The sequence below is a fragment of the Centroberyx affinis genome, unplaced genomic scaffold, assembly GCF_046629955.1.
Source record: "Centroberyx affinis isolate AG114_WGS23_722 - 3 ecotype Tasmania unplaced genomic scaffold, CSIRO-AGI_Caff_v1 ptg002485l_1, whole genome shotgun sequence".
Classification (NCBI taxonomy): domain Eukaryota; kingdom Metazoa; phylum Chordata; class Actinopteri; order Beryciformes; family Berycidae; genus Centroberyx; species Centroberyx affinis.
The window spans coordinates 29639-101727 of record NW_027280714.1 but is presented as its reverse complement, the minus strand read 5'-3'; the positions used below and the strand labels follow the sequence as shown (position 1 = coordinate 101727).

The 72089-nt window shown below is 41.6% G+C and overlaps 1 protein-coding gene across 1 annotated transcript; it reads left to right on the top strand.

The window, feature by feature from the left end:
- Positions 1-41169: 41169 nt before the first annotated feature.
- Positions 41170-63525, top strand: ajap1 (adherens junctions associated protein 1). Its single transcript, XM_071534110.1, has 5 exons — positions 41170-41201; positions 42654-43420; positions 60487-60574; positions 60723-60965; positions 63453-63525. The coding sequence occupies exons 1-5, from the start codon at positions 41170-41172 to the stop codon at positions 63523-63525; spliced, it is 1203 nt and encodes a 400-aa protein (XP_071390211.1).
- Positions 63526-72089: the final 8564 nt, after the last annotated feature.

The following is a 72089-nucleotide window of genomic DNA, read 5'->3' as shown; positions in this document are numbered from 1 at the left end:
TGTGTGTGGGCCTGTGTGTATGAGAGGAGAGAATAAGTGCATGCAGTGGATGTCCAGCTTGACGCCAGAGCCTCAGTGGGGAGTGTCTAGTATCACAGACTAGGATGGCAGGAGATCAATGGAGGGGGTTCATCCACACACACTAATAGCTTCCCAGCTTACACTCTTATACTATACTTCCATCCCCGCCTTTCCCACACCTACACACACACACACACATGCGCATATATGTGAATGAATACATGCACACACACACACATGCATGCATGGAAAGACATAAACATGTATGAGCGCATGCAAATGCAAGAGAAGCAAATCTATCAACCAAGTCTGACACCATCCTGGAGGTCCAGTGGAGAATTGGCTGTGTGCAAATAATGACTAACGATATAACAACCAGACTAGAAAAAGAGAGAGATATCTGAGAAAAAAAAAATGTTGTGATGTCGGTGTAGATCTGTTCATTAGCATTATAAGTAAAAGTGAATAGTCTGATAAGCTAGATTTCTTTGTAGGTTACTGTGACACAGTAAACTGTCTTGTCTTTAGCCCTAGTCTCTACTCCAAAACACTCTGAACTGTAGCTTGAGAAGAGTCAGCTCAGTTAACCTGAAAAAATAAAAACACTGGCTTTGTTACCCAGGTGTCTAGCCAGCAGGTCAATTTAGCAAACCAACTGATATTAATGTTAACATGCAACTACTTGCCACTACGCTAGTTTCTGTTATACATTAGATTGTGTGCAAATCAGATGTGTTTACAACAGGACAGGTTAACTAGATACTAGATGGTTATTTAGCTAACAAGCTGATATTCCCTTGCAAAATGTCACATGTGAAAACCCACATGTGACTTCAAAGCACATGTACTTTTTGGGTTTTCACATGTAAAATTGTCTCTTTGCATGTGAAATTAAGTCTTCACATGTGAAGCAAATATTGATATATCTAATGGCAGGTGAAAATGTGAAGAAAAAAAAATTCATGTGGCAAACACCACCAGTGAAAACTGCCACATGATGTCAGAATACATGAGAAAAACTGTTCACATGTGAAAACCAACATGTATTGAATTGTACTGAATTCACATGTGGGTTTTCACTTATGACTTTTTTGTGAGTGTCTAAACACAAAATCAGTCACATGTATCAGTGGCTAAATGATCAGTTCCCAGTCAAAAACAGCACAGAAATTAACCGTCTGTTCAATTCTGTTGAGACGGTAAGTTTAGAATCACAATCAGTTGTTCACAGCCGCTGTTGTCCAACAGCTGTGGCACACGACTCCCAAATTTTTGACTCTGATTCATCTCCAATCGGGGTTATGCGGTGAGGGTAGCTGTCTACTAGCTAGCCGGCTAGCTATCTAGCTAGTTTACTACCTAACACTGTTGTTAAGAGAGTCTCACCCAGCAAGTTTGTGATAAATTATTGCTATATATGCCTACAAACAGAGACAGCCTGACTGGCGAAATCGGTATCGGGGCAGCAGCCTGTCACAGGTCTATGAGGAAAAATTAGAAGCCACACAGCTTGAGAGTAGGGATTGCTAGTCTGTTCACATTCAATTTCAGTTCCAATTCCAGTTCAGTGATCTGATATTAACCAGAGAAATATAATAGGATATTTATCAAGCCTCTCAGAATTCAGGGATCATGACCAGGTTCCCCTGTGACAGGCTGCTGGAGGTCTTTTTAGACCCCATGAAACGGCATCTTTACATCCTTGATTTGATGTATTTCCTGTTGAAACAGGATGTTGGGGCGGGACATAACAAAGTGAGGGAAACCAATGAAATATCAGTCTGCGAGAGAAAGGCAATTTTATTTGATGGGAGAGAGACAGACCAGTGAGGGAGACTACACACACAATGCTCACTCTCTTTTGAAGTAAAGTCCCAGCTTCATGTTAAAGTAGCTGAATGATTGGTCAAGTGCCACGCCTCTTGACCAAGTAGCTGTTTTATGTACGCAGACAAAGAAATCATTGTTTGAAAAAGCAGACTCGGCAGATACCAAGATAAAACCTATTTTCTCCAACAATGAAGTTACACAATATCCCAAATTACAGTCTTTATATAATGAAACTGGTTAGAAACCTGGTGTCTCATTCGTCATGCTACATAACCTGTTATTATACATGAATGATTGATAATACTGATTCCACCGTTTTCTATGTTGCTCAGAAAGGTTCTTCCATTTCCATAAGTAGGTGGATCCTCATGTATCATAACAGGCTAAGCCTGCAGCCCTGCCTGTCCTCCCCCTTAAATATTGAAGGTGTGGAATTCAACACAAATCAATAAGCGGCCATTATTCAGGTGGCATCTTGTATAAAACAATATACTGAATCAAACTGAATGGAAACCTAGAAAGGTCATCTGTTCCACTTGTACCGACACGTTTTTTTCCTGTTGTATTTATTTTCATCAGCACTGCTTTGGAGAAACACAGTGGTAAGCACAAAATGCAAAGGAATTATACAAGACTGGAAGCATAATAGTACATAATAGATTATATTCGCACAACAAACTTTTCAACTCACCAGTTTCTACAAGTAAATTTTACTGAAAATTCACACTAGTACAGAATTCACAAATCATTCCTCACTGCACACGGCTATAGCCTACTGTCTACTGATCTATACAGTATTTTCCCCAAGACTCAACTCATATTGAGTGATGCTCGCTCGCCCAGTACTAGATATAGCTTTACAACTGCGGTGGCTGACAAAAAAAAAATCTTTTTGCCGGCGAATATTTTAGTTACTAGATTGAGCTAGCAAGCTGTGTTTTTTGTATGACCCAAGTAAGCCTAGAATGATTAATTATTGATGAAAGGTGGGATCGTTTGAGAATTGGGGAAGGGTGGATATATGTTCCTAACTACATCTGACTGGGAGTTGGGCTGGTGATTAAGAGGACCATTATGCTATGTATGTATGTAGATAGTTGGATATGTATGAATGGTGATGTATTTTTTGCATTGCCATGCAATATGTACGTATATGTGCATAAACGTAGATATATATGTATACGTATATGGGATTATGTCAAAGATCATGTCAAAATGATCAAGTCAAAATGTACCCCATCTCAAAATGTGTAAAAAGAATTGCTGTAAAATCAAACATAATGTAAAAACAAAGTGCTATATGTCCTCCAAAGTAGGGGGGTGGTGGAGGGGTTAAATAAATAAATAAAAAATAAAAAAAAGCGGTGTTTTTGCGTAACCGTAACTTAACATTTATTAAGTTTACCCAGTGCTACCAAAACAGTGCTCTCTCACTTCGTATTGAGTGATGCTCGCTCGTCCAGTGTTCATATCACAATATGTTTTATGCAAATATTTTTATTACAATTGAGCTAGCAAAGCAGTTTTGCCCAACAGATGTGGAATTTAAGTTTAAGCTATGCTAACAAAACATTTTGGCCTGCTTGTCTAATTGTTTCTGCATGAACAAGCAGAGCAATTCAAAGTGATTCCTCTTTCTGTTTTGGTTGAGTCTATCTATCTATCTATCTATCTATCTATCTATCTATCTATCTTTGTGCCGTAACTCAATCCTGCACATTTCACTGGGAATCATACCCAGGGACATGTAGAATAAACACATAGAGAGCAACATAGACTTAACCGATGGCCTCATTTTTCTGCAGCCATTATACTATGCTATCATAATTCATTTGACAATGGTAAATATTCTACATGTAAGGGCTTTAAGTAGAATTTCAGCAAAGTAAGAGCAATTCTATTTGAGTAGGATATTTTGCTTCTCTTTTCCACCCCTGCCCTTACATTACATTTTGTGATTTGAAATAGCCATACAGTGGTAGCTTGTGCAAATACAGTGGCTCCCATGGGACTTCCCACTGATAACCTTTCTTCTCATATTATTTCTATGTATTTCTGGGCTTGAGGGAGACACGACTGCCAGCCGATTCTAATTCGCACTACACTCACTGGTAGCATGTATTATGAAGAGAGAGGGAATTTAACAAAGGGTCATATTGCATCATTTACGATATGGATATTTTAACTTTTAATATAAGCCTGCAAGTGCATTGTACAGTATAAGAGGGTCATCAATTCTAACTAAAGTACATTTCTCTGTAATAAAATGGGTGTGCTTGCATATACAGTGTTGTTGGACCGTTTGTAGTAGTTTATATATAGTGCAGTCAAGCACATTCAGCATGAATTGAGGAAATTAAGTGAAAACAAAACTAAAAAGATACCATTGCACTGGATTAAGTGCTGTGCAAACCAGTGTATAAGTGGGCCAGTGTATAAAATAAAAGTAAAACAATGAAAATTGAACGGAAGTTTAAAATAATATAAACAGCATCCAACCAATACACAAAACAACTAATTGAGTCAGAAATACAACACAGGTCTTTGACGTGTCCTTTAGATGTGGTCCAATTTTAGTCATATTGATGTAGTTTAGTTCAGTTCAGAGCTGTGACCAAGACAACTTTGCTCGAGTCCCAAGTGAGTCTCAAGTCAGGGCCCAAGTCTAAATGTAGATTAGTCCAGTCCAAGTCAAGTCCATGTCATTAATGTCAAGTCTCAAGTCTAAATGTAGAACAGCAAGTCAAGTCAGAACAAATCAAGAGTCCAGTATCAATTTAATATCTTAAAGAAAACTAAATATCTAGGACTTTTCAATGCAATATGCCTTTAATAGGATAAAAACTTAGTAAGAGCATCATGAGTTTGATTTCTATAATCAGTTTCAACTTCAATAAATTCAATCATTCCATACAAAACAGAATTTAAATTCAGTCGTCTGCTGGAACAAATCTCATCACTTTCAATCTAAGTCATTTACACAAACACAAGATCTCAAGTCAAGACTTTAGAAACCTTTTCAAGTCATCAAAGTACAAGTCAGAGTCAAGTCCCAAGTCACCAGAACCCAAGTCAAGTCAAGTCTCAAGTCTTCTCTTCTTGCATCAAGTCTCAAGCAATTCAAATTGTGACTCGACTCCCACCTCTGAGTCAGTTACTCACTGATTAAATGGTATAGGATTTCAGTCAATAAAAATAACATTATGGGGATAGTAATACTGCAGCAGCTCTCTAAGTGTAGATTAGAAAAATGGGCAACACTGCATGATTGTAGATTACATTTGCAACATTTAGACATCTTCATCTTCATTTATCTGTTGGAGCTGTTGCATATCTTTAGGAATGTTTTCTAGATGCTCTGTGCTGTATGTTAATGCATGTCTATGGATAATAATAAACAATGTTACGCATTCATTTTGTTTCATGTCTGTGATTGAACCGAGTTTTCTTTTAACGAGACAGCAGCTGTCAAGAATCATTATAATTGTTCCCTGCAGTGTTTTTTTTAACGTTGTCATGTTTTGGCAATAATTGAATGAAATAAAATGATATCTCATATCACCATGGTAGAGAATTTCTGCTTGTTATTTCTACTTGTTGACTAAATTTAGTTTGTCAGCAAGTATACTTGTCATCATTTCATAACACTGATTGTGCTAAATCATCAGCCCCTCCAGTGTAGCTCAACTGAACATTTTGCCATTCATGTGTATTTGGAAATAATTAGCAATAAAAGTAAAATATCTTCAAAAGATCTAGGGCAGTGAGTCTCAACCTTTTTCATATCATAGACCCCTAATTTAGTCCACATTAGTGCCACGGACCCCCATTTGATGACATTTTTTCTCTTGGACCCAAATCTGAGAATAATTTTATTGTTAGATATGATTTTGTCCAGAATTCCATGAGTATTTATATTGTAGGTAGAGAGATAACAGTGAAACTATGATCAAAATAGTTATTCTTCTACGTTCTCTAATTGTGTTAACTTCTTAAAAATGAAATAATGGTGAAGTTTAACAATTCATCAATTTGCTGGGGACCCCCTGGAACCCCCGCAAGGACCCCTGGTGGTCCCCGGACCCCACGTTGAGAAACAGGGTACTGAAAAGTCATATCACACACGTCCCAATCAATCTGTTCAGTTTAAAGTTGGAATGGAGTTTATAGCTTAAAATATGAAGCACTTTGATATTTCTTTTAACAAAACAGCAACTTTCTTTTCAAGGATTGTTAAGCTAATTGTCTCTGCAGCAGTGAAATCAATTGCTAATATAGAACTAATACAGAATCTCTATTCATCTTCTTCCACTCGAGAGTTTCTGTGGAAAGAGAACACAGTAAGTAGCAGAAATATGAGGCAGGACAAAAATGTGTTGTTTTCCAAGCACAGTAACAATAAGGGGCAGTGGTGGTCAAGGTCTCATCCCTGTAACTGCCAGTCTGTCCATCCTGTCAGAGTGCTGCTGAGCAGAGTACCAGCTGCACTCTGCTGACATGTCAATAAACACATTACACTATGTGGAATATAACTGAACTAACTCTGCTATTCCTAAAAAATAATGCCTATATATACAGTATATACTGTACGCTATATGTACTGTATATATGCGTATATGCCTATATTAAAAAAGGGATATGTGAACAAACATAATACATAATGTGGAATATAACTGAACTAACTCTGCTATTCCTAAAAAATAATGCCTATATATACAGTATATACTGTACTGTACTCTATATGTACTGTATATATACGTATATGCCTATATTAAAAAAGGGATATGTGAACAAACAGAATACATAATGTGGAATATAACTGAAGTGCATTAATATTCCTAAAAATAATTCCAGGAAGTAAAATAAAATAAAATAGAATAAAATGTATATGTGAACAAACAGAATACATAATGTGGAATATGGTAACTAAAGTGTGTTAATATTCCTAAAACTAATTCATGGACATAACATAACATAACATAACATAACATAACATAACATAACATAAACTAAAATAAAGTAAAATGAAAAAGTATATGTGAACAAACAGAGTACATAAAGTTTAATATGGTAACTGAAGTGCATTAATATTCCTAAAACTAATTCATGGAAATAACATAACATAACATAACATAACATAACATAAAATAACATAAAATAACGTAAAATAAAGTAAAATAAAATGAATAAGTATATGTGAACAAACAGAATACATAATGTGGAATATGGTAACTAAAGTGTGGTAACTAAAGTGTGTTAATATTCCTAAAACTAATTCATGGACATAACGTAACGTAACGTAACGTAACGTAACGTAACATAAAGTAAAATAAGATGAAAAAGTATGTGAACAAACAGAATACATAATGTTGAATAGGGTAACTGACGTGTGTTAACATTCCTAAAACTAATTCATCTAAAATAAAATAAAATGAAAATGTATATGTGAACAAACAGAATACATAATGTGGAATATGGTAACTGAAGGGTGTTAATATTCCTAAAACTAATTAATGGAAAATAAAATAAAATAAAACTACATTAAATTCAACAAAGTAAAATAAAAATGAAAAAGTATATGTGAACAAACAGAATACATCATGTGGAATATGGTAACTGAAGTGCATCATAAAAATAATTCCAGGAAATAAAATAAAATAAAATAGTAATAATAAAAACTTTTTTATTACACAGTGTGGAATATGATAACTTCAGTGCTCTAAAACTCCTATATTATTGTTATGATTATGATGATGACAGTTACTACTATTATTATTCTAATTTACTTAACCCCAATAACAATACAGCACCTGACCCTCTCTTCAACACCAAAGCCGGGTTTCTATGCAAGTGCTCCCTCTAAATAACAGCAGGAGGGCTAGTTGCGTGACAGCCTGTGCACTAGAAATAGTAGCTGTGCAGCCTCTGCCCGATGATTAACATGTGAACTCACTCTGCTCTCTCTCTCTGACAGGACTAAAACCCCGGCAAGACTGTGGCATCCAGCTCGACCCTAGCCGCACACTTCAACTGTACCCACAACCGCCGCTCCGAGGGACTCAATCCAGCTTAGCAGATACACAGCGAACGCTCAAAAAAATCCCTCGTCCTTCTTAATTCGAAGCTCTCGTGTGCGGCGGGAGGGGGGGGGGGGGGGGGGGTGTTAATGGCTTACACAACAGATGTTTGCTATGCTGCGTTTACGTCCACGTGAACTCAAACCACCCGCAGTCCCCAGACACTGCGTGACAACCTGTGACTCTGCCTCCAAGGCAAAATGGCTGGATGGCCTCTTCCTCTTCCTCTCGGCGCTCGCCTCGCACGGAACGCGAAACAGCGATGTGCGTTCTGCGCTTAGGTTTCCTTGGGTTTCATACAACACAGGAAGGAAAACATGCAGAGAGGATGAGTGCGTGGGAGAGAGTGAGAGAGAGAGAGAGAGAGAGAGGGAGAGAGAGAGAGAGACATGACAGCCTCCATCTGCTGGGGAGCTACCGATAGCTTCCTCAAACAGAGGTATCCACTTGGATCAGTGCGTCTGTACCCACTAATGCAGTAATGAGGGTACTGGACAGAGTGTGCTTTATGGAAACAATTAGTGGGCGAGGCAAGTTGCCTCATCGTGTATACTGTAGTCAACTTTCTAAGCAGCTGCAATTCATCTGATTGGGGAGAAGAGGGAGTGTGTTCATTACCGAATGCTGATCGAGGCAATCCTTAAGAGAGCGGGCAGGAATCCTCTGAACAAAGCCCGACAGAGCCACGGAAGCGCATTCGAGCTAATTTTTTGTCGGCTCAAAATATGAATCTTTCGGAAGATTTACACACAAGCGAGTCCAAAACACCGCGAGCGTAAACAAATCAGCCCTGTGCCATTTTCCCGGGCGAGTGCGAGAGAGAGAGAGAGAGCAGTCGCAAAAGGCTAAAACAGGTGTGATTTCCACAAGTGTGTTCATCGCTTTGACACGCTGACCCCGAGGTGTAAGAGAAAGGCCGCCGCGTTCCGCCTCATTCTCACGCAAGAGTTGATCTTGTCATAGGTAATATTTTCACCTATCTCGCCGCGCGGACACATCGCCGCCGCAGAATCTAATGTGATGGGATTTCGCCTGCCTCTGACACCTCGCGAGCGCTGGTGTGCAAAAAAAGCCGCCAGGATTGACAGTTTAATGCTGCGTTCATGTCGTACGGGAAGGAAGGTAGATATGCGCTTTCAGACGGTAAATACTACTAGAAAATACTGTTCACTTCAGCTTTCAGATGGGAAATGCTACTAGAAAATACTGTTCACTTCAGCTTTCAGATGGGAAATGCTACTAGAAAATACTGTTCACTTCAGCTTTCAGATGGGAAATGCTACTAGAAAATACTGTTCACCTTAGCTTTAGATGGTAAATACTAGTAGAAAATACTGTTCACCTTAGCTTTAGATGGTAACTACTACTAGAAAATACTGTTCACCTTAGCTTTAGATGGTAAATACTACTAGCAAATACTGTTCACTCTACTAGAAAATACTGTTCACTCAGCTTTCAGATGGTAAATACTACTAGAAAATACTGTTCACTCAGCTTTAGATGGTAAATACTACTAGAAAATACTGTTCACTCTACTAGAAAATACTGTTCACTCAGCCTTAGATGGTAAATACTACTAGAAAAATACTGTTCACTCAGCTTTCAGATGTAAATACTACTAGAAAATACTGTTCACTCAGCTTTAGATGGTAAATACTACTAGAAAATACCGTTCACTCAGCTTTAGATGGTAAATACTACTAGAAAATACTATTCACTCAGCTTTAGATGGTAAATACTACTAGAAAATTCTGTTCACTCAGCTTTCAGATGTAAATACTACTAGAAAATACTGTTCACTCAGCTTTCAGATGTAAATACTACTAGAAAATACTGTTCACTTCAGCTTTCAGATGGTAAATACTACTAGAAAATACTGTTCACTCAGCTTTCAGATGTAAATACTACTAGAAAATACCGTTCACTCAGCTTTCAGATGGTAAATACTACTAGAAAATACTGTTCACCTCAGCTTTAGATGGTAAATACTACTAGAAAATACTGTTCAATCAGCTTTCAGATGTAAATACTACTAGAAAATACTGTTCACTCAGCTTTCAGATGTAAATACTACTAGAAAATACCGTTCACTCAGCTTTAGATGGGAAATACTACTAGAAAATACTGTTCACTCAGCTTTCAGATGTAAATACTACTAGAAAATACCGTTCACTCAGCTTTCAGATGGTAAATACTACTAGAAAATACCGTTCACTCAGCTTTAGATGGTAAATACTACTAGAAAATACCGTTCACTTCAGCTTTTGATGGTAAATACTACTAGAAAATACTGTTCACTCAGCTTTCAGATGTAAATACTACTAGAAAATACCGTTCACTTCAGCTTTTGATGGTAAATACTACTAGAAAATACTGTTCACTCAGCTTTCAGATGGTAAATACTACTAGAAAATACTGTTCACTCAGCCTTCAGATGGTAAATACTACTAGAAAATACTGTTCACTCAGCTTTAGATGGTAAATACTACTAGAAAATACCGTTCACTTCAGCTTTTGATGGTAAATACTACTAGAAAATACCGTTCACTCAGCTTTCAGATGGTAAATACTACTAGAAAATACTGTTCACCCAGCTTTCAGATGGTAAATACTACTAGAAAATACCGTTCACTTCAGCTTTCAGATGTAAATACTACTAGAAAATACCGTTCACTTCAGCTTTCAGATGGTAAATACTACTAGAAAATACTGTTCACTCAGCTTTCAGATGTAAATACTACTAGAAAATACTGTTCACTTAGCTTTAGATGGTAAATACTACTAGAAAATACTGTTCACTCAGCTTTAGATGGTAAATACTACTAGAAAATACTGTTCACTCAGCTTTAGATGGTAAATACTACTAGAAAATACTGTTCACTCTACTAGAAAATACTGTTCACTCAGCTTTAGATGGTAAATACTACTAGAAAATACTGTTCACTCAGCTTTCAGATGGTAAATACTACTAGAAAATACTGTTCACTCAGCTTTCAGATGGTAAATACTACTAGAAAATACTGTTCACTCAGCTTTAGATGGTAAATACTACTAGAAAATACCGTTCACTTCAGCTTTTGATGGTAAATACTACTAGAAAATACTGTTCACTCAGCTTTCAGATGGTAAATACTACTAGAAAATACTGTTCACTCAGCTTTAGATGGTAAATACTACTAGAAAATACCGTTCACTTCAGCTTTTGATGGTAAATACTACTAGAAAATACTGTTCACTCAGCTTTCAGATGGTAAATACTACTAGAAAATACTGTTCACCCAGCTTTCAGATGGTAAATACTACTAGAAAATACCGTTCACTTCAGCTTTCAGATGTAAATACTACTAGAAAATACCGTTCACTTCAGCTTTCAGATGGTAAATACTACTAGAAAATACTGTTCACTCAGCTTTCAGATGTAAATACTACTAGAAAATACTGTTCACTTAGCTTTAGATGGTAAATACTACTAGAAAATACTGTTCACTCAGCTTTAGATGGTAAATACTACTAGAAAATACTGTTCACTCAGCTTTAGATGGTAAATACTACTAGAAAATACTGTTCACTCTACTAGAAAATACTGTTCACTCAGCTTTAGATGGTAAATACTACTAGAAAATACTGTTCACTCAGCTTTAGATGGTAAATACTACTAGAAAATACTGTTCACTCTACTAGAAAATACTGTTCACTCAGCTTTAGATGGTAAATACTACTAGAAAATACTGTTCACTCAGCTTTCAGATGGTAAATACTACTAGAAAATACTGTTCACTCAGCTTTCAGATGGTAAATACTACTAGAAAATACTGTTCACTCAGCTTTAGATGGTAAATACTACTAGAAAATACTGTTCACTTCAGCTTTAGATGGGAAATACTACTAGAAAATACTGTTCACTCAGCTTTCAGATGGTAAATACTACTAGAAAATACTGTTCAATCAGCTTTCAGATGTAAATACTACTAGAAAATACTGTTCAATCAGCTTTCAGATGTAAATACTACTAGAAAATACTGTTCACTCAGCTTTCAGATGTAAATACTACAAAATACTGTTCATTCAGCTTCAGATGGTAAATACTACTAGACAAACTGTTCACTCAGCTTTAGATGGTAAATACTACTAGAAAATACTGTTCACCTCAGCTTTCAGATGTAAATACTACTAGAAAATACTGTTCACTCAGCTTTCAGTTAGTAAATACTACTAGAAAATACTGTTCACTCAGCTTTCAGATGTAAATACTACTAGAAAATACTGTTCACTCAGCTTTAGATGGTAAATACTACTAGAAAATACTGTTCACTCAGCTTTAGATGGTAAATACTACTAGAAAATATTGTTCACTCAGCTTTAGATGGTAAATCTACTAGAAAATACTGTTCACTCAGCTTTAGATGGTAAATACTACTAGAAAATATTGTTCACTCAGCTTTAGATGGTAAATCTACTAGAAAATACTGTTCACTTCAGCTTTCAGATGGTAAATGCATGGTTTGGTAATAGACCCAGATTTCTCTGACTTCCTGAATTCCGAAAGTCACCAATAAGTTGGTAAAGTTTAAGGAATGATATTTATTTATATTTTATTTCAAATAAAATGAACAAAATGAATGGTCTTCATCACATAGGAAATTTTGTGATCAAAGCTCTCCGTAAAACATGAACTTATGTATTATCTCTAAAGTTCATGTGCTCAGTGTGAACCAAAGGAGCACCCAAAGTCTATAGAAAACTTCAATTAAGGCGTCATGACGGCTTCAAAGGAATGTGTGAACATTGTCAAGTCGTTAAGTCATAGCTTTGCAGCCTACTGTCAAGTCATTTACTTTATTAATATGTTTCTTATATCAAAAGATGACTGGTTTATTTGAAGTAGTCCGAGTTATGAAGGAAAATGTAAAAAATGTTACAATTGCCCCCGGTCTCCCCTACTGTCAAGTCGTTTAGATGACGGCACGGCTGGAAATATCTTAACAAGTCATTTCATCTAGTTCTGAGTCTTAATATCTAAGTGTCTGATCTGCCAATAGGGTGTGATAATTCAATTTAATTCCAATGCAAATCATCTTGTTCCAAGAAATGTCTTGATGGAGCGATCTGCTGTATTTCAAGACACTGTCACTTGTTTTGAGAAAATTCTGCCGATGCTGCATTGGAAACAAGAGCAATTATCTCACTCCATTGGCAGATTGTGTCACTTACTCTAAGGAAAACAGCATTTTAAGACTCAATACTCGACTAAATGACGTTAAGATGGAGATTTTTTTGCAGTGTGCCATATGATTGTACAGTTTTGCGTTGTAGCTAACATTGACATCAATTGGGTATGGTGTAAGTGTGACACTCCATACTTCTAAGTGAGTCCAAATTTGATCTTGTAGGTTTTAACATTACAATGGAGAGCAAAGATCAAGCAAAAATTGGCAGGAAGCCATATCTAAAAAATTACATCAGGGAGCATCAGGACCAGTGTTCCCTCTCAACTGATAATACATAAATAATAACTTATCACACTGACCAAGTAGTCATTGCTCCACTTTGTCCCCAGAAATTTAGACAATTAAAGTCAATAATTTGCTAAATGAAGTCAGAATTTTGGTGACAAATTATGTTCGATGCAGGGACTTTGCCATAGATTTAGTGAATTCCAAATCTATGACAAAATTTCTTAAGACAAAGTGGACTAATGACTGACTATTAATTGGTCAATGTGATAAATTATTAGACAAATTATTATTAGGTCACCAAACTATCAGCATATAGAGAACACTAGTCCTGAATACTTTATTTTAGATACAGTTTCCATATACATTTTCTGGCAAATTTCTCCTTGATCTTTAACAAAAGCTACGAGATCTTAATGTGGACCGACTTAACTGTAGAGGCTGATGGCATGGAGAGCGCGCGCGCCGTATGACGCGAGCGACACCCGCCGCGTGACATATTTGACTTTAAAATGACGTCACGGCAGCGCGCGCGGAGCTCAGCAGTCAGTCAGGTCGCTCGTCTCGTCAGTCTGCGAGAAGAGGAGCAGCGCGAGGAGACGGACAGAGAGCCTCTCCTCTCCTCTCTGATGACACGCACGCGCCCGTTCTCCCGCTCTCCCAACTCCAGCTGAAAACAACTCTCCACCTTCAGGCTTCTCCTTCTTCGCTTCGACCCCCCCTCCCTTCCTTTTTTTTCAGTTCAACCTCAATATTTTAATTTTTTTTTTTACTTTGTGTATCGCTCCCCCCCACCTCCCCCTCCAACACACACTCACATACGCTCACGCGCGCACCCAACACCTCCAGAGATGTGAGTAGATAATGAGGACTCTTGGCTAGCAGCGGTGACTTGTCTCCTTTCCCGTGCTTCAGAGAACCGAACATCCTCATCTCCACCGCCGTCGCCGCCCCCCCTCCTCCTCCCCTGTCCTTTTTTTTTTTTTTTTTTTTTTTTTTTTTGGACGTTCACTCTTCCTTTCAACAATGTAGGAGAAAGTGCGCTGTCATTTCAGCACCGAGGATGCCAACGACATACCTTGCCTTCTTGTTTTTCTCTCCCCCCCACCAACCCCCAGCAGCTTTTTTCTTCTTTGACTTTTCCAGCGGAGGGAAAATAAATGATTTGCGTAAAGGCAAAGTTTGAGGACAGCTTCGTGTTTTTTCGGGGGGGTTCCCGCTCACCTGTCCGCCTGCACGCGCCCGTACCTCTCTCCTTTTAACTGACGACTGGAAGATTATCGCCAATTAAGTAGCCTGCTGCCGTTGACGAGCAACTTCAAGAGAAACCTGACAGATTTTCCGGGTTTTTCTTTCTTTTTTTGTGTGTGTTATAGTGGGATGTGACGGCGTTATTGAAGGAATTTCGTGTGCGCAACGGTGAAGGATATGGCTTAAATAATGTTTGCGCTACTGACAGTTGGAGTAAGGTCCGTCACTTGAGTGTTTATATCAGCCGTTATCGACTTTTGTGGAAACCCATCTAAATGGGAGGATACCTGGAGGACTGACTCGGATTCGGCAGTCGAGAAAAATGTGGATAAATCGGTGTGTCGCGCGCAGGTAAGAGTCATTTGAGCTATTCCATTTCATGTACTAGTAAACTGTAATTAGTTTGAGGGTAATTAGACAATGTCCTGTTCATATTGCTTTGTATTGTTTCACATTTGACGCCCCTATTGGAAAACATGCTGTCTCTGGTTTTTAATCTACGCCACCGCAAGTTATCAGTGTGTCTGCTGGAATTGATGAGTGCATTGCCTCTATCAGTGGGTCTGTATAGCCTACAGGAAAAAAAACAGAACACATGCAAATGTAGGCTAGATATGCATTGTACTAAGGCAACTGTTCTTCAAATGTGCGCCGACTGTTTTGCATGGCGGCGTTAATGTTGAAGCATCTTAAGGCGGAGGCTGTATAGGGGATTCGTTTTCATGCTTTATGGAGAAAATGATCAAAAAGTTTCACGTCCCGTACGCTGGGGGTCGCCATATGTACGGCGCAAGCCACACACACACACACACACACACACACACACACACACACTCGCACACACACTCGCACGCGCGCACACACACAACCCCCAGGGCTAGGTCTGTCAGCTCCTCCCCACTTGTGAGCACGCACGCGCGTACACGCACGCGCGCACCCTCTCTCATAGACGATTAATTAGGTAGGCTAATTAGTCGGTGCAGGCTTCCAAGTTCATATAGGTATAAAAAAAATCCAATAAAAGGTGGTGTTTTCATTGCATTTTGATTAGGTTCTGCTGTATGAATGCATGTCTGTATGTGTTCCTATAGCTGAACTGAGCTCCCAGAGTTGAGATTCAAGCACACTCACTCAAAAATATGGAAGTGGTTGCCATTTGCTCAGGCGGTGCTTATCAAGACAGAGGAGAGGAAGCCATGTAAACTGTTGTGGGTGGAGGGACAGCCCCGTCTCATTCATCAGAGCAACTTATGGTCCACTTTCCCCCCCCCCCCTCATCTCCTCCTACTCTAAGATGCCCTGATCGGCATTACAATGGAGAAAAGGAAAAACAATAAATGGATATCTGCTGTGTTGGCATGCAAAGTGAAATGATCCAACAATAGGAAGATCAGCCTACTGACTTGGACAGAGTTAGGAAGCCTGCAAACAGAAGCCAAAGATGATTTATTTTGAGGAAAGTATGATTTGAAATAAAACCCTGCCAGTTTTCGAGGTTTGTCTTGCCACCTGCTGGATCTCATTCTGACCGGTGGCTCTAATTCCTGGCCATTTGCAGCCGTGCATTTATTATGCATGACACACACTGTACGTCTTAAGGCTGACCTCGGGGGGGGTAATGGTAATGTGTGTGGACAGAGCAGTTGTGCAGACGATGAAATGAAATGCATTTAGATCCCATATCTCCCGACGGATCGGTCAGGGAACACAGAGAGAAGCAATTTCCAATGTTCGGGAATTTCTCTGACATGATGTGGAATGTCGTCGGCCTGAACGGCGTCGGCTGTCACGGATTGGATGCTGTCCTTATTTATAGCTTGACTTGAAGCTTGCATTGTGATTCATTGCCATGACACTGATGGCAAAGATTGTTAAAGTAATAATCCGTGACAATTTCATAAAAATAAATGTCCTTTTTGCTATTCTCAAGAACACAACAGTGATTCAACCTATATCCAATTCATGAAATCTTTTACATTTGCTGTTTTAAACACCTGGTGTGGTGGTGGTGATTGTCTTTCCCGGGAAAAAAATCCTCTGCTGCACAGGAAGTGATGCGTTTTACCTTTTCCGGTTTGTTTGGAATAAATAGAAGAGCTGGGTAGTTAGCATGAGCAGTGATAGCCACCGTGGCTGAACAGACAGAGAAAGGAGAAACTCAAATTTCATCAACAGAAAATCCAAGCTCCGCCCACACTGTTTGAGTGACAGGTGATCTCTGGGATGAGCAGTGCAGAAACATCACAGCAATGAGTGCTTAGCAACAAAGATGGAGACTAAATTAAGAAAAAAATAAAACCAAAACAAGGACTTTGAGGATTTTACCACTAATTACCCTTCATGACTTTGCCCATATTTGGGCATGAAGTCATTTAAGACACTGTGTAGAGGTAGCACATTAGCCTCTGCTGCAATGACAGTCTGGAAAGTACAGTATGATAAACCTACAGTAGTCATTGCAACCGTAGAACAGTTGCTTGCTGAAGCCTACTGGAGAATTTTGGACCAAAAAAAGCTGGTGGGAATAGTGTTGCTGTGGAATCGCTAGCAAGCCTGGAAAGGGCATTCAACACCCAAGCAGTGAAACTCTGCTAATGGCGTGAGACTTGCTCATTGGCTTGAAAAGCGTCTGGTCTTAATTGCTCTATATAGCACTGACTACCCAAGCACAAAAGCATTGCTCGTTATGCAAATAGGGGAAAAAAAAAAAAATGTGTGCCTATAGGGAGATACAGCAACATGCTCTGCTGGCTCAGTAGCGAGGACAGAACGGGACGTGCCACGTTGCCGCTTCAGTGTGACATGTCACCGCCAAAGCAAGTGAGCAATAACGCTTGAAACTGTGTGGGTTTTTGTCAAGTTTCAGACGAGGTACGCGTCTCGTTTTTTTGTTCCCAGACCGCTCTTTGAGGCGTTAACGGACAGATTGTGTGCGCGAGCGTTCCGGGGTATCAACATCTCCCGACGTGCGCTCGCTCTGTTTCGCCGCGGCCCTCGTTCTACGTCTGTTAACGGTATAGAATAACAACGAGGCGAGAAGCGAGAGGGTGGCTCGCTCGAGTGTTAACCGGCAGGGGATTCGTCTCTCCCGGGCTCGCCGTCTCCGGGCTTAATCTTTCATGGATGTCACACAGTTTTCGGTTTTCCCCCCTACGGCGAGCTCTCATGCCACTGAGGTACTGGAGATGCTATCGGGTCTCGGCCGAGACTGCGGCAGCAAATATATATCTATATATATATATATATCGGCAGAGACACCAGTTGCCTTTGAGATGGACTTCAGGTGTCTGCTCCCCACTCTCGTTAGGTTTCAGGCAGTTATTCATACATGCGTCTAGCTTTTTCATGCCCAGGTGTAAACGAGCAGGGCTGCCATCCACCGAGCGATTGCAGTGTTGATTTTAATGAACATGCTGATTATACAGTAAGAAAGGTGGCTTAGGTGGATCTTGAGCTATAAGAGCTCGGCAATTATCTCCTCATATATAGACATGGCTGGTGGTCATTCGTTTAGTATTCTGTGTGTTCTCCCTGAATTTGAATAATGTTCTAATTCTGATTAATATCGCAGGCTTAATGAACCAGGGCTCCTGATGTATTATACACAGAGGTGTTTTCTTCAGGGGGAATCAAATGCTCTTGCGGAACATCATAAGTCTATGGCTAGTCGTCGTCCCCTCAACTAGCTTTACCACCGACTCCAGTGCTAAACGAGGCATTACTGTGTTAGGGGCCATCAGATATTCAGATATTCCTGTGATTTAGGTGCCATCTTAATAGCCTCTACGAGGGTTATTAACTGGGCCTCTCTGGAGCGTGATTAACCTAATTTGCAGCGAAATAGGCTGTGGTTGCTTCTCTGAGATCCCATCCTCTGGAGATGTGTGAGTGAGTGTGACTGTGTGTGTGTGTGCGTGTGCGTGCGTGTGTGTGTGTGTATGTGTAAGCGTGCTGTAAACACCCTGCACTCAGAAGCCTGCTAAATCCAGGAGGAAAGCGGGGCAGGTTGTCCCCGTGAAACAGCGCAACAGACGACACAGACACGGACGCTGCCTCATCTGACCGTTCTATTAGCACCACCGAGGAAGAAATCTCATCAGGATGACTTGTACAGCCTGATCCCACAGGCTGATCGCAGCATAACTTGTCACTTGCCAGTGTAGCAGTTGGTACAGGACAGACTTAGACATACTCATTCATTCATATGAATTTACTGGATACTGAATGTTTGAAATGAGAGGATTAGGGTTCAATCGATTTGGGTTTTGGATTGAAGTTACTGATTTGATCTTTAAATTTGACCATTTTCATGCCAAAAAAATCCAAACTATGACAAGTATTCAGTGTTTCCCCAAGAATTGTATTCTTGTCAGGGTGGAAAAGCATCTGAAACGGCATTTAGACCATCAAGGGACACTACAACTCTCCATTGAAAACCAGACTAATGACATTAGGTGGGTTAGCAGCTCCTTAAGGCAGGGTGAGGCAGGTTTCACTGCAGGTTTTACAGACTGACACCTGATTGGTGAGATTGATGTCTGATATTTAATAAAAGGCCAATATTGGCAAACTGACCCTAGTGAAGATAGTTTGAGAATAGAGACCATGGCAAAGACAACAAGATGAATAGTTAGCTGATTTACCGACTGAATGGGACATGTCATTGCGTCATTCTCCTAGTTCATAGCTTACACAGTTCATCATAGCCTCTGTTTAAAAGCAAGATGAATCAGATGCAAATGCAAGGATGCATTGAATTGATTGATTGAATTGATTTCATACTTTAAAAAAAGCTAGTAGCAAGCCTGCAGCATTGTAAACTGTTTTGCATCCAGGTGGCAAAAGATGCTTACTGATGCTCGACAGCAAATATTACAGCAGCATACACAGATGTGAAACAAAATGCATTATCCGCCATAATATAGGGTGAAAAAAACACTTGTTCGACTACCACAATGTTCCCTGCTGCATTTTGCACGGTGTCTTTTCTCTTCGAAACTTCAAATCCCTCCATCGCGGTGTAATGAAACTCCTCGTACCCTCAGCCCCTCGGCCTGATTGGGTTTGATGACCAGCTCGTCCAGGACGGGCTCACACGAGAGAGAGAGAGAGTGTGCGCTCCTATTCCACCGTATAGGCATCCCACGGAGCGAAGGCAACCGGCAGCACCGAGCTCATACTTGATTCATGTAGTGAGCTTTGGCTGGATCAATACTGCCTCTACAAAGGATCAGATTTATCCGTCACGGCCCTTCCCACTAACTGGCCTGCTCCAGGCGCGGAGGGCGCCTCTCAGCGGGCCACTTTTCACCAAAATACTTCATAAATGAACAACAGGATTTTCTTGGAATTGCCACCCCCCCAAACCCCCCACCCTCCTCACCTCCTCCCCAGCCCCCGCCACCTCCTCTCTCCCACGTTTGTTTTTTTGTTCCCAGACGCTCAGTGGTAATCGAGGTGGATCGCGGCATAGGCCTCAATCAAAACTTTGACAGTGAGGGCCGACCTGATTGGAGCGTCGTCCTGTTGGTCCGATCCAGAGGCTTCCCTTGTTTTGTTTTTTTGTTTTTTTTCTCCATGCTCCTTAGAGCCCCGCTTATCTCTCCGAGCATGTGGGTCATGTACACTGTAGTGGAGGACATTGTGCAGTGGGAGTAATTAATAGGATGATGCAACACCCTTGGCTGTTGCAGTAACCCCCCCCCCCCCCCCCTTACACACACACACACACACACACCACCCTCCCCACCCCTTTTTCCCTTTTTTTGTTTTTCTATGAAATATCTTCCTACAGCAGCGATGCAACCCTGCTGCTTACAGTACAGCAGTAGTAGCAGCAGCTGCTGCCACTTGGCCTTGCAGGCATGGATGGAGTGTTTGTGTGTGTGTGTGTGTGTGTGTGTGTGTGTGTGCGCGCGCGTCACACGCTACCAAAACACTTGGAAGATTTCATAGAATATTTACCTCCCAGAGGCCTGCTGCGCTGAGGCAATCCATAAATCTCTGGAACCCTTAGGAGAGCCAACAGTGGTATTTATCTCCCTAATACTGGATATCTACTGAGGAGAGCGTAACTCCTACACCTCAGAGTCTGTTTATTTTTTATTTTTTTCAAAGGCACGCAACCACATGTAGCTGATATTAAGAAAAAAAAACCCACAACATCAGCTTAGAGATAATTCCAAATAGTGCATTTTGATTTATGAAGAAATGATGTGGAGATACAATTTATCGTGGAAATCCAGTAGGTGCTTCACGACGCGCTGGTGTTTCTCCTCCAAAAAGGAAAAGGTCAAAACAGAAGATACCGTATCTAAAAAGATGATGGGGATCCTCAGCATCCTGTCTCCACTGGTTCTGACCTCTGGAAAAGTCACTATGAGTTTGTTTACACGCTCCAAGTTCTTCTGGACAACAGCTCATATCCCGGTTAAGGTCATATACATGCTAGGATATGCTTGTAAAGATGTAGCTTCACATCCTCATCACTCATATCCCTGTATGCATGGAGAAACAGGATTTTTAGTGTGTTGCCATGGAAACTGAGCTTAAAAGTACAACAACAAAAAAAAAACAGGTGCCTTAGCATCCTGGGTGATACGAGCAAATCCTTAATATTTCATTTTTTTCTTTCTCATAATCGGAATGGGAGCTTATCTGTGGCTATTATAAATGGGATATTATGAGCCAAGTCAGAAACAGAACACCTGAGCGTTATGGCGTTTTATGTGCGTTTTGAGTGTGCTGTGCTGGTCAGTGGGAAAGAGAGACGTCTGGACAGATCGGTCTTCATCATGAGCATGTGTATCCGGGATTTGTCAACACCTGCCCCGGTCTCAACGCTCATCATGATCAGCCGAAATTAGCGGCGTGTTGCTTAGCTGGCGCAGGCTCCGGGCAGGATTTAGCCACCGTAACCAACAAATTAGAAACACGACATAGCGGGAATATGCGATTTGGTTCCTGTGTATCTTGGCAATCGCGCCGAGCAATTTGTGTGTGTGTGTGTGTGTGTGTGTGCGCGTCCATGCTGGGTTATATTTGCCCTATCGCTTAGTCTAAGAGCTTGAGCACACAGCCCTCTTCAGTTCCAACAAAGGCCTGATTGCATATTCAACAGGCTGCAAATGGAGACTCGGAGGTTGCACAGCCCTTCCTCCTGCTGGCCGTGGGATAAAGTGTCTGATACCCCATGAAAAGCAAATACCTCCACCACTCACATTTCCTACAGAAAACATAACCGACACCTATAGGAGCAGATTCCCATTCACCTGAGCACCTGTTGCATGCACTTCACCGGCTATGGGGAGAAAAGTATGCAGCACTTTGCGATTATTGAACACTATGCGGTCGCCATAAGCCATCATCAAGCACGTAATAATGACATCATAATCATATCATAGGTTGTTTAGTCATATATTTACTCCTGAAGCCCCTGTTTTTATGTGTCACGCCACATCAAATGTGTTATGAAGAAATGCTTCTAAGTAATTCAAGAGCTCGATTATTTATTCAAGTCATAACAACCTCATAACTGTCATGCCAGATGCGTAATGTATTATGATGTATTATGGCATTTGCTGATGTGATTATGATTTAATTATTATGGCTGTGATTGCGATTATGATTATGATGGCTTATACCTCTTGACCAAAATAAATACATATCCCCATGATGCATATATATATATAACAGCCATTATAGCTGTGCCATACTATAATCATAATGCATTGTTTTATTCATTGTTTTATTTTATTCATATTTTCTGATGTGATCATGAAGTGATTATAAACTGAGGCACCTTTGTGTAAGATACACAATGGCAATATATGGCCGGTCTGTTTTTCTCTAATTCTTAGGTAAAGGAAAAGCAAATTATTGGTTGAACAGTTCAAAGTTTATGATTTTCTAATGAAAGGAAAAATAGACACATAAGATCTGTATCTCTTGCCAGCCATAGAATGTTAACCCACACAATCTCCCATCGCCCTGATATTCCGTCAGAAATAAAGGAAGGCTTGGAGCTTTAGTCCATTAAAATTGCTGTGCACAATGGGAGATAATGGAGTGAAAAAAGTGCGAAGACAAGAAAAAAAATGAGCACAACTGGATTAAAATAACAATAGAGCCTTTTGCTAATGGCCCATTTTGACTCGCTGCCACAATATGATACTCTGTAGGAATTATGGGAGATAAGAAAGGCGCCAAGTCCTAATGTTTTGCATGAGGCAGGACGTGTTAATGGTAGTATTTGATAGCTTCTTATAATGGAGCGAGGCTGTCTATATCTTGTCTCTCCTCATGTCAGTCTGTCTCCCGCGGCTACAGCGAACACATTAACTCATTGTCTATGCGGACAATTGTGATGAATAAAGCATTCCTCGCCTTTTGCAAAGAACCGACTTTAAGGAGTTTGAGAGAATGTCGAAAAAACTATTTCAACGCCGCGTTAAAATGTGCTTCCAATGTCATAACAGATTTTATTGTTACCAAACTGTCCGGGACCGTGGGCCAGGTGCCAGATAAAATGAGTTTTAAATGGAATAATGGAAGGAGCCATGTACCCTCATAATTCATAAATATCCATTGCAGCAGCATTCATCAGGCTTGCACAGAATTCCTCTGCGTTTTTTTGTATACCTTGTGACATTTTCAATTTGCTTTATCATTAACAGTTTATTGAGTTTATTGGACTGGAAAGGCGGCGCTGCCATATTTTTCATATGAATAACACGTTTCTCTGAGAAGTTCACCCTTTGTAAATGGCTGTATATTTCCCCCCCCCCGGTAAATGACAGTTGGGTGTTTCTTTCAAACGGCATGCATGATTAGCTCCCTTGTATGGATTTCATTTCCTTGTGAAAGTGGAGATGATTCCAGTCAATTTAGGTATTATATCTCGAGAGACACTCGGATTACACTCGACCGTGGCTCGCATCACACTGTCAGCTTTCAGTGATCAATCCATTAGTTTAGGGAAGGGTGACGGGGTGAGAATCAGCGTGACATCCCATGATAGATAGCATCAATAACTATTCTTGACCGCTGTGAAGAATAACAGTTATTTGTGGAAATGTACCATGGATCTTTGTGGAAGTGCTAGCGACCCTGGTCCTCGCACCTTCTCCAGTGTGAAGCAGTCACCCCCCCCCCCGCCCATAATTATTCCACAGATTGGAGTTTTAGTTCTACAAACATTTCTCTGAGGCAGAGCTGCTCAGAAATAATCTGATTGGCAAGGTTATTATTGTTAACGAAAACTAACGAAATAACGAAAACTAGGTGTGAAAAAACATTTTCGTTAACTGAAATAAAAATAAAAATGAGGCTTTACAAAAAAACGATAACTAACTGAAACTGTATTGTGTGTTTACAAAACTAACTAAAATAAACTAAAATTATAGAGAAAATGTCTTTAGTTTTCGTCTTTGTCAATTTATTTCATACATAAGCCTAGTATTTTGAATTTTTGAATCTCGCTCCTGACAAATACCCCATATTACAAAAAAATACTAAAACTAACACTAAAACTAATAAAAACTAAACTAAAACTAAGCATTTTCAAAAAATAAAAACTAAACTAAACTAGCAAACCCGCTTTAAAAACTAAAAGTAAACTGAAATTGAAAACAAAAAGTCAAAACGAAATAAAAATAAAAACTAATGAAAAATGCAAAACTCTAATAACCTTGCTGATTGGTTGAGTTAAATCTCAGTGGGTGGAGCCAAAGAACAGCTTAGGAAGCAGAAACGTGCTGTTTTACTTGCTAAGCTTTAATAAAATAAAGAAAGATTAGTCTACAGTAGCGTGCGATAAAACTATTTACATATGGACACTTCTCATTCCTGCAATCACCAGGCGCCTTATTTATAAGTGTTGCACACATGCAAAAAGAACGCGCAAATATTGGGATTTTCTAAAAACCAAACTTGACGTAAGAAGTATACCTGTATAGTGTATCTCTACAGAAACTTTGCGTACGCACATTCTGCACACAGTGAGAAATGGCGATACCAATGGCAAAGTAGTGGAATAAAAAAAAAAGTTCTAATGACACTTTCAATCAATTCTTTATGCTGCTTATTAAAGTACACAGACTTCTAATAGGCTTAAATCCCAGAGGAACAACCAAGCCTTAATCATCTATTTGTTGCTTTAGTCTAAAAGCTAAAGTTGTGTGTTGTTAAAAATGTTTTTTGACATTAACTAGGTTAGGTTGACATTTGACTTAAATTCGAATACTGAAATTTATTCCGACAGCCTTACCATAGACTGTATTTTCCGCAGAACTCGAACAGATAGGACGGCCTTTCCACTGTTTGTCATGGTCATTTGGCTAGTACAGCATAAAATGCCGGTTATGTAACTTTAAGTCTTAGTTATATGGTGACAACTTAAGTCTGGACATTAAGGCTGTAAAGTCTGTCCCACTGTGAGAACTGAGCAGATGAGTCTGTTAGCAAACTGTCAAAACTCAATTGAAAGCTAACGTTAGCGACGGGGCTAACGTAGCTTTATCAAAGAGTGTACTTCTCTCTCTAGCTCTTCTAGTCAACATGAGCATGTTAGCAAACCATGGCAGCAAGGAGACAGAGAAGCTGCTTTGGTTCTTGCTGTAAAACCTCTCAGCTCAGTGACTTGCTGCAAGTCAATATGGCCGCCGCTCCGACTGTCCTATGAAACCTTTTAAGGTTAAACACGGCAATGCTAAGTATTGAAAAGTGTTGAAAATGAAAACCCTTCCCTACACTAGAGATGGGTCCACTGAGCAAGAATTCAAAGGAATGACTTGGACCTAGTTTTGTCCTGAGTCTTCAGAGACTAACAGGTCGCCCGGGTGTTTCTGAAGGCGTGGTGTATTTTGCTCGCTCACGGCGTCCTATTATGTGATGCTCCATGGAGGGAGTGAGGGTCAGCTGTTCCCTGACATTTGGGATTTCAAATCATCCAGTGAGCGGCAAATCTATAAGCTTTCATATTACTGCAGTAGACCGATCCATAGGATGACCCCGCACCTTAACCTTTAATCTCACCCTAATCTTAACTCACACCTTCACCTCCAAGATGAAACTGACCTTTACCATTACCGGTATTTGATCAAGAATTCACTAGGGAAGGGTTGAGGGGAGAGAAATCTGTAGTGCACAGAGCAACTTGTTCACTTCACTGTATAATAGGGATCAATGGGTTTTTGAAGGCTGATACTGAAATTACTGAAATTTGACCTTATTCATGCCGCAAAATTACAAGTGGTCAGTGTTTCCCCTCGAATTTTACTCTCACCAGGGTGGAAAAAGCCTCTGAAACGGCATTGAGTGTTTTTGAAGGTGTGCGGTAAATTTCCTCGTCGTATGTTATTAAAGAGAGCAGTAGTTAAGTTCAGTTGTTTGCCGCTCGACTACTTGAGGCTAGCTCGGGCTTTACAGCACATCTCCGCTGCTGACCTCCTCTTGAAAACAGTGATTATTCTGGGTCAGGCTCTCTTAAAGCCACACGCGCGTATTAATGGAGCTGGGAAGGGCAGAGAAGGACTGTTACCGTGCCCTCGTTTTCTCAATACCCCCTCAGTCACGGCGAGGCATTCACCGGATGTGTTCCCCCCCCCCCCCCCCCCCCCTCACTTATCTCATCAGAGTCAAAGTCGTTTCCATCAGATGTAAGCAAGGCGGAGTGCAATTATCAATACGCTAAAAGCATTTGCCAGGGAATGATGGCGACGCACTTATTGTGTCTATCTTCGGCTAATTAACGCCTCATTGATGCGGCGCTTGTGTGTATTTTTAGAGGTCAGTTTGGTCTTTGGGGGGGGGGGGATCAGTGGTATTTTCATCTCCCTAGGGCAGCGTACACTTATGAACTTGCCGTGACGCTAATATGGCACGAACCATCCCCTATTACGGACAGCCCACTGTTGGAGAACGCTCGGCTCTGTTATCTATTATCACGGCATGACGGTGTGTGATGTCATCTGTGTACTGTACGCTCATCAGTGTCAGTTGACCAAGCAGTGATCTCCGGAGCAGAAGGATTGATGGTTTTTTTTTTTTTTTTTTTTCTCCCTCGGACAGTTCTCCTGGACAGAGCCCGCACTTACACATGTAAGTGCAGGTGTGTGTGTGTGTTTTTTTTTTTCCCGGGCTCAGCAATAACATCATGTCAGGTTGTAATACCTCATTGAGCCCTCGCTGCAGCAAAACAATAGCAGAAGCCTGCACGGAGCTATGAATAGACTAGTTCTCTCTCTCTCTCTCTCTCTCTCTGTCTCTCTCTCTCTCTCTTTCGGTTTCTTCTTAACTACACTCGTGGGGCCATTGTTGTAATTTGATGAAGCAGTCAAATGTAGCCGGCGTTGCCAGTGGGTCCAATCTGCACTCCTGTCTTGCGCTGCCCCCGCGGTGAGTCATCTGAAAGGGGGGAAGTGTCCTTGTTCTATGGCCTGGATGTTATCACAGAGTTTTTACCCCCCCCCCTCCCTCCCCCAGAGGGGTAAGACTGCCACGCGTCCGCTTCCCCTCCTCTCTTTCTCCATCTCTGTCGCGCTCTTAAGGTAATGCAAATGCGTCGTCCCTACCAACCCTCGTCTATTTTAAGTATCTTCTCCCCAGTGTGAGCGGGCTGTGCTCGGGGCTGGCAGATTCAGGGAAGGAGAGGAGAGGAGAGGAGAGGAGGAATGAATGGAGACACATTGTGCGAGCTCTCACCAGCATACCCCCCTCTTCAGTGTATTCTCAAATCCATAATCTTTTAGTGGCAGCGATGGAGCTAGCTTCTTAATAGCGTGCCTATATGCCTGTATGGTTTTAAAGTAAGAAGTAGTCAAGCCATACTTCCCCCGGAGGCTTTTGGGGAAAAGGCATGACAATGCTGTGTCTTTGTAGGGGAAATAAGGAGAAAGCTTTCAGACAACTTGCCTATAAATAACAGACTTATGCCATAATCCATGCGAGCACAGGATGACAGAGGTCAGAGTCTACCCAGCCCTCCCTAGCCGACTGGAAACACATCTGATTGCACAAAGATGATCAAAAAAAGATGAACATCATTTTCTCACAGAAGAACATCTCCCATAGCATATTTATCCTGCAGTCAGTGAAAAGCTGCTTATAAAATATGAACTACTGACTCATTTAGCTCATCATCATCATTAGACAAGATGTACTGCTTGACAGTAGATTAGACAACACACTACAATTATACTTTCAAAGTCAGTGTGGCAGCATTGGTATATTCGGAGATGTGCAAATTACAACTAGGTTGATGGATTCTGCTATCAGCGGCAAGAGATATTCATTCTTTACCCGTACTCCAGTAACCTGGTTTTGGCTGAACGCATGTAAGCGTCATAACTGGGTTACAATAACCTGGTTCAGCTCAGACTCTCATTATGAGAAACCTGGTTCAGATGCCTGGCTTACTCCCATATTAAACAGGTTACTGTGGCATGGAAACATCTGACTGCTTTCACTTTGGGTTTTCACCGTCTGCACAAACTCAGACTCGTACAGCATTATGGGAACATTTTGAAGTCAATAAAAAGCATGTTGCCGAGCGGTACTCAGCCTCTTCAACCCTGCCGGTCCCACCAGTGGGACCAGCATTACAAATGCATGTTGCGCAGCCAAGCTTTGTTCAAACCCACAGAACTTTATTTAAAATTCTAGTGAAGATCCCAGGATTTCCAAAGATACGAAACATGTCATGCCGAATTAACATGGAAATGTCTATAAAATGATGCAAAGACATATAGATTTTTCCATTGCAGTAAAAATGACATCTTGGGTTTGAATATTTCTCTCAATGTAAGTGTGATGCAGCTTCAATGAAGCGTTGGAACAAGTAGATACAGAATATGTATGTGGCATTGTCAGTACAGTATGTAAAAAATGTTTTGGTTTTTTTCTAACTTTGAAGCTACTTAAGGGGGAATTTAAGGGGAAAATCAGAGTTCCAGGGGTTAATAGTGGGATCATCATATGTTTTCCCTGTATAAGCAGTAACTATCGCTCAGTCAACGATGGACTGAGAATATTCTATTAATTGCTATTTATGGTAGCAGGGAGACTCCATCACAGGGTATCAAAGGCTCATGTACATAGATTAACCTGAATAAGACCTGAACCAGAGTATGGATAACAGCTTTGTTACTTCTTCTGCTTCACTTACTGAGTATGATGCATGGGTTCAACACAAGAGCATGAACCACAGGTGGAGAAATCCATATCCAGTTTGTCCTAGTTGCGGTTGTCTTGAAAAGTCAGTCATGACATCATCACCCCCCCCCCCCTCCCCCTCCGCCTCCTTCACAGACCGTGTTCAACATGACCGACGCCAAACTTCCAGACGTGTGCAAATTGAATACCATGTTTCTTTGTATTCGACAATGCATATCCAGATCCACAGCTGCTACCAAAGTACTTCTACTGCAGCACAAACGGAATACCGAATGCTTTGTTTTGCCAAATCATATCTGCATCCACAGCTGTACAGATGTCAATGTAATTTGCTGCGGCGGACGATGCTGATCTTGGATTTTCACTGAATCAACTTTCTCCATCAGGTTGCCCCAGAAAGCATCTTGATATGTTATTTATATGTTAACCTATTAATATGTTAATGATGTGGCTCAATCTCAACCTGCAACATGGACAAATAGATAGTGTTACTAACAGCTGTGATAACAGACTTTTCGGACGGATTTGGCAAGTCTTACTGCCTTGTTGAGCTGGTTCTTTGCTGTTGTGTATTCATTTCCATTAGCTTTTATTTAGTTTTTATTGTGAGAAATTTCTCAACTTGGATGATAAGCGGTGTGGCTGGATTTGAAACAAACTAACAACTCTGAAATACAGTCTAAAGCAGTGATTCTCAGCCTTTCTCATATTAAGGACCGCTAATTTAGTCCACCTTAGGGCCACGGACCCCCATTTGATGAGATTTTGTCTCTCAGACCCAAATCTAAGATCATTTTATTGTCAGATATGACTTTGTCTAGAATCCCATGACTATCTGTATTGCAGGTAGAGAGATAACAGTGAAACTATGATCAAAACAGTCATTCTTCTACATTCTCTAATTGTGTTAACTTCTTGTAAATGAAGTAATGTGAAGTTTAACAATTCCTCAATTTGCTGGGGACCCCCTGGAACCTCCTCAAGGACCCCTGGTGGTCCCCGGACCCCACGTTGAGAACCACTGGTCTAAAGAGTTAAGAGTTTTAGAGGTTAGGCAGTGAAATTTTCAATTTTCCAATATTGCTTGTTTACTCTTTATTAAAAGGATCCCCATTAGCTGATGCCACTGCAATCAGCTAGTCTTCCTGCGGTCCAAATATAACATCACATTACATAAATGAAAGAAATCTAATATTAAAGTTAAGCTGAAAAAGAAAAACAACACATGATTTGGTGTTTCCTTGTGTTCTGCTCGTGACCTGCTGTTGTAGAAGTTGGTGAAATGAAGTTTGTGGTTGAGAAACAAAGTGTAAAGAAATAGACTCCTCCCATACACGCACAAAAAGTCTCAATTTAACCTCTTGCTGTGTCTGTTTAGGCCCACCAGAGAAAACCACCCACTGCAGAAGGCAAGATCAGGATCTGTAGCAGGCGAACCTTTTCCCCAGTGGATTTTTTGTTTCTTTCCAAGGTGCCATTTTTAGAACTGTGTGGGAGAGACACGGATACCACGGATCAGTCTGTAAACGCTCTTGTCAATTGCTAGTGCTACCCCGAATATAACAAAAAAAAAAAAAAACACCGGTTATTCTTCATACTCTGAAATTGTTAACATAAGCCCGAACAGCGGCGCCTTTCCCGGGGCAGGAAAAACCCCCACCGAGAGAAAAAAATGAGAAACACCGATCCGGTCTAAATCCTGCCTGGCAGATAGCGGAGTCACCTTCAACCGGGCGCCTTGCGATGGCTGTGTCGGGAAGAAAATGATGTGTACTCAGTGGCGGGGGCTGTTGAGGCCACGCTGATAAAATTTCTATTGATGGCAGCCCGGGGCCGCAGGGCCGGGGGTGAACTAGATTGAATAAGGCTTGCCTTTTTCACCTCCCTCAGGTGGAGAAAGCCCATCTGCCGAGGCGCTCCTCGCTCCTGCAAAAAAAAAAAAAAACTCCCAGGAAGTTCTAATTAAGACCTAGTTTGCACAAGTGATCACAGTGTGACGACACAGTGGCCGGGCCGGAGATGCGGGAGACAATAATTAGGCGGGATATCTGATTAGCAGATAATGGTTTTGTTTTACTGGGTCTAATGTGGCGCAAAGGCTGAGTTCAAAGAGTCAGATAATCCTTCATTAGTCCCTTGTAATCTCAAGACAATAATTTACATAATATACGGAAGGAAGGAACTTTATTCGAAGTTTAGATTTCTTTAATAGTCCCGACATGTAGCGCCGCTTTCATGTATTCTTAACTGTTTTGCCACTTTTTGTTAAGCTCGACTTCTTCTGATTACTAAAACATCTAGCCTTTATACTTGGCCTCATTCACTGAGACTATATCCTGCCCTTTGTTTCTTTTGCTATCTCTGCCCCACTGGTACTGGGGTTTGTAGAATCGCTGCACATAATAGCCGGCGCAGCACTCGACCGCTTTGATCTTTCCGGCGGGGAAGAGCGGCGTCAGCAGGCGTTTGGTGTTGCTCGCCCGTTTCAAGATGTTTCCTCTAAACCTCTGGGTGCTTGGCATGCCGCATGTCTTAAGTATGTGTTCCTGTTCTTCAGGATAAAATGGCGACTCTTAATTAGCCGAAAGAATATCATCAAATATGGCAGGAAAAGTGGGGTTGTTCTGTATTTATTGCTATTGGTACTCCAATCTCTCGGTTGACCTGAGAGCGACAAGAAAAGTGAAACCAGAAAGCAGCAGAAAATTATACTCAACTCTCGCGATTTTTTTTTTTTAACTAAATGAGTTGAAGGCATACTGAGCAGGATTTGAAAAAGCATAAACACATCCAAAAATGATCCTACTCAATCATTACTTATGGTCCATTGGTAGTGTGTGACATTGGATTTTCTTATTTCTGAATGTTCGGGACATTTCTGGGCATCGACCTTTTGACAGCAGGTGTGTCCAACTGCAACCAAAACCACTGCTGAACCCTTTTATATCTAAAAGCCTCCCTTGCTGTGGTAGCGGTCCTGAACTCTAATACAGAGTAGCTGGAGTTCAGAGCCAGTGTGTGTCGTGACAGCCAGGGGAGCCAAGTCAAGTCAAGTCAATTTTATTGTCCCAGATGGGCGATTTGTGCTGCTGCAAGTATAACACACATATCACAACATAAAACATATAGTATCACATAGAAACATTAAGATAGAGTGACAAAGGTGACTCACACCACTGCACCAAAGTTCATTCCGAATCCAGGAGAATTGGCACAAGTGTCCGTTCATGCCCATACGGTGTACAATAAAATCATATACATCAACAACAAGTATGGTATAACAAAGTATGGTTATCGGTGCATTATCATCATCAACTTCACCACCAGAGCAATGTCATCCTAACCAAGCAACGTCGCTACTAGCAAAATGAAACATCACATTTCAAGTTGCTAGCAATATTGAATTGCAACAGTGGACTTTGTAATTTAATATACATTATTAAACTGCACTAGATTACAAAATTGTTGTGTGTATTTTCCATCTTTAATGCAAAATAAACTATCCGATGTTGCACTGCAGGGCGCTAGAACATTAACGTTATCTCACTAAGGAGGAGCCTTGTATTAAATATTTTTATGTAAATACAATGCTAATGCATGAGAGTTTCAGGTAAATACACACAGACACACACACACGCATAGGAACGCACACGTTTCAATTCAATACATTCACAGTCAAAAACATTCAGACTGACAACAGTATTGTCCCAGACATATTGACAATACCTCTCATGTGCTCAGATATGACCCGGATTCTTCCTAGAATTAAAAAAAAAAAGTACCCATCAGTCATATTTCTGGATTCTTGGGATTTTCACCCAGTGATTTTATGCAATTTAAGTGGAGCTGTCAGCTCAGAAATGAAGAGGCAATAAAAAGCACAGGGGAGTTTCAGCTACAGACTCAGTAGACCAGGTTTAATCAGTCAACAAAGTCGCGGGTACAGGCAATGCACAAATCTGAGCTCTAGATTGGACAGTTTAAATATTATCCAGTAATAACATCCAAGTATGATCCATCAAGTAAATGGAGGGTAAAGTGCGTACAGAAGAAAGGAGATCATTTAAACTGAGGTGAGACTAATGTATTGGGTCGATATTGGGGTTCTATTAAAAATCAGATATCTGGTCCAGTCAGTATTGTCCACCTCTGATATGATGGATATGATGCAGTTTGATATTGATATTTATTGTAGAATTGATCAATACTACACTGGCTGTCTATGGGAAGACCTTAGCTCAGGGGTACTCAAATACAAATCTTAAAGGTCCACAAAGAAAATTTTCAATTAGACAAAGGTCCGTTTATTAAGGTCAGTCAAGCTTTTAACGAATTATAATTAAATTATTAAATTCATAATATAAAATTAAATATAAAATATATATAATATAAAATTAAATTATATAAAATATATAAAATTAAATTAAATAAAACATAAAATTACATGTAAAATTAAATTAAATTAAAGCTACAAATCACCATTTCCCCATTATCCCCATCCCCCAAACCCGGTTCACACACCCAGCCACCAAAGGTGAATCAAACCATCCTAAGAATCAAAGTCCAAATAAGTCCAGAACTATTGTACATTGTGTCAAACACTGTTGCTTAATGAGAGAAGTGGCAACTTTGGTCTGCTACCAAGACTTTGAACTTTGGCACAAAAGGTGTGATGACCAGGCAGAGACACCGATGCAAGTGTTCATGGGTGAGTCGGCTGCGGTACTCGTTCTTCACCATGTTCATTGTTGAGAATGCAGACTCACTGCTGTAGGCTGGCCACCTTTGAACACGCCATTTTAGATTGATTCACGTTCCAAATCTAGGCTAGTAGCTAACAGCTGACGAAACGAGCTGCGCTGTCAACTTGATTACACCGGTCTTTGTTCTCTTCTCTTGTAAAAATAAAGTTTGAAAAAAAAAGTGCGGCTCTACAGTATGACGTCGCGTCCGCGACTCACCGCTGTCATGGAGATGACGGGACGCTGAATGTGATTGGACCAAACCAAAGCAGAGTAGACGTCCTCACACAGACAGTGGAGCAGTCGGGCATTCAGAGCGCTGCTTGCAGTGGAGAAAGCGGAGAATTTTGACTCGTTGCGTTGCGGCGAAGTCTCGCAGATAATACAAATAATACATATGAAAAGTATAATTTGCTCAGAGTCCGGAGACAGTTGTGGTTCGGTCCGGATCCGGACCGGAGTCCGGACTTTGAGGATGACTGCCTTAGCTTGAATCGATTCTAATGAGACATTTTTAACCAGATTCCACCCACGAATACATTTTTATATATAGTTTTCATGTCCTATGGTCTAAATGCTATTGCAGTGGCTTTTCCACCCAAATTCTAAGGGAAGGAAACACTGAATGGATTTTTTTTACCAGGAAAATCAGGTATAAATATATTGAATATCGGCACAAAATATCAGCTATTGGCAGCTTCAGTGCAAAAATATCACCCATACGTCTAACCCTGGTTTAAACACTGGACATGGTGTGTGTGTGTGTTTTCAACTGTCCTAGTGTGTGGATGTACAATGCCTAGTGAATGTTGCTACCTATACATATGTGACTATGCTTAAGTTAGGATTTGCATATGTAAAAGGTTATAAGGAAAACAGCCATCAGGACTTACTGCTGCTGTGACATGATACATACACACGCTATGAGTCATACATACAGTGGAGCTGATAGTGGGGTGATGAGTAATTAGTCCAAAGTGATATATGGAAAACAGCGTTGACTCTAAACTATGAGTAAGACGATGAATAAGGCTCATTATGGGATTTGCATATCAGCCTCACTCTTGAGGAGGCGTAATTCTGTAAACCCTAAACACAGGTTTCCAAGGCGGTAATTGGACTCTCTTCTCATTAACCCCCCCCAAAAAAATACGATAACTGATCCGAGCACGGGCGTCATCACACATCGCACGAAGAATCGCGATTACCGGCCACCCGGGGGAACAAACAAAAACCCTCGAGGGGTGGCGCCGAAAACGCCGTCAGAAGCGTCGGCGCCCGCGCTCCATGCGAAAGCGGAGGGGAGGGGAAATGTGATTACTTTGTCACGAGTGGCTTAGTCATTGTTGCCGTTGAGCACAAGTACCCTCAACCTCCCCACCCCCCCACCCTTCGCTCACCAGCTGATCGGGAGCGAAAGAGAACATACATACAAGGCAGAGCGCTTCACATGTCAGCACTCTGACACGCGGCACGCAGGCCAACATCCTCTTATGCAAAGCGACCTGTATCTTCAAGGCACAACGGTCTGGGTGAAAGGCCTTTTTTTGTGAACCGCCCTCGCCCCCCTTTTTTTGCTCAAACATTTGATTCAGCATCCACAGGCTTCAAAGGCTACTCGGCATTCATTTTTGGTCTTTTTTTGATGGCATTATGTTGGCTATTTCAGGTTTCCAGTTTCAAGGGCGTGTGAATGGTATTAAGTGCGCGACGGATCACTCGTTCGGACGGTTTTCGGCGACGTGGATTTTGCAACATGTCGTGTTAGGTCTCAGCATTGGTCAGAGTGTTGCAATTGTCGCTGGCAAAGTCTTCAGCGCTACTTTGTAAACCTGATTTTCGACATTTACTTCACGAGGAGGCAGGCACTTTTTTGGACAGCCTCTTCGGCCGTGGGCATGTTTTAAACATAGTTGCGGAGCATTATTTATTTATGACTTACTCTAAAATGCAATTTAGCTGTATAAATCAAGGCTCGAGTCATATGCCAATGATATTTTCATGAAACACCCTAATTACAGTACGTGCCGCAGACTGTCGTTCTCAAGCATGAAGATCATGTGCTTAATTTAGAGTGCCTGTCAAGGCCTAATCCTAACCCCCCTGACACTGGCATTTGTGGCAAGCTGCAGAATAAGTTGGGAGTAGATTTACTGAATATAGTACGGCTTAAACTGGCACCATGGAGCGGGAAGGAAGGGAGGGGGAGGGAGGGGGGGATCAAGCTTGGTGAACACTCCTTCACTCCTGCCCTTTTTAGTATTTGGGCTGGTCCGTACCCAGAAGCATAATCCAAATATATTTGCTCGGAAATATCTATCTTGGCTATCTTTTACTGTTACCTCACTGACATTCTGTTAAAATTCTGTTTGATGTAAGACAACAGAGTTTGGGGTCACACACACACACACACACACACCGAGTGTATATCTCAGGTCTAAGTATCCAGTATCATGGAAAACTGGTGGATAACTAAGTACAAAGAACAAAGAGGGATAACAGTAAACACGCTGTATGCAAAGACTCTTAACTGTGTTTGTGTGTGGGTGATTGCAGAGGGAGTGTGCGTGTGTGTGTGTGTGTGTAAATGCAGTGCACAGACACGAGTGCGTTTGCCTGGTGTGTCTTATGCGCAGGAAAGCCAGGCCGCCCCGCTTCATCTGTTGGTCTGACAAGCGGCGGTTTAAAACCGCCGTTCAGGCAAGTCTTTAGCTGACCTTCAAACCCGAGTCCTCCAGGCCAATGGACACGCTAATTAATGGGTCGCTCCGTAACTCCGCCAAGTAATTTCATTCCCTGTATGTCTTCAGCTCCGGAGTGGTTCTCGGCATACTGAGATCCAGCGCCTGGGAAGTAGCCTTTTGGGTCTCTGAAAGCCGGCCGAATAATGCATATAAAGTGGTTTACAATCAACTTTTAACTTTCCCCTCAGTCCTCCAGTAAACATGTGCATAGGAATGTGCCCCCGCCCCTCCCCATTTTTCCATTTTTCAGCTATTCCCCCCCCTCATCCGTTTTGCGTATGAAGATCAATCCGCCCGCATCGCAAAATATGCACAACGTGTCACAACGCTTTACGGCAGTGGTTCTCAACGTGGGGTCCGGGGACCACCAGGGGTCCTTGAGGGGGTTCCAGGGGGTCCCCAGCAAATTGATGAATCGTTAAACTTCACCGTTATTTCATTTACAAGAAGTTAACACAATTAGAGAATGTAGAAGAATGACTGTTCTGATCATAGTTTCTCTGTTATCTCTCTACCTACAATACAGATAGTCATGGGAATTCTGGACAAAATCATATCTGACAATAACAATATTCTCAGAAGGTTGAGAATCACTGCTTTACGGTAATTAGAAGTGGGGAGGGGAGGGGAGGGGGTTCATGTCAAGCCTGAACGGCAGCAGCGGCGAATCAGGACACGTCACAATCTCCACTAAAGGGATTTCCCCTCCGAACCTTGCTATTGTTAAGCCCCTAACTTCATATTGAAGTCAGTCATGATGGAGTGTGTGTGTGTGTGTGTGTGTAAGATAGAACGCCAGGCACACACACACACACTGCCACCAGAAAACAATCTGGTATGTTTAAGCCGCTGTATACTGCACTTCATCGACCATCTGTGCAGTATACTTTCCAATTATATTTTGATTATGCGGAGAATATTATAGCCACTTGAAAATGATGACTCCATGTGAACAATACGGATCTTTGGAAAATACAGTCCGGTAACCTGTGCTGTTCCTGCTGGTGTTATATCAAAGGTATAGGCTTTTGTAATTAAGCTTAATGTCGGCTTACCACCTCTTACGCAGTAACTACCAAGGCCAGTGTTTAGTAATTAAGTGAATAAAACAACTACAGGTGCACCGCAGTTAAAATGTCAGCTTGGGGGTAGAAACGGCATCGAGGTTAACTCTCCATTATCAGTAGGCTCAGTACCCCGTGGCTGTTCAATACAAAACACAGAGGCCTATATTATTCAAAAGTGCATTTTGTTTAATAAGACTGAAGTGGAACAATTTGGCGTTGTGCCAGCCAAACATTCTCCAGTAACTTTTCTTACTAAAATGGCCTGCAGCAGACATGAGCGCCATTCACTGCCGGAGCTTTTCAACTCCGTTATTTTCTTTGGTGACAGTCGGGAAATTAGCATGGGAAATTAAACCTTCAGCAAGCAAGTGTTTGAGGAAAAGAATCATACCAATGCATGTTTCCCCGTTGTCTTTATCGTTATAGAACAATGCCTTCTGTTTAAAAAAAAAAACATAGTGAAAAACAGTGTCTCTTCATACATTCTTGACTCAGGCAGTTTTTTAGAAGCTTTGGGAGAGACTTGCTCCTGTACGCTTAACTCAGTGGTTCCCAACGTGCGGTCCGGGGACCACCAGGAGTCCTTGAGGGGGGTTCCAGGGGGTCCCCAGCAAATTGATGAATTGTTAAACTTCAGCATGATTTCATTTACAAGAAGTTAAAGCGATTAGAGAATGTAGAAGAATGACTGTTTTGATCATAGTTTCTCTGTTATCTCTCTACCTACAATACAGACAGTCATGGAATTCTGGACAAAATCCTGTCTGACAATAGAAATATTCTCAGATTTGGGTCCAAGAGACAAAATCTCATTAATTGGGGGTCTGTGGCTCTAATGTGGACTAAATTAGGGGTCCTTGATATGAAAAAGGTTGAGAATCACTGACTTAACTAACCCAGTGGTTCTCAATGTGGGGTCCGGGGACCACCAGGGGTCCTTGAGGGGGTTCCAGGGGGTCCCCAGCAAACTGATGAATTGTTAAACTACAATTAGGCACAGTTTCACTGTTATCTCTCTACCTACAATACAGATAGTCATGGAATTCTGGACAAAATCATATCTAGCAATAAAAATATTCTCAGATTTGGGTTAGAGAGACAAAATGTTATCAAATGGGGTCCTACTGTGGCTCTAATATGGATTAAATTAGGGTTCCTTGATATGAAAAAGGTTGAGAATCACTGAACTAACCTATCTGAGATCACAGGAATAACATATGGCTTATCCTGTATTTCTCTCCTACATTACTATGGGCTTTCTCTCTGGTTAGATAATTGGTATAATTTCTGTTGCTGTTTGTCCTCAGGCTGTTCTTAAACTCTCCCTTATTGCCGCGGCCACTTCTGAACCCGGCAGAGTTGAAAGCGGGGCGCTCAACAAAGCCGGTCATTAAACATTCCATGACACTTTTTTCAAGGGCCAAGGTGTCATCCCGCTATCTCCCCGCTCCAAACCATATTATTCATGATGGGTAACAACCGTTTTTCCTTATCAGAGATTGCATTAATTTGGTCTCGAGTGAAAATTGAGTCACCTCAAGTGTGCCATTTGGGGAAGTGCCAATATTTCAAGTCTGAGGCCAGGACCAACACTCATAGGACAAATTATTATCCATATTTTTAACTGTCAATAATACTCTGACCTTGTCAGTGCTTTTTCATGACCGCATCAATCACCATTTATGGCTCAATTAAAATGACATTCTAAATGATTATTTATTATTCAGTGGTTTGTTGGTCCTTCACAACTAATATCAAATGAGGGGTTAGATGAATAATGAAGTGTAGGTCAGAACCCCTCTTCCCTTCTGAGTGACTCGTGGGACAATGTTTGCATCTACAAAAAGGTTGACTGAACATGACTGCCATAATGCCTGAGTTTAAAGCCCCCTTCTTATTTAAATACTATTACGTGTAGACCTCTTTCTCAGTGCTGAGAATTACTCCTGAACTTAGATTTGGCCATGCTAATGCGTCACTGATGCAGGAAGGCACAATTCAACATGTTGTAATATGTCTAATATGCTTAAATGTCAAATGAAACCTTGGAACAGAGTCAATTCTGGGGAGACAGAATAAAAAAATAACAGGATAAAAATGGTGCTCCAGCATTTTTAACAGGAACTAAAATCACCACCATAATCTTGCAAACCATATTTCATCAAGTAGGAAAGCAAACAAGGACATAATTTGTGATAAGCTGCGACCTATTTGGTTCTATGAAACCAAATACAAAAGCCTAACAGCAAAGCTTTCTATTTTCCTGCCGGTTTGTTCAATGACAAAAACTGTATTTGCTTGAGTTTAGCATTTTTTGGTGAGCAATGGATACGTTTTTATTATTATTACTGTTTTTATCATTTGGATTATTCACGTATAAGTGATCCTGCAAATCTTGCAAAAGAGTTGATCTACCTAAAGCACTGTACTTCGTCTCAATTGGCTGACCATCTCACAAATCCTTTCATTTTACATTGTGTAGACTGTGCTGAGTACAAAATGAGATTATTGCATCATAATGTTTTATATAGATCAGCGCTCCGCACACAATATCAAAACGTAAATGGCAAGAACGGTGGTTTACAAGCCCAAATTCACAAGCACTCCCCGAGAACTGAACACACACACACACATGCACACACACCGCTGCATTCTACATATATGGGTACACGCCAAGCATATTCATAGTCCAAAACATATGTGCAATATTGTACTTTGGCAAGAGTAAATATGATTCAAAGCTGTCCAATGGACCCAAATACTCTATATATACTGTAGTGTGGGATGCTGTTGATTTGTTGTTGAGTTATATATAAAGTATAAAGGGTGATGGGTGTCAATCTAGCTGAGTTTAGAAATCATATTATACTGAGAGGTTTGGATTACAAAAAATGTGGATTTAATGTATTTTTTTTCTACCTGATAACATTTGATTGTCAACTTACACACAAAAACACAATCAAATTCATATAACAAAATAAACAACAACACTAAATTATTTATTTTTAGCGTTCATTATCAGGGGGCGAGGTGATCTGATTGGCTGGGCCTGGCACCATCTGACAGGAGAGCAGCTTCCTCCCCGACTGCAAATTGAAAACACACACATACATGTTTATTAATTGATTCTTGTGTGTAGAGCTGCACTGTGTGTGAAAACAGACTAATGCAAGGTTTGGCTCAATAGAAATAGAGAATCAATAGGAAACCCGTCTCCTAGGTCTGATGAGCCAGCACTCTTGTCATTGCAACTTTCGGATCAAAAGATATAGACAATAAAAAAAAACAGCCAATTAGGAAAAGGGCAGGGGCATAAATGACATCTAATCAATATGAAACTGTCCTGAGTCCGACAAGCTGTCACTCATGCCAGTGCAACTTTGGGGTCAACAGATGTAAACAATGAAACATTTTAGTGCGGCTTGTGGATCAGTAGATATAGATGATCAAAATAAAGCAAAGGGAAGGGGAAGGGGGGTTCAGTGACATCACCACGAGTCTGATGAACCATCACTCATATCAATGTGACTTTGGGACTATATGATGAAAAGCAGCACATTTTTTTTTTCTTCAAATTTCTGGCACCGACGTATGATGAAAAAACAGCCAATTGGCAAAGAGGGAGGGGCTTAAACAACATCACTAATCAAATAGAAACTCTCTCCTGAGTCTGACGAGGTATCACTCATGTCAGTACAACTTCGGGATCAATAGATTTAGACGATCAAAAAACAGTCAATCAGGAAAAGGGGAGGGGCTTAAATGACATAATCAATCGATAGGACACGCTTGACTCCAACAAGCCATCATACATGTCAGTGTGGCTTCAGGATTGCTCTCCTGAGTAAGATGAGTTGTCACTCTGTAAATGTAAATGTAACTGTAAATGCGATCAACAGATATAGACCATCACATATCTGAGTGCAACTTCAGGATCAATACAGCCAATGAGGAAAGGGGGAGGGGCTTAAATGGCATAACCAATTAATAGGAGACTCCCTCCGACGAGCCATCACTCATGTCAATGTGAGTTTGGTATCAATAGATATAGATGATAGAAAGCAAGACATTTTATTTTTTTTGGGGGTGGACCAACAGACAGATGGACTGATACACGAACCTATAGTAGCTGCTAAAAAAATTGGTTTCAAATCTATTGTGACACTACAATCCATCAAATGACTTGATGTGGATTCTCATGGGGCCCAGTATAATCACTAGACTGTCTCTGTCTTTGCCAAAAAAGTACTGAGGAATTTTTCCTTACTTTGATAAACATGGTAGATTTCCATGGATGACCCAAGCAATTACAAAAGTACCAAACATCCCCAGACCATCGTCAAATGTCACCATAGACTTGTAAAAACATAACTCGCTGCTGATATGAGCAAAAGTTGTCGTAATGTTATGGCTGCCCCTGAGGGTTAATGAACCCATTCACACCAGTTCATCTTCTGTCACTTCAGTGATCCCTGCGAAATTAGTCCTCAGTGTGGACTGGAATTGGCCAAGGACAGCAAAGATGAGAGATAGCTCATGATGAGGTTTCTCCCTCAGGAATCAATGTTTAGCTTTGTCCCAGGGGGCCACTGAAGGTTGTCTGTAAAATCAATCCAGCGCCGGGTCCTAGCCTGGACAGCCTATCACCTTGGCATCTTGTTGGCGAACAGGAGTAACGTAGGGATATTACCAGGGACACATTTTGGTCATGAATTAATTCATGTAATAGTTGTACAGATGCAGATTTTTGCGATAGCGTTTTTGTGTCATGCTGTGTCTACTGGCATTATGTGTCACCTCCCCCCATCATCGCGCTGCATAATCAAATTGCCCTTTGGGAATCGAGATGACTTTGTGTCTCGGGGAGATAATGCAGAATATGATGATCAGCTAAACCAGGCCTGACCTTGTGTCTCGCTGTAATCATCCCTGGATTGATATGAATCTGTAACATCAAGGAGAAGTCCTCACCGCTTTTGACAGCAGAGAGCAATAGAGGGCGAATCCATAATCTTTCAAATGTTTTACAACATTTACTTTGTGTCTGACCTTTATAATTCAAGAGGCTCTCCGCGAAACTAATTATTATTGAAGCTCAATTGACTGGGAGTTTAAGAAGTCGTGGAGCAGAACTTGGCCGAGAGTGCAAGTTGAGGTTGAATACAGATCTGCACTATAGGCCATCTTAGGAGACGGAGGAAACCTGATTTGTATGGTTTTGAATATGCAATGGACTATGTCTGAATCTAAAATGTTCACCCCCCCCCCCCCCCCCCACCCTCCCTTTTCTCTCCAGTCCGACGTCGGCTCTGAGGCTGGGCAACTCTGTGAGGCACCGGGTGTGGATCCTGCTGGCCATGACCCACCTCACCCTGGACTTCTCCGTCTGCAGCCCCCTCAGTCAGGGCCTGGGGATCAAACTCACGCCTAAATCGGTGCCTCGCTCCCGGCCTCACTGGCAGCCCCTCTGGGACGCTCCCAACATGCTCCACTGGAGGACTGTGAGCCCGCTGGCCCGCCGGCTGCTCAACCCTGTCCCGCCGCCCCAAGACAGCAGGTCAGGGCTAGGGCCGAAAGTCAAGGGTCAAAAGCATAGGAAACCAGCACATAAAGGACAAGCGGCGTGTAAGGAGTGCCAGTCGAGATACTCTCAGACGGAGGCCGGTGACTCGGCGGCTCTGGTGGCGGAGGCTCCAGCGGCCCTGTCCGGCGGGAGCAGAGGGGACGCCATGAGGTTGTTACTGAGAGCGAGGAGGCAGCTCAAATGGGACAGCTATGACAAGTCTCAGGACGGCCGGACTACCACGGTGGCCGGATTTATCGACTGGGGACCCACAGGGACGGAGGACAGCATCGATGAGGACGGCAAAGCGGCGCCCAATGTTACGCTGTCCACCAAAGCCTTGACTACCACAGTGGCCACGACCACTAGCACTACCACCAAGGTCCCCCAAAGGACGTTCGCTGTGGTGACCACGCCACAGCCCAAGAGGCTAAGCACCACCAGGGCCACGGGGTTCGGGGAGACTGTCAAACCACCAAAGCCATATGGGGACACACCAGGTAAGACATGTACAGAGTTTTTAGCCTTTTGTGTTGTGGTTACCTTGAGAGCAGGCTGAAAAAGCCATTGTTGCAGTTGCTATTGTTGTGTTTTTGTGTTTCAGCCGTGCACTTTACAGGCTTCTAGATGTTGGTATAGCCACACCTCATTTCCTCAATACAAATCAGATAGTGCTTTGAAGATGGATACTGTCTAATGTTCTCTCTAAGCCAGTGGTGTCCAGCCCAGTGCCACAGAAGAGTCTGCAGGTCCAAACACTGCAGCAACTCCTCTCATTTGATTAACACCTAGAGAGGAGGAACTAATTAGTGAAATCAGCTTATGGAGTGTTTGGTGGGAACTTCATGACTCTTCATGGCACAGGACTGAACACCGTTGGCCTTAGAGGGAACATTAGTCTCCAAGTGTATACTATCAAAGCACATGGGTTGGCTCTCGCCTTGCATAGTGCATGTGACTTCTATTTGTCATGTGCTGGGACATCTAAGAGTGTTGGTTCCATGATACAGAGTGCACAGAGTGTCAAGTGCCAGACACTAAAAGTTATTAGAGTTGTCAGTGGGTTTGACTACAAGAAACTCCAAACCCCAAGCCCCAAACCATAATCGCACCGCCTGTTGAACAACCACTGACTTTATTTATGCTTATTAACGCTTTAAGTTATTGGATTGTGGACATTTTTCACTCTTAATTATTAGGGTTGATCTGAGCCCCTGATTTAGGGGCTGACAGTATGCGACAGCTAAATGTGAGTTTAACATTAACTTGGAGACAAAGATTTGTTTACGTCTGTAATGTCTGAAAACAATAAAAAATATATATTCTATGTATAGTACTGCATGCCAATGGACAATGCGCATCCACAGAGCAATATACTCAGAACAAAGGGACTGGATCAGAAATGCTGGGTGGTGCATTGCACTGTGGGATGAGCTGTGAGGATTAAATGACGTCAATTTATGCCAAAATAGCACAAACTGAATCTGTGCCTATTGTACTGGCTGGACAGGCAAGAAAGGGCTGTGCAGGCCTAAAATTCAGTGAAGACTAGATGCAAGGGGAAGCTTGCACTCTGAAATGGAAGAAACAACTTCTCCAACGGAGATGTCTAAATACAAAGTTTCCATTTTACTTTACATCTGACCAATTTTCAAGTTACCCCACACCCGTTTGCCCTGATTGGTAACTCTGACTCAGACTTTGTGTACTTTTTCCCTACAGCACATGTAAGCACATGTTTTTCATTCATTTTATATTGTAGCATGAGTCGAAGTGTGAGTCACCTTCACAGAGTATGTCCTTGACCATACTGAGGCTTTCAGTGTTATCCCCAAGCGCCCTACCTGCTTGAAACACATTGGCATATGTGATTTTTATGGGCAGTTTCTCTGTGTTATGAACACACATACCTCCCAGCCAGGCATATTAGATTTACCATTTCATTAAGTCCATGAGGAAGACAGCTTCTTAAATGGAGCATACAGGTCGCCATAAAACTTAAGTCATGTTTAACGACTTATGAGCAAGCACTATGCTAATTGATTCCTTCCCATTGGGTGCATTAATATAAATGTCATACAATTAGGCACCAAGCACTGAGGGCGATCAAGTCCTTGGTCATTGGCCACTCAGCCAGTACAGCGAAAAATGTCTCAAGACACTGAGGAATTTGAACTTTCACCAGATACCTGAAAATATACCCATAACTCCTGTGCCCCTGCTGCTGCTGGAAAATAGTCCCCACTGCTATGTAAAAACAACAAAAATGTATAATCTGGCTTTATTACTCAATAGAGTTTGTCAAAACAAATAAATACAAGACAATTTCACTGCTCCGAATGAAATGTTTTATGGTCACGATTCATCTCGTAGTTGGTTGGCTTGGTTCCAGGCTTAAAACTCTTTATATAAGGATTTTCTGAAACGTCAATGGAGGAATGAATGGGAAATTCACTTCCTGGAACCGGAGCCGTTCAAAAGTGGGCGGTCACTGTTGCAGCTCTATTGATTCACATGTGATGGTAAAGGAATAGTTCAGCCCAAAATGAAAATTCAGTCATTAACTACTCACCCCCATGTCAGTCAAAACTTCGTAGGAAGTTTGTAGGACCACCAAACACACATTGAGTTAGCTCCTGTAGTTCCATCTCAGCCTTCTCCCAAACTATTGAAGTCAACAAAAGCTAAAAAAAAAAAAAAAAAGCCTAAAATGGCCATCAAATTTCTCCAAACAGCATTAGTGTTTTGTAGCCGTAACAGCTCCTGCAGCATAATCTAAGTGTTCAAAAGACCAATATTTACCCCTTTATCATAAATAAAGATAAAACACTTTAGTTATGCTATTTGGAGAAATTTGATGCTTTCGACATTTTATGTTTTTGTGTGTTTTTGGAGCTGTGTAAAGAAGACATCTGTGCCGTTTGGACTGACATGGGAATGAGTAGTTAACAACTGAATTCTCATTTTGGGGTGAACTATTCCATTAAACGATTATATGTCATAATACCAATATCTAAATAAAAAATATGAACTGCACCAAATACTGGGACTAATACCAGAAGCAAACCTGGATCCCATGCCTCGTCGCCACCTACCGCCACTTCAAAAATCAGAGGGAAATGTCTCAGCGCTTTGAAAATCACCCGTTTTCAATAGGTCTTAATGGCAGTCGGATAAATAACCACTCTAGTATGGTGAGTCAAGTGTATATGCTGATTGTGAAACGGTGGTATATAATTGACTTGTCAATGTTATTGTGATCTCTTCATTTTCTTCCGACTGGGAGCTGACTATGAGGCCACCTAGGATTGAAAATGATCGCTTGATATTCCGTCCTGGAGGAAATCAATCATTACCGTGAATCACGCCGCTGACTCAAAGCCGATGGAGTAAAAAGTTCCTATTTTACCGACTAGGTCCTCACTATTGTATCAGGAAGCCGACTGTGTCTCATCAGGCCAGATGAATAGAACCATTTTCCAAAGGCAAGCCCCAGTGTTTAACTGTTATACAAAACTTTCCTTTGCCTTCACAACGCATTAACCCATGTCTCTCTCATATTGGCCCCTAGGCAAGATATAATTACCACACACAGACAGCGCTGCACTGGATTGTTGATGAAATGAAACCGTTGCTGAAAGGGAGGCGCTTCTCTCTGTCTCCCTCTGTTTGTGTCTCCCGCTCTGCTTTTGAGTGTGTTTACACGCACACTGACATTCAATCTCAACCTGATTAAGGCAGTAAGGTCATAATCAGAAGCGTTACATGGTTTTGATTCATTAGGGCATGTAAACGCCTCAGTCAGATGTCTTTTGTTGTTTTTTTCTAATTGCGCATGTCATGAAGGCCACCAGACACAAGAAAGGAGAGGTTGTTCTTTCCTTGGTTCCTTGAGACCTTTAGGCCGCTTTCACACCACAGGCCTTCCTGCTCAGTTCTGAATTGCTGCTGATATATGATCTTTTCTTTCTTTTTTCTTTTATGTTTTCGGGTTGTCCATCCATCCGTCCGTCCGTCCCTCCCATTCTCGTGAACACGATATCTCAGGAACGCCTGGAGGGAATTTCATTACATCTGGCACAAACTGATTAGATTTTGGTGGTCAAAGGTCAAAGGTCAAGGTCACTGTGACCTCACAAAAGACGTTTTTGGCCATAACTCAAGAATTCCTACACTAATTATGACAAAATTTCACACAAATGTCTAATAGGATAAAATGACGAAGTGATGACATTTTATATCCAAAAGTTCAAAGGTCAACTTCACTGTGACATCATAATGTTTTGCTTACCACTGTAGCTGAGAAAACGGTCTTGGGTCATTCTACAAAAACGGTGTCCTTGCAATGATAAAACAAAGTTTATTCTTTCTGTTTTTTGGGATGACTCTTCATATCTACTCTAGTATGTAACCCATACTGACTGAATTGAGGCGTTTCCCCAAATATCAATCAAGTCATGTATTTGGCTTTCTTTCCATTGTCGTGTCTCAAGTGAGTGACGTCAGAGTTACTTATTGCCACGGCAACGCTGACAAATTCCAATGTGAACGTTCAAATACAAGTCGCATGTAGGTTGCTTGCCTCAGGAGCCGAGATCTCACCACGTATCCATGTGGGTCAGATCGGCTTTTTTGCTGTTCACACTTGGAAATGAGGAAACATCGCATCTGTTTCACATGCGAGGGAAAACAGTCCGAATCGGGCCGCTTTCAGTATGTGATGTGCATGTAAACGTACTTCCTGTCTCTCTCTATCTCCCCCTGTCTCTCTCTCATCCACCCTCTCCAACAGAAACACATCAGGTCAGCGTCAACCCCCCCCGGGAGAAACCAACCCATCCACCCTCGACTTCCCCAGGCACTCGTATCAGCCAATCGTAATCTAAAAGCTACTGATATAGAAATGACAGCCGGTTCATAACATGTCTGTGTTATTTGAGCTGACCTGGGTCCCGCGAGATACTTTTTTACTGCATTCTCCAACGTCTCTTCTTCTTTAATCGAAGAGTCAAAATGTAATTAGAAAATGCATTTGAGCGGAAACGCATGCAATATTTCAAAAAAGAGGAATGATTGCACCCTAAAAATGTCAAAAATGTCACTATTCTTTAGTAAGCAAATATCTTTGTTGGTTTCTTTTGCAGCAATACGCATCCTTTATTCCTGAAAATATTCTTAGATAGTTTATGTGTATATAAAAGCTACCATTGACATAAACAGTGACCACATTAATACCTTTAAAAGTCTCTTCATACCATTGTTTTGCAGGCGTGTTTTTGGAAAAGCCACATTTGAGTCTTCACAACTTTATGTATTCTCATACTAATTTCACATAAAAGCTTCGGCTCCACAAATCTATTTATCGCCGCTACTCAGGCTCCCTTGTAAATGTAAATGTTTGTTTCAGCTTAGTCTGGCATGTTGCGCAACGTGATCATCATCTCGGTGTGTGTGTGTGGGAGTGTATGCACATCACGGTCTCCAAAACACAGAGAGAAGTGGTTGTTTGTGCAAGGGGGTAGATAGCAGGGGTGGAGAGAATACCAAAATATCCTGCTCCAAAAGTTTGCTGGAAGTTGACTTGGAAGAGCTTTGGAAACTATTTGTCGAAACGTTTTTGCGGGTATGAATAGACACAATTCATTCAACACGGTTATGATAGGGCCGGTTTTCTGATGCAATGCTTATGTTGAGCCTAAAAAAAAAAAAATATTGCGATGCTTTATACCAAAGGAAACCAAAGAGACGAGAGAGGGGAAAAGATCTAATGTTGGTGAGTCCAGCTTTCTCTGGACGCTGTTTAGGAGACAGGTTTGGATTGTCACTTCCACCAGTGACCAGAATTTGATTTGGGCAAATAGGGCAGATCTACAGCCTCTCAATTAGTGGGGATGGGACACTCTTCTCTATTGCAGCCGCATTTTGTTTGGCTGATAAGACAGGTGGATTTTTTTTTTTTACTAAAAATCTTGCCCCGATTCACAAAAAAAACACCTCAATTACAGTGATGGTAGACAGATACTGTTGATCGTGCTCTCACAGTGTTCCTGTGGCTATGGTACAGGAGGTGGGAGGTGGTGGTGGTGGGTGGGTGGGGGGGGGTTTTATAGCTGTGGTGCCTCCAGATGCTCACTGATTGTTCCCGGTGATAGTGCTGCTAGTCGCCGCGACCCCCCCCCCCGCTCTACACCGCGCAGATGGAGCTGTCAGCTGCATTATGGATACGAGATGATTAAGAACCGCAGTCAGAAGAGTCGCCGGCCGATAACTCGGGTCTCGTTAAGAGCGCGCGAAAGTGCGCGGGACGCCGTTTGTGCTGAGTAAGCGGGAAAAAAAAAAAAGGTCCCGGGCCAGAGGCTGAAAAGAAGCAGTAAAAGTAGATATTAGATAAATAGATAGAGAGTTTTATAACATTTGGGAGATGGAATTTGTTAAAAATGGTGACACTGAAGAGGCATTGGAAGTGTGAAGTTTTTTTCTTTTCTCTATTCATTTTATTTATTTACTTATTTAATTTTTCTTTCCATTGTACATTTTTTGTCCTTTTTAACCCCGGATTATCAGCTCATTTATTATTTTTAAGTGATATTTTATTATTAGAATTATATACTGCCATTTGTTTGATTTGGAGGGAGGGTTCGGTTGTTATGTGTAATGTGTTAAATGTATAAAATCAAAAAATAAATGTTTAAAAAAAAAAAAAAAAAGAAAGATAAATAGATAGATGAATGGATCCATCTGGCCGATAATTGGTCCTCCTGAACTTGGTGTTATCAAGTTCAGGAGGGGAGGGAGGGGGTTAAGCGAACGGTGGATTCAAATGAGTGCATGTAAAATGTATGTTAAGTGCTCAGGAATGTATTTTTAAAGGAGGGAGTGAGTAGAGTTCAGTAACGCTGTGTTTTGACCCGTGCTGGACCTGTAGAGGCGTGCGATGCGGTCTCTTCAGCAGTTAAGAGAGACACACAGAGACGGAGAGCAACCACTCTCCCCCAGTGGTTACCATGGCAATCCAATAATCTTGCTGTTACTCTCTATATCGACTCTAAATAAAGTGGGTAAAAATGAAGCGTTAAATCTGGACTTAAACGCTGACACGTTGACAAACGGTGACAGGCGACGCAGAGTCGAGCCCCCCCCCCCCCCCCCCCCCCCCCACGATTTCCAGAAAACTCAGCCAAGAGGAGATGAAGAGGGGAGGGGGGGGGGGGGGGGGCAGACCGAGCAGATGCTGCCTTTCGCTTTTCTGTTTCCTCCGCTGCTCGGGCTCTCTTTTTCTCCGCGCCGCGACATATCCGCCTAAAGGAAGAAGCGCGCAGATGTTGGCCCGAGCCACCATTTTGGATACGGGAGATTGTTCTTGTCGATCAGAAAAGGGGGGGGGGGGGGGCAGGGCAGAATTTTTAATGCGACCCCCTTTTCCGTCTCATTCGACGTTTCGTTCTTTTATTATGTTTATTTATTTATTTTTGATTTTTTTTTTTGTGGAGGTTTTCTGTTTTTTCGGAAGATGTTTGAAAGAGGGGACGGGAGGCAGGAGAGTCGGGCCGCAAACCCGCGACACTGCAAGCGCACGGTAGGGGAGGGCGGGGTAAGATGAGCCGGTTTTTACTCCAAATCTTGGCGAGGGAAAAACGAGACAGAGCTAAAAACAAATGCCCCCACCCATATTTCAGCGTGTTGACTTTCAAATTAACAGTACAGATCAAGGTTATTATCGTTTTGCATTTTTCATTCGTTTTTATTTTTATTTCGTTTTGACTTTTTGTTTTCAATTTCAGTTTAGTTTTAATTCGTTTTTAAAGCAGGTTTGCTAGTTTAGTTTAGTTTTTATTTTTTGAAATGCTTAGTTTTAGTTTAGTTTTTATTAGTTTCAGTGTTAGTTTTGGTCTTTTTTTGTAATATGGGGTATTTGTCAGGGCGAGATTGTATTGTATTGTATATATCTTTATTTAACAGGACAATGGACAGTTTGTAACTGTTCCAGAATTAGCTAGAAAGCTAAATTTCATCTGCAGTCCCTGGGCAGGTGATACAAAGACAGGCAGTTTTATAGAATACTTTACAATGAGAGTTAAAATTGCAATGTCCAGTACATAAACATTATGAAATACAACACATAAAAAAGTGCACTATGCTTGGTATCTTAAGGGTGCTAATGGTCACATGACTGGTTTGATTTCAGCCATGATTTAAGTTGTAATTTAAAACTTCAATTCCAAAATTCAAAATACTAGGCTTATGTATGAAATAAATTGACAAAGACGAAAACTAAAGACATTTTCTCTATAATTTTAGTTAGTTTTAGTTAGTTTTGTAAACGCACAATACAGTTTCCGTTAGTTATCGTTTTTTTGTAAAGCCTCATTTTTATTTTTATTTCAGTCACTAGTGACTAGTTTTCGTTATTTCGTTAGTTTTCGTGAACGATAATAACCTCGGTGCAGATTTCAAGTCGGCTGATGTCACTTTGCACCCTCGTGAACCGGCGCGGCCGTTTCCGTTTTTTGTCTGCCGTTAACAAGGCGAGCCGGCGCGTCTCCCCCACCGTCCCTAATACAGACAGGCGTACAAGACGAGAAAGTGTATCCTCCGGTAAGCGATGCCATCATGGAGGCAATATAGTCTGGCCACCTCTCCTCTTCTGTCAGCGCCCGCCGTCTCCGCTGATTGAATTATGCAGCGATGCCTTTGACATTGGGAGAAAAGGCGTTGCGGAATGATTGTTTCTGATCTCTCTCTCTCTCCGACTTTCCCTCTTCCCCCCCTCTCTCTCTCTCTCTCTCTCTCTCACCGCCTCTCTCCCGGCGCCCTCTCCTTCCAGTAAGTGTTTTAGATTGCTCGGCGACTCGGTGGAAATCAGCCTAGATTGACACTTTGACACCGCCGTTAATTGCCAATCGCTAACCATCAGCAGGCGCTTTGACGGAAAAAGGCTTCCCCAACCCCTCCTGCTCAGGTGGCCCGGGCGTGGGAGAGACAGCCTTAGAGGGGGGGGGGGGTCACGTGTGTGTGTGTGTGTGTGTGTGTGTGTACATCTCGGCGTGTGTGTGTGTGGGAGTGCGGTCGGCTCAGCCTCTGGAAGCCGTGCAACTCGGTTTTTACAAATGAGGGGCCCACATTTTTCAGGAGCTTTTAAGCCGACACTGCGTGGGCTGTAAGGCACCATTAGCCCTAAACGGCTATTTGCTATGAATGTCTGATAGCGCTCCCCCCCCCCCTACTTATAGACGGTCCTGCACACACACACACACGCACAACTTGAAGACTCTCATCCTCGAAAATGAGTCGCGCATAATTCTCCTTTCCTCATATTCCTCATTTGTCCAGCAGCGCCTTGTTACGGCTGTGTTACCGAGGCTTATTTTAAGAGGACACAAGTTCGAGCTCCAGCGGTCCTCACAGGGCTTCACCGCAGGAGCTCGGCGAATCAGATATCAAGAGGTCTACGGAATCGACCGCGTCCATGTCATCGGGAGCGGACCGAGGCGCGATACGAAGGGGGTTTTGGGCCCGGAACGTCTTCGCCGTCGCCAGTGCCCGTGGCTTACTATTTTAACAAGGCACCGTGCCTTGATGAAAGAAACAGCGGTCAGCCAAACCAGAAATGGCTCGCTACGGACGTCGATTGATCCCACATGAGGTTTTTTGTTTTTTTGTACATTTACAAAGCCCGCTCCAAGCTGGGGATCTATTAAAAGATGGCAGCGAAGGGGGGGTGGGGTGGGGTGGGGGGGGTATCATTAAACCGACATGCTCTCCTACGACATGTTCATCAAACTGTCATGACAGCGGAGGTACAAAAAAAAAAAAAAAAAAAAAGCTCATCTCTTTCTCTCTGGGAGCTTTTGATGGGGGGGGCTCAAAATCCTGCTGGCACAGAGGTCACAGGCTTTCCATCCCCTCACCCCCCCCCCCTCCGTATCCCTTTTCGCTCCCTCCGTTTCTCTCTCTCTATCTCGATCTCTCTCTCTCTCTCTCTCTCTCTCTCTCGCTCCGCAGCCTCTCTTGTTTGTTTGGCAGCGATTTGACCAAACAAAAAAATCTAACCCGATACCTCTAAAGCAAGGTGACTGCCAGAGGTGATTTTTTCCAGCCCCGACTGCCAGCGCACAATGAGTTTTGGAGGGCCAAGCCAAATTTCGCCTCCCTCCAACTGGCAGTTGTGGGTGAAAATAGAACTGGCCTCTGCTCTCAGATTTGTCAGCCTTGTCATTATCTGCCCTATTATCTCCCGGCACCCTTAAATGCACGGCCCCGGAAATTCGATTATAATGGACTTAAAGTTGGCGTGCGCGTGTGTATTGCTGGCCCTCATGTTCTTGTGCTTATTTGTTTCATTTATAGCTGCAGAAGGCAATTTTGCGCACTGGAATATGGCAGCAAGAGGTAACTTTGAAAACTATTTGGGCTTAAAGGGACCAGAAACACTGAAAGAAATGTTAACTTATATCCAGTCAAAAGTTTGGACACACCTCATTGAATGTAATGTGTTTTTCATTTTCTTAAAGCCATTTTGATCTATTTTGATGGTTCTTAGACAAATATAAATTTGAAAAAAATCTCAACAAGTTGATGCCGATGTATGAATTTCTTTCCGAAGCCTTTGCCTTTCCACATAAAGGCAAAGGGCGGCTACTTTAAAGAATCTAAAATAGAAGATAGGTTGGATTTGTTTAACACTTTTTTGGTCACTGCATCATTCCATTTTCCAGTTTTGATGCCTTAACTATTATTCTAAAATGTGGAAAATAGTAAAAAAAATAAATAAATAAAATGTGGTGCGTCCAAAGTTTTGACTGGTAGTGTAGGTGTTGTTTGAGATAGAAGACAATAATACTAGGCATTACCTCCACATATAAGTGTATATATTGAACTGCCGATGTGTCAACAATTCTGTTAAAAATCCAAAGTAGGTGACCGTCATTGGATGTTTTGTAGGGTCTTACTCCTCCCGACCCTCTCCCCATTCCTTTCCACTGCTCTCCACACATTGCATTTTTCAAACTCGTGGGGTAGGAAGAGAGGAACTGAAACTGGGGGGGTACTGTCACCCTTTAAATACCCAGAAAACATGTAACATCGTCCATAAACTGCTCACAGCACGCTCATATTTACCAACCCAGCCGGTCTGTGAACGGAATCACAGACCGTCCAGGTTGGCAAACACGAGCGTGCTGTTGTCTGCTTTGTTTGCTGATGTCACCGTACAGGATCTCACCACTCACTTGCCGATTTGCAGTGGTGGAAGAAGTACTCTGATCCTTTACTTAAGTAAAAGTACCAATACAGCAATGTAAAAATACTCCATTACAAGTAAAAGTCCCGCATGAAAAATCCTACTTAAGTAAAAGTACATAAGTATTAGCAGCAAAATGCAGTTAAAGTATTAAAGTAAAAGTAGTGGTTTGGTCCCTCTGACTGATATTTTATTATATATGACATCATTAGATTATTAATACTGAAGCATCAGTGTGTAAGCAGCATGTTACTGTTGTAGCTGCTGGAGGTGGAGCTAGTTTGAACTACTTTATATACAGTTAGCTAGTTTAGTCCAGTGGTTCCCAACCTAGGGGTCGGGCCCCTCCGAAGGGTCACCAGATAAATCTGAGGGGTCGTGAGATGATTAATGGGAGAGGAAAGTTTTTGGACTTTTTCTCTAATCTTTGATTTTTGCTGAAATATTGGATCATTTGAACATTTATTGAAATGAAACCATGTGAGGTTTAGAGGGAAAAATCACTGTTTGGTGGAGCTGTTAACAACTCATAGACATCTGAAATGTGACCCGACTACACACTGCTTTTTGGAAGACGTCAAAAGCCAAAAAGGTTGGAAACCACTGGTTTCATCTTTAACAATGTGTTGTATTTTAAAAGCTTGTTATATTATCCATTGTGTCAAATCTCCATCTGAAAAGTAACTAAAGCTGTCACATAAATGTAGTGGAGTAGAAAGTACAATATTTCCCTCTGAAATGTAGTGGAGTGGAAGTATAAAGTAGCATCAAATGGAAATACTATAAAGTACAAGTATCTCAAAATTGCACTTAAGTACAGTACTTGGGTAAATGTACTTAGTTAATTTCCACCACTGCCAATTTGACACTTCCTATGGGTGGAGAAGCATCTATAACCGACACCAGAATTGCATTTGGCCAAATATGGTAAATCTAGAGTGTCTCAGTTAATGGCTTTTGATTTTGGCTGACAAAACAGTGAATTTTTACAAAAAGAATTTGCCTAGTGCAGCTCGCAGGTTGAAATCTGCTCCCTGAGAAGCACCCCCCCCTCCCTTTCCACATTGACATAAATGTAAAATGAAACGATTCTCAGCGGAGATCTCAGCTATTGATCAAGGTCAAGGGCAAGCTCTATTATCCCTGAACTTGGACAGATGTTCATTTATAACCGAACACTTTCAACTTCCAGCCTTGATGTCAGCCAGAGAAAGGCAGAGCGGGAGAGAGAGAGGTGCCGGAAAAAAGAGAGAGAGAGAAAGAGAGAGAGAGAGAGAGAGAGAGGGGATATGAGGGAAATGCAAATGACTTGCCAGATAAGTTAATGTGCCTTTGTGGTGGCGAGGGACTCTGATTGCGAGGGGGAAGGTACGGCTTCCCTGAGCCAGCCGGAGATATCATTAATCCAAGGTTGACCTGGCTCGCCTTTTTTTTTCGCGGGGCCCGGCCCAACAGAAGTTCATTATCCGAGTGCATATGCACAACGAGAGGGAGGAGAGGCTGGCCAGGCAGGCAGGCGGGCGGAGGAGAAGTGGCCATGTACTTTCCAAAATGACGGGAGCAGCAGTTCCTTTTGAGACGTCCTGAAGACAAATTGGCTTGGATCAGCACCTAGGCAGCTGGCTGACGGAGAGGTGAGATGTATCGGGGGCCCACGTGGGCATTTTCATCATGAAGGGGTTTTTTTTTTTTTTTTCCTCTCGCAGCATGTCACCTGCTGCAGTGTCTCATTGTCCCCCAGTCGCTCTCGTACCGTATCACTCACCCACACACACACACACACACATTAACGCAACGCACCGCACATACAGTACAGTGTGATAGCCGTGCGGTAATCCTCACTTCAGGCATGTACTGCACAGTGTGGCTGTTTGTGGATTACTCTCCTCTGGCAAAAGTGAGAGATCAGCACTCACAGGAGTCTTGAGAGTTTGAGTAAAAACAATGCAGCGTTTTTGTAGTTTAATCACAGAGAGGAAGGCGAGCAAGCGGAAAGCATTCGGTCGTCCACATCTGCAAGCAGGGTGCGCTGCAACGCAAAAGCAAGGGCCTGCATAATGCCGCTCATGTAAAGAATTTTCATCATTTTATGGCCTAGTACTGGCCAATTGATATTCATGACCACAAACAGCTCAACAACACAAAGCTATTAACCAGGGATTTCACCCAAATGCATTGTTTTCATTGGCCTTGCTTTGGCTTGACCTTGATTAGATAGAATTGGATGCAATGCATCTTCGATCAAACAATCTTTGATCAAAACTAATAACATGCATCAGTCCTGACACTGAGTTCTGTTTAGGCAGAGCTTGTTATTTTCTCAAAAAAATATTTTAGAAGCACCATATTTTTTATTTTGTCCTATTAACGACTTTCTAGGAGTGGGTGTACAGGTACATATTATAAAATAGTAGTCTAGTTGTGTAGTACAATGGTTCTCAACATGTGATCCGGGGACCATCAGGGGTCCTTGAGGGGGTTCCAGGGGGTCCCCAGCAAATTGATGAATTGTTAAACTTCACCATTATTTAATTTACAAGACGTTAATACAATTATTGAATGTAGAAGAATGACTGTTTTGATAGTTTCACTGTTATCTCTCTACAATACAGATAGTCATGGGAATCTGGACAAAATCATATCTAACAATAAAAATATTCTCAGATTTTGGTCCGGGAGACAAAATCTCATCAAATGGGGGTCCTTGGCCCTAATGTAGAGTAAATTAGGGGTCCTCAATATGAAAAAAAATTGAAAATCACTGCTATAGTAGTACAGTCTACAGTATCAGGAATATTAACAGTACTAATAGAGGAATGAGTAGATGGCAGTGGGCTGGTGGAAGCCAGACACTAAGAGAAATGGGCTTGTCACCCAGAGGTTTCCAGTTCAAGTCCTCAGACTGGCTAGAGAAGTCCTGGCAGGGCAAGTGGATGAGTTACACTCTTCCCTCCTTGAACAACTACTGTTAAAGTACTCTTGAGAAAAGCACTTAACTCCCAACAGTGGAGATGTTTAGTGGCCAATAGTACAAGACTGTTGTCTATATGAAGCAGGGCATTGCTGTAAAATAGAACCAGTCAACTCAGTCAGCTGTCCCAGGATATAAGAACAGTGTATCTGTGGGTACAAAGTCTGAAAAAGTCTGAAATTATCTAAATGTAAGATTTTTAGATAATTTAGAGTTTTTATAGGTCTGTAATGAAATTTGATTGAGATACATTTGGTGATATCTAGTCAAAGCAAAGTTGGAAAGTAAGGTAAATTAAATAAATCAAATGCAAAGAATTGTGTAGTTTCACTAAAAGATGTAAAGGGGACGGGCAGTGACGTTAGTTTTATTTTCTTATTTCGTATTACATTACTACACTTCCAGTTGGTCACATTAAGTTTGCATGTCCACTCTTAGATGAATGCAGAACAGGGTTAATACAATGTGACAGTTTGGACTTTATGTCCCCAAACATTTAATTTCCAGTTGTCCTTTTTCTAATCCGGCCCATTTATAGTTTCAGAACTTTCATTAGCCATGTCTAATCAGAAATAGGCTGTTCTGACAGTTTTTTATTTCTTTCATTTTGCCAGTTAAATTGGTTTTAAATTTAATTCCGGGTAGCACTATAAAGGTTTTACAAACTCTTAAATTTGGAAACCTGCAGATACCCTGAAGAAGGTTAAAGAAAAGTAGATAGGAACTGCACCAAAATAGAGACTGGTTTCTCTCCATCTTTCCAGTCTAGATGCTTGTGTCTGTGTGTATCCTCACTCCTGTACTCTGCATGCCTTCTATTTTCACTGAGCTCAGACTGTATGTGTGGTTCACCTTTTGATCAAATATTTTATTTGATACACCATATGTTGCGTCAATAGATTGTTCAAAGACTTGTGATGTTTAATTCAAAGCTTTGGGCAAAAGGTACAGAGAAACTCTGAGGTTAGGAAAGGCTAGAAAAGAACATAAGTCCAGAGAGTGTGAGTGTGGTGTTATTCAGACTTAAAGTGATACTCTGCAAGTTCTATTTCATTCTTCCTGACACCAGTGTTTAACACTGGATAATATTTCCCTGTGCACGCATAGGTCAAGAAATTATACCAACAAAGTCAAATGTGACCACTGATCTCGCCACTCTGGTAAGGAACCGCTCCTGGTCCCCCATACCTAGCACCTAGGATGTTACCCATGCTTGAGTGGCCCTTCTCTGAGTGGGCTAACTTGGCTACCTATCCAGTAAGCTAGAGCTAATTTTCTCTGCCAGTTCTTTGGTGACGAGTGTTAGCCTACTTAGGGGACTGCTCTTAGTCTCACACCTATGTTGGTTGGCTGCCCAACTCGACTGGCTATCTATACCTGGTTTGCTAGGCTAAACTCCCATTCCGGGCTTGTTGTGTGGGTGCGTTTATAGCTATATGAACCAGAGGTTTGATTCTCTGCCCGAACCCGAGACGGGCCGGGTCGGGCTGGAATTTCCCCTCCATTCCTGGGGCCAGTCTCGTGGTCAGATATAACGTCTTTTTTTTTTATATAATTGGGATGGGGAGTAGTTTCGCTGCCTACGGCACCACTCGCTTTGCGAGTCCTTTGTGAGAGGAAGTAGGCGGTTCAGTAAGATCCCGCATGTAATTCTGAACAGATTTTTGTCATTCAAACAACTCGGAATTAGTTTACTTATAAACAGCCAACTTACTAAGAAAATTTTGGTTTTAAACCGGGCTCGGGGCGGGCCCATAAATGCAGCCAATGGGACGGGCCCATGCCGGGCTCAGACAGAACGTGCACAGGCTCGGGTAGGGTCGGGCTTGTTTTTTTGGGCCCGATCTAAGGTCTGATATGAACTATAGCTAGCTAGCTAGCTGGCCAGCTAGTCTGCTGTCTGTGGCTCAGAGTGTCCCCGCTCCTCTTCCTCCTAGCCTGAGCATTCCCGCTCGTTGTGGTTTTCCAACTATTTGCCCCCTTTTAGCTATTTACCATGCTGGGCTCCCAATTGTGTAGCACCTGCATGGTGCTCCAGGCAGGATGGCCATGAGTTTTGCTACTCATGTCTACAGGTAGAGCATTTCAGTGCACCGAGTGCTTTTTTCAGGTGTGTTCAGGTCTCTCAGGACCTTCAAAGGACTGTGGAGTTGTAAAAGTGTTGGGGGGACCACAAGGCCCTGTCCCCCCACACCAGTGATAGCAGGGCTTTAGTGACTGTGTAGGATGCCAGCTCTTATGGTTTGGACAACATGTCCGCAGTGGACTCTTCCACCTCCCACTTGTTCTATTTCATTCTTCATGAATGCCTCTCGATTCTTTGCTTTTCTTGATGTTGGTGACACCTTGGTGATAAGCGGTCGTTGCCTTGGTGCCTTGCTGTCAGTGTAGGCACTGGCCCGACATACTGTAATAATAAAAACACTAAACTGCAGTCTACTGCACCTATTTCTTTTATCGTCTTATATTCTAAACAAAATGCTGTTGCTGCTTCCATAAACATAAAACGCATCACTTCTTGTGCAGCAGAGGAGGAGAAGGTGTAGGTGTTTAGAATAGCGAATGTAAAAGCTTTCATGAACTGGGTATAGGTTGAATCTCTATTTTATGGTATCAATCAGCAACAGAGAGTAGCAAAATGGACATGTATTATATGAAAAAGTTGCAGATTGTTACTGTAAAGAAAAAAAAAACATCCAAAAATGTATTAGCCTGCATTTCTTTGACAACAATATAACAAAGCCGTAGGATTCATCTGGTTTGAAATATATCAGTTTTATATTTGGGTACCAACAGGTAAGATCTCATTCTATGTCTTCAAATAACACAAATGTCACTTTATCTCCCTTTCACAGTAGATATTCTGCCATAGATCTCAATTTGAACTGTAGTTTTGTCCAAAGACCACACTCACAGCGTCAAAAAAAACACCTTCAAATTTGCTACAGTGCACTCATCAAACATCCAGAAATCTCAGTCTGAGTTTGGGTTTATTTTCTCCCTTTAATGACGTGGGAATGAGGATAAGTTTTAAAAGTACTGGAGAGAAAACTTGGACATGAACTTGAGATATCCATTACAGTCGGCTGTACTGTAATGGAATAATTCATGTCACTCTTAAATTATGAATCGCAGTGGGTGATAGCATCATCAATACTGACAGCAGAGCAAAATTGCCTGGGTTACCATCCTCTATGTGGGCGCTGTTTCAGTGAGCCGCCCTCGGTGCTTTGTAGACTGCAGTGGATTTGTGCAGTACAGAAAAAATGGAACCGTTTACTCCCTAGTTTACCCTAGGAGTGGAACTCTTTCTTCCATAAATGAGTGTAATTCTCTTCTCTTCTGTCTCTTTGCAGGTTTGGCAGTTCACCAGATAATCACAATCACTGTGTCTCTCATTATGGTTATCGCAGCCTTGATCACAACACTTGTCCTTAAAAACTGGTAGGAAAGATTCCTTTACTTCATGCTATGGCATTATCACAATTGCTCATAAAGACAAATATAGAAGCTCGCACTTAAACGGAAGCTCACCCGAGGTACAAGGTATGATTTTATGTTTGTTTCTTGTCTTTGGTGCGTGTTTTTGTAGCTGTGCACAGTCGGGAAATGGCCGCCACAATAGCCATCAGCGCAAGATCCACCAGCAGGAGGAAAGCTGCCAGAACCTGACGGACTTCACCCCGGCCCGGGTGCCCAGCAAGGTGGACATCTTCACTGCCTACAATGACAGCCTGCAGTGCTCGCACGAGTGCGTTCGGACTGCCGTGCCCATCTACACCGACGAGATGATCCAACAGACGCCCGTCTACAAGACCGCTTACAACGGAAATAGGTACGCCGCCTCAGGCTACTCGTTTTTTTAGAGCTAAAGTTGGTGCACAGTGAAAGACCTCCTCAATCAGTCAGCACTAGAAAGTCCAAGCTGTTGCACCCGTCTCTGCAGCCGAATGACGTCCAGAGGCATCAGGCATCGATGTCTCTATCCACTGCAGCTTCATGGCCTAAATGTCATGGAAGGAGAGCAAAAAGATGTCTGCGCCCTAAATGTAATCCTTGAATATTTTTACTCCAGGTGTGCCAGTTCCAAAAACAGATAAGGGGTGAAGCAACAGAAGCTCGTGCACTAGTCAAAAATGGAAAAAAAAAAACATCCAAAAGACTCAATCCAACTGATGCAAAAAAGACTGAAATTGATAAAAAGTGCTGAATAAGGTGGAATGCACAAACAACTGTGCAAGTTCCTGTGGGTTCACCCTAGATGTTATGGAACTATATGCTGAACGGCACAAGTGAGTCAAATCAAATTCAACATTTTATATTCCTAAACTATGTTGGATCTATAAAGAAATAAATGTTCCAGTAATTTGCGCGTATGCCAGTCATTAAGACAAAAGCGATAAAGCATGCAAAGAGGGCAAAATACAAACAGGCAATAACAAGTAATATGATAACTAAATGTTAAACAAGAACAATCATAGTGAATCCACTGCTTCCTTCATGGAATCCTTGGAACAAGCTTTTATGCACACACACTCTTCTCCTGTCTCATGTTATTTCTCTAAACCAGACTCACTACACAGCTTCAGAGGTTTGTGGGAGCAAATCCACACAAATTGGTCGCATTTAATGCTGCTGTCCATCTTCCTGACACTGTCTTCTCCCCTGGAGTGCTGGCTGAGCGATCTGTGTCAACATGTCCAAGTTGCATAGACAAAAAAGAAAAAAAACAAAACGCTCAATCGACCGGTGGTTTTGACTGACAGGACAGGTGTATTTTTACATAAAAATCTTGCCCAGTGCAGCTTTAAGCTTTTCATCTCACTATTTTTCTGAAGCTACGTGAGTAATCGCATGTGTGAAAATAGTTCAATAGTTTCGATGCCGTTCACTGTCCCAGAGGATAACGGCAACATTCATCTAATTGCTGATTAGCAGCTGGAGGAGGAGAAAAGAAAGACAATCACATTTGGATACCAAAAACCCTGCAGCCCATTCATTATTCTGGCGCCATTGAGGGTATTTTGTGTGGAGAAAATTGTCAAAACTGTCTGGAATTATTTTCCAAGTTGATGTTTTTTTGTAGAGTTCTAAAAATACACACTGTTACAGCCAGAATATTGAGGAAAAGTCATGGAAGGATGAATACATTGTGTTTTCAGTGCTGGAGAAATGAATTTTCTCAATTATCTCAATGCACAGCAGCCTCAGACTGTCATTGGATTTCCTGCTGGGTGCAATCAACCTTAGTGATGTTCAAACACTTTAACGTGAATTTCCCAATTTGACTATGATATTATGGTATGTTAAATACAACTGGAAACTGACCCACTTGGAATTTCTTACTTCCCATTTCAGAGTGTTGAAAGTGGTTGAAGTTGTGTTTGTTTGGCTAAAGGGCTACTGTGCAGTTTTGACATTAATGTTACATAGACCAACTTAACCATGCAATTTTGCAAGTATCCAACTGTGTTAATTGGTCTTGAAGTATGCCATGCACAAAACAGAAACTTAAAAGCCTGTTTAAAAGCTTAAAAGAAGTCCCAGGTTTCCAGCTAGGAATTACTAGTTTGGAGGGCCATTCAAATGGATTTTTCCTATTCAGAGAGAAGTTCCCCAGTTAACCCTCACCCTACCATTACATTAGTTAACAAAGATTCAAGTTGAAACACTTGTGCTTGGATATGGAATCTAACTGTTTTAGTGTTTTACAGCTGTTAGATATACATACTCTTCCTATAATACAGATAGTCATGGAATTCTGGACAAAATCATATCTGACAATAAAAATATTCTCAGATTTGGGTTTGGGAGACAAAATCTCATCAAATGGGGGTCCATGGCCCTAATGTGGACTAAATGAGGGGTCCTTGATATGAAAAAGGTTGAGAATCCCTGTTCTATGGACACAAGGATAGCATAGGATTATAGCATTATGTACTTGTTTCTGTACTACTTTGTAGGGTTCGACTGATATGGGTGATACACTGATAAGCTTGTGATACCTGACTTTTTGTACTGACATCCAATATTTGTAAATGTGACCATGCAAAAAAAAATCAAAAAATAGTTAAGTTAAAATTTACCCCCAGAATTTTATTCTTGTCTGAAAACTCTCCACCAAAACCCAAGACGATAGTAATAATAATAATAAAAATAAATATGTAATCAAACAAACTACATCATATCCAGCTCATCAGAGGTGGACAACAATGACCGGACCATATCCCATTTTTAATAAAAGGCCAATATCGGCCCCATTTATCAGTCTTAGGTGCACTACCTATTTCGTTGTTCTTACTCCTTGCACTTGCCCCCGCAGGCCCTCTCCCACTGAAAGGCAACTGATTCCTGTGGCCTTTGTGTCAGAGAAATGGTTCGAGATCTCCTGCTGACCGGCTGAAGGCCTTGTTCACTTCCTGTGGGCGGACCAGACTTCCTGAATTCACGCTCTGGTGGGTACTGTGCCACTTTGTCCCGCTGCAAAAATCATCGCCCTCAGCCGTAGCCACCTAGATCCCCGCGGTGACGCTGCCCCAGTTTGGGAATAGAAGGGGAACTTGGCATATGTTTGTTATTTCTGACACGATTATGGTCTTCTGTGCAGTGCTGTGAACTGATTGAGATCGTTTAGATCCAGTTCATTGCAATATGAGAGAAGGTCATTACTCAAGATAAGGCATTTATTGTAAACACAGCATTTCTAAGATGTATGCTGGCAGTTAATATGGTTTCTTGGCCCATGCCATCCTACATATATGAAATATTTTGTGTTGTCATCCTCATTCTTACACCTATATCATATTGTTTTGAACGTTTCTATGAGTAAAAGGGCACTTTCACTTGACTTTTGACATATATTTGTGCATTGGCAATATATATGCCAGAATGGGCTGCATTTGAAATTCAAAGCGTGAAATTTAAACACATGCTTCGGCCCCACAGTGTGGCTGGAAGCCCGGGGGGGGAGGCGGAACGTCTGCTATTGACCCAGATTTGAAAAGGAATAGATTGCCCGCAGGTAGTGTACTGAGAGGACAGCGCCAAGCCGTTGTCTGGACACACATTAGTCTCAGTCAGCACAGCTCTCCACAGTCTGCTCTCTGTGCTGCAATCCCTTAGTATGACTGACTAATATATTACTTAGGCCATAACAATATAGATTTAGACACAGCATTGCCTTTTCATCTGGTTTGAGAGAGGCACTGGGTTGCATATGCTCTTCTGTAGGGATGGGATGATATGCTTATCTATATACAATTCAATACGCGATATGGGGTTCATGATTCAACACAACCACCATATGATGTCATAAATAAAAGTTCAATGACAAAGTATGACTGTGCAGAATAAGGTTTATTTCTGAGACACAAATCTTTCTAGTGATGGCATTTGCTCGCTAGAATGTAAACAATTTTAAAATGTCATTACAAAGTGCAGATAATATCATTTGGATGGAGAGCTTGTGAACTTGTGATGGACAAACCATCTGATTTGCGATTACTACAGCAGAATAAAATATCGCGATTCATTTTTCTGCCCTACGATACATATTGTCACATTTTTGTATCACAGTATATTGAATTACGATATATCATCCCATCCCTACTCTTCAGTCTAGAGCTAGATACCATTTCACACAAGAAATTGGTCAAAATTGAGGTAGCATTGAAAGCCCAGACTTTATTACAGTGATCGTTCATCTTGTGCTCAGTTGATCATGAGCGGTAATGGTGATTTTCTTCTCCACATCTCCGCAGGATCCAGTTGGAAAACAAGAAACACAAAAACAAAACAGCTTCTCTTTTGTAAAATAGCGGGATCACTCTTTGGACACTTGGTGAAGATATTTATTTTTCTAGAGATGATTACAAGCAGAGCAGCCACAACGCTGCCACTCCATATTTCCAGGGACGTACAGTCATTTAGATATAGATTATATATATATATATATATAGGTATATTTACAGGACGTGTGGGACAAGACTGTGGACGTCACGGATGTCTCAAGAGAGGAAAACATGGGAATATAATTGACATTTGACAAAGGAATCCAAGGAGCACCTGTGGGTGGAAGACGAACTGTATTTCTGAACAATGTGCCAATAATGCCACTATGTGCCACAACCTGGATAGAAGGAACTTTCGACAACAAGTGATGGACAAAAGACCGAGCGCTATATTAACCCTGTATCGACTCCAACTCCATTGTTTTGTTTTTTAAAAAGAAAACGCGAAAGATAAAAAAATGCTACAAAAGTATTTGTTTTGAAATAGTTTTAAGAACTGTGTTGCAAAAGAGTCCAAAAGATATTTATATGGAGCACTATTCATTCAGGGTGGGGAAAAGAGAAGATGGGGTAAAAAAAAAAAAAAAAAAAAAAGAAACGGTATATGCTTTATTGAACACCCGATTTTAAGACATTGTTTCTATAGGTCCCATTTTAAAAGCAGAGTAGTTACGTCTATTTTTTTATACGGAAAAGTCTGCCACAGCCCTAACAGTGTAGAGACTGAGGTTACAGCAAAGGAAACAATCTGGAAACAAACCGATCTAAGACTCAATCCAAACTTACATACAAATCTGTGGTGAAGCCTGACATCTAGTGGTGAAAAGTAGGGTACTGCACTGGCCATCTGCTATTGGCTGGTCTTTGTTGCCAGGTGATTTCACCACCTGTTGTACTCTATAGAAGGTGACATCACCTGGCACAAAGACTAGCCTATAGCAGATAGCCAGTTCAGTACCCTACTTTAACCATTAGATGTCAGGCTTCACCACAGATTTGGGTTTGGGGTTTAATCTTTAATGTAAAAATGAAATAAAAGAAAAATTCTATGATGCAGGCTCAGCGCTGCACCAAATCCCATGGCAGCCAATTCATATATGGATTGTGTGAGGACAGCCAAGACGAAAGGCATGGATTTCAACCGGACGTTCGTACTGCCTCAGGTCTGTCTAGCTCTCTCTCTCTCTCTCACACACACACACACACACACACACACACACACACTTTCGTTTTTTGTCTCAGTCTCGGCAGCCGTTTCGAATAAGTTACAACGATCGGTTATGATTCAGATCTGAGCTGCATTGCTAAAAGGGTGGAACAGATCCAATTTGAAGTTCACATTCAGAGAACTCATGTGATAATTTACATAAATGGGAAAGAGAGCGAAAAATTAATCTCTCCACCCAACTCACACGTTGGAAGTGAACATCCCCCTACCCGACGCCCAGATTGCTGTATTTCTGACAAATTATGTTTTCAAACCGAATTATAGAATCAGGAAGTCAGGAAGAATGTGAACCAATTAGCTGACGACGGAATATAAATGTCCCTCTCTATTATTCAAATGAAAATGAAGAAGAACCTATGAGGGAAGCGCTGCAAAGAGTGTCCTTCAGGATCCAAATGATCTGCATCATGTGTGTTTTCAGTGCAGGATGCGTATGCGATTCATACCAGTTCTCCAAATCCACTAGAGGCTACGAGGACGATATCTGTAGCATATCAAAATTTCAGCTAACACCGCCAGGATGTTAGAGGTTGTGCACAAATTAGATTGTTTCCCGTTTTGTGCCAAGAGAAGCATAGTAAAAAGTTGGCATCCTTTTCCCCCCGGCAGAAAGAAGCCTCTTTCATTTTTGCTCTCTATAATACTCGATCAATGTTAACGTGGAAGCTAAGGGGATTAGGACAAGCCAATCACAAAGCGGCCAAATTGGTTTAAACTATCTCTAAAAGTCAAGGTGAGGGAACTCCATGTTTAGGAAGGACAGAAAAAAAGACTCCGGAGAGCTTCCTAGCACCAGAGTCATTTTAATATCAACCTCAAGCGCTGAAAGACAAGATTACCTTTGTGCTATGAAGCTTTTGAGGAAGCCGCCTATTAATCTACCTTTTGTTGTGCTGTGGGTCGGTACAAAGCACAAACACAACTCTAATTGTAAATGTTTTCGGGTGCAGACAGCAATATGTACAGATAAAAAGACGGATTTTATTGCCTGTTGAGGGTGGATAGCTGCACTTAGGACTCCAATAATTCACTTTGAGGCTTGTACTCCACTGTTCCTTAGGATTAAAAGAAAAAAGAAAAAAAAAGTCGTCCCAGTGTGCAGTTCTAAGATCAGTATCCGTACATATGAGCCATTCAGGAGGTGCCAAGCTGGCCTGGGACAAACACTGTGGTGCAAAACGCCTGCTTTTGCCCATTTTCCACATGACAACCACCCCTCATGAATGACCCATGCCAATTCAGCCTAACGTGTCAGGCTCCGGAGTTGCTTGTTTGACATAACATATATTTTTTTGAACGAAGAGTGTTATCTTACTAGTCAAGAGGGTTACGAAAACTACTGTATATTATACACGTGTAAATGTATTTTCTATATATTTACTTCTATTTGTGTACAGGTGTGTTCTATTTTTCAAGGCCTCTCCCATTTTTGGGAAAGGTTTTCAGCTAGGTCGGGGATAGTGTCTTTGTTTACATGTGTAACTACAGTATTTCTTTCAAAACACAAAAACTAACCTTGTGCCAAGCTTCCTACCTGCACTTTCAAGCAGTACTTGTATTATATCTTTAGCTAACCAGTATAATACTTTAGTAGACGCTGCAATAGTTCAGAGACTGAAGAGGGATTTCCAAGCGGAATGTACGGAAGTAGCGGTCCTGAGTGCTATGAAGAGGTCTTTTGATTATATCCCGGGTTCAGTTCTGACTTGACTGCTGTATTTATGGTTGGCTGGGAAACCAACGACATGCTTTTCTCAAACATCGACATCATTTTTCCACGTGAATTCTACTATAACGATTCATCACATTAATAAAAATAATGTAAATCCAACAGTAGCTGCCAAGAAACTAAGTTCAATCGATCGAGACTGGGTTGCATTTCTTTGTCATACGTCTCCTTTAATATTTGTGGTCACATATCGCTACAGCCACTACAATGTGTGTTTTTTCATAGTCTTTAATGACTGGGGAAACTTTTAGGAGCATATTAAATGAGGGAAAAACTTATAGAGGACAAATTGTATTGGGCATATTTGCCTGTATTTGATGCAATGGCTGTGAGATGCTAAGATGAGATACACACAAGGACGTGGAAAGAGATTAGCATTTTTTCCCCCCCATTTGTCAGATTTTTTATGCGGATGTACCTAAATTGCAAGTGATATGTGCTTATTAATGAGCTGAGGTGATACTCTATCATAAAGCACTTCCTTATCACGCCCATAACTTTCGGAAAATTGGGCTGTTAGCGGTTTGCGCCGGCAGTCGGACGTCATCCAAAGTTTCTAAACACCGATGACTGACTTGATTTAATGAATTGCTGTGAACTGTTATGAAAGCAAGTACTTGTGGTTGCCAAATTTCTGTACTTCTGCTGGCTTACACTCTACCTGATAACTGTAAAATGTCAATGTGACCCTAGTGAAAATCCTTTAAAGTTTTAGACCAAATCAACAAGGATTAAATGGGATAAGAACATTGAACTCTTAACACTCTTAAGCCTAAAGTTTCTCCAAAATACAAAAGACTCCGATGGGATTGTTGAAGGGAAACCTTGACATTTTGAATTTTAGTCTGTCATTGTTCCTCAAAAGACACTTTTCATATTGTGGGGGGAAAAGGTTTCTACTTCTTCTATTTTGACTATTTTGAGTTTCCCTGAAATAGCTTGTTCGCATTGTTCGCACCCCTCATTAAAACCAAGGGGCACCGCTAGCTGAGAGCAATTCCCTTTGCATTCCTAAAGGACTTTGTGACAAGGGAAACTATACAGTAATTCAGCCCTCTGATGTTTATTTTAAACAGGCATGAATATCTGCGGTCCATCGGCATACATCATCCTTCCTCCTTTTATCTCTGACTGGAGACAAAATAATATGTAAGGAAATGCCTTGCTGTTTTCTTGCCTTTTCAGTTTATATTTTAATTGAGTGTGGTGTTGGGTTAGGGTTAGTTAGGGTTAGGGTTAGGGTTAGTGTGGGGGGAAATTAATCCACTCCAGGTTTGATTCAGGAAACGGTGGTGGTGCTTTTGAGAGCGAACAGGCAAGGACAGGAGGTATGGAGGTTGTAGAGAAGTCTGACACAGACACCAAAGACTTGATATGCCTTTTTCACAACGAATGAATATCTTATGGCTTAGCCCCCCCTTTGCTGTCTCCAGCAACCCTCCCCCAAAAAACCTACATCCCCTTCAGCACAAACAAGCTATCAATTAACAAGGGTTTTCTTGCCAATGTCAAGATGAAGAGTCTGTGATTCTTGTTTGCACGTCTGATTGAAACGTATTGACATATTTCTCGTGTAAATTCCATGTTGACTGGCCGTCTCCGAGGCCAAGGTCTGTTTTTCCTCGAATCGCCAGACGCAGCCAGACCAGAGGAGAGGGATCAATGTGTCTTGGTGCTGTTTGATCATGGCTTTTGGCTATCTCGCTATTCTGGAAGCATGTTCCAGAAGAGTCCAACTGGTATTGATGGCGAGGCTTATTATTATAATGAACACTGGATGTAGCCCAGCAACAAGTGAACCACTAGAAACGATCAGAACCCGGTTAGCAATACTCAAACACCGAGACGAGACTCCAGGAACGAAGGGTAAATTCAGCAGAGCGCCGTGTAAACCCGGGAGAAGCAACTAGTTGGTTTGACAATGAAAAATGCGAGTTAAACTCCGCCGAAGGGACAAGGTTTATCTTCACGACATGTAGACCGATGCTATCTTGCTGAATCCATTTTTTTAGCGGTCAGAAAACTGTGTAGCTATCCACTCTGCTTCTCCTCATCGTCTCAGAATTCACGCACTGTGCGCTTACTGTATCTAAAGCGGAGGGCTCCGACTCTCCTCTTGGGTCATGTTTTTACTTTTCTATTCACAAGAGCTAAGGCACTTGTCTGTGCTTATCAATACAGTCGAAGACTTGAAAAAGCAACTCTTTCACAACATCACAATCCCCCCCCCCCCCCCCATAATCCCTCCGGAAGAGCAGCTGCGTGACCCAAATCTGCCTACGCGGCATATCATTTGCCACTGTACAGAGGGCATCTGACACTGTAAGATGCCTTCAGAACAATGTGTAGGCCTGGAATGATTGACACCGCATGGATATTTGGGATAATGGGACAACATCTATCTGCGGTTGCTTATTCCCTGACAGGTCTTCAGAATCAGATTGGACAGAGAAGCGTAGCCGGTCTTGCCCGTCCGAATAAAGGGTGTCAAATCACGAATATCACGCGTACAATTTCAATTTGTAGGCAGGAGAGGAAGTTCTATAGGGTTATTCTCAAAGCGAATAGAATCAACAATCAATTTTTTGCGTTGTTTTTTTGTCGTTTCACACGGGGGCACACAATGGTTCGTTCATTGAAGTTGACTTACAATCACAATCCATTACCTATCACGCAGGAACCTGACTCGAGTTGTGTTGTCGCCATAAAAATGAAGAATTTGTACTTTGTGACTCTTAAACTTTTTATATTTGTGTTTAATATATCAATAAGTACCTCTGTTACTTTTGTATAAGACCTATGAATATAGTATACACACACACACACACGCACACACACAACACACATCCACAAAGGGATTCCAGTCGGTCTCTGTGACGGCTAAATGTTGTACAATTTTTATTTTGTGTCTTATGAACCACATTTCTCTTCCTTTTGTAGTTATTGGTAAACGTTTCGATTTCCAGGTGACTTTTATTTGGTTACTCTTGTACTACTAAGCTCTGTATTTGCAAGCACTGTAAATGCGATTCTCATCGGATTCGTCCTCTGTACATTTAGTACTCTGATGTTGCTATTAATAAAATGTAAAACAACATGGGCTTGTGCTGGGGAGTTTGTTGAAATGATTATGGGGGGCGATGATTGGGGCAAACAGCACAAAATAAAGTATTTCAATATGAATTTAAGCTGGGTTCTGAATGCTTATTATAAAGGTGCTATGTGTAGCATGTGTATGAATTAATCATCGCCACATTCATTTTGAGACATTAGTATAATTACTGCAAACAAATGAGATTTTGAAATTGGCAGCCATGCCAATGGGAAGCAATAGGGTTTATGGGAATTGTGGCCTTAAAGCAATATTCCAGAGCTTGTAGCGTTCAGATTTTTACCACGAAAATAGACTGAAAACTTACATTTAACACTGTGAACAGATTAAAAATAATAATAAAAAAAAAAATAGATCCGATCTCCCAAACGGGAGACTATGTTCTCTTCTATCAATAAAAATTCTATTTGGCGAAATGATGTTCTAAAAGGTTAGACCCACAGTCAGTTGAAAATCACAGCATCAGGATCTGTTGTTGAATCTGTTCACTAACATGTTAAATGTCAGTTTTCAGTCTATTTTCTGACCTCATTCAAATGAATGGGAAGTAAAAACCTGAACGCTACAAACTCATCCAGCTGCATCTGATCTTGGTGATTCATTTATATTCTGGTTTCCATGGGGGTCAAATGCTAAATAACCCCCATGTTAAAACTAAGTGGAATACTGCTTTAATTTTGTGAAACAATAACACTAAGAATACTGATGGTGTGAGACAGAGGCTACCAATCCTCCCCACCATGGTCTCATAAATTTATGGTAATTACAAGGTAATGGAGCATTGCGTTAGTTCAGGCAAAACACTGAAGTCGTGCAGACTATTATCTGATCGGCTATCAGCTGTCCCATCCAACAGCACATCAGCTGATCAGTATCAGGAGGCTCTTAAAATCACCAATCGCTTTCAAACAAGTCAACGGGGGCCAGTCTTTATAATCTGACGTTGTCGACCCAAGTCGCTGCAAAAAAACTCCCTCCATGTCCCCACAAGTTCACGGGGATGATTGTGCAAGCTGTCTCTGAATTATGTCTGGTTTTGTGTTATGGTTTTCATATTATTGCATTATATGTCTACTATGCCTTGGAGGTTTTATTGCGCT

Excerpts from the sequence above, each read along its gene's own strand:
- ajap1 (XM_071534110.1), top strand. The coding sequence starts at position 41,170 with ATGTCAGTGTGGCTTCAGGATTGCTCTCCTGA. Across the intron at positions 60,575-60,722 it reads ACACTTGTCCTTAAAAACTG|CTGTGCACAGTCGGGAAATG; the intron begins GTAGGAAAGATT and ends GTGTTTTTGTAG. Across the intron at positions 60,966-63,452 it reads ACCGCTTACAACGGAAATAG|GCCCTCTCCCACTGAAAGGC; the intron begins GTACGCCGCCTC and ends TTGCCCCCGCAG.